Raw genomic sequence first — 72,089 nt, forward strand, 5'->3', positions numbered from 1 at the left:
ACATGTTGAAGGCTGATATTTGAGTGTTAAAACTAAATGTGTCATCCTTTTGGTATTTGGATACATTTACCCACTTGACGTCCTCGAATTCGCAGGCCACTAACCTTGTTACTTGAAGTGATTGTGTCTGTAGTAGTCATAGTACTGAGTTTCAGCTTCACCACTTGGGTATATACTCGAAGCTCATCAATAAAATTCTTCAAAATAAAGCTTGTGTCACTCTGTGTATTGAGTAAGACATAGGTAAGGATCTCATTTTGTGGCTCTTCTACTGTTGAAATAAACAGTGGAACAATACTAGAAGTAGACTTGTTGTGTTACTGTACGAGACATTGCCCTTTGCACATCTTGACTTGCATATGCTTCTGCAGTAACATCTGCTCAGGATACCTCTATTGAGTGTTTGTTTTTATCTTTGTGCAGACAAGTTGGATGCATGTTCCACAAATATGCTATCTCTTACAGTCCCTAGAAATATGCCCTCTTCTCAGACATTCCAAACACATGATTTTCATGAATGAAAGATCTTTTGTCATCCATGGGCTTATCTGCAAAGATAGGACATCTGACGATATTATGCATTTCACACTTACACACAGAACATGGCAAAGTTACCTTAAATTCTGGTCTTGAATCTTTCACTTGAGCCTTAATATTGAAAGCTTTTGCTTTTTTCAGATACCTTTCATCTGGAACCTTTGAAGGGTTTTTCTGTGGAAAAGTGAAAGGGTTGCAAGCCATCTTGGTTCCTTTTTCAAGAATTCAGAAAATTGCGTAAAACTTGGATAGTCTCCGGTCATATCCAACTCTACAATAAAATTTATTTTCCTTTTACCGACAATCCATTCTGGTAACTTCTTAAGCAACTTGTAAATTACCTCACAATTATTCAAAATGGACAAACCTTTGACTTGTGGAATAGCTTCAACACAACCTTGTAAGAAATCACAGAACTCCCTCATAGAAAATTGATCGTTTACTCCCACCTTAGGCCATCTCATGAGTCTTTCTTAAAAAGCATGTTGAATAATGAATGGGTTTCCATACCTATCCAAGCACACTGATATGTATCTGAGTTCCTATTAAAGAACCCTTCTACTGCCTTATGAGCTTCTCCTGCAAGATAGGTTTTTAAATAGGACATTTTCTCACTTGCTGGAATAGATTTACAATCAATGAGTGCTGTGAAGGACATTTTTCATTCAACAAACTTCAGAGGATCGCCAGTGAAAGTGGTTGGTTCTGGAACAGGTAAACGACTTATGCTTAATGAGTTTACTAATGCTTTAGCTAAATTCTCAGTCTCTTTAGTTTTCCATTGCTCTTAAAATGTTTGTGAAGGTAATAGATTTATCAGAGGATTACGTTAAAGTTTGTTAGAAGCTTTTCTTTGTTCGGAATAAATGACATTTCCTGTCTCGTCATCTTCCAAACTGTTCTCTTCAAGACTGCTTTCTGGATTGTTATAAGTTTTCACTCAAGCTGCAGCTACTGTAACATCTTTTTCTGCTTGTAACAATTGCAATTTTGCTCTTTTTTTCTAACTTGGAGTGCATCTCAGTTTCTTTTAGTTTGATTCCTGCTAGCATTCTTGCTTCATCCAGCTTCCTGTCATTTTCCATTTAACCTAGTCGAGCTTGCTGATTTGAAATTTCTTTTCTGCTCCACTTTAGCCACAAGTTCTGTCTCTACATCAGCTCGTTTACTTGAAGCTTTAGAAGAGGTTTCCCACACTGCTGATAAACTTTCTACACTCTGTGATGACACTGAAATAATAGTCTCTGTATTGGTACAACCGAATATAGACACATACTCCTCTTTGTTTAATATCCACCTGACTCTCTCTTTAATTTCTTTTTGTGAATTGAATCAACAGTTTCTATTCGTTTGCTCTCCAAATCACAAATTTCTGTACTCAATGTGGAAAAAACATCTACTCATCCTACAATCTCTGGAGTTGCAGTTTGATTACGCAGTAATGGGGCATAATGCTGAGTGACAACATCCTGACTAGTTTGTATGTCTTTCAAAATTTGCTCAGCTCTTCACATGTGCATAAGGCTTTCAATTTACACCTAATTTCTTTAGCTGTCTGCTTTCAAGAATTAAGCTTCATTAAAAGCTTCCTCATGCTGCTTTGTCTCTTGTTTTTGCATCTCTAAACCCTTCTCTGTGGGATTTCTTTTTCGAGAACTTGATCTTGATCTAACCTGTTGAATCCGCGTATCGCTCGTTCAATCGTTTTTTCAAATTCAAACTAAAAATAAAAAGCAAAAAAAAGGGGTTTTCCATTATTTGTTTCCTAAAACGAAACATGAATAATGACTCTTTATCCAAGTTTCTGATATTGCGTTTAGATCAAAAACAGAAAAAACAAATAACAGGATTAGACTGGGTCCGTTTAATGCTTTGCAGTGCTATGTTCAACTCACACCGTCTAAATTAAACAAATGAAAAATGCATCTCAAACTTTCATTTTCCATTTCTTCAGTACTTCAACAACGGATAATTGTCACTTGGTTTATTTTTCGATTTTACATGTTTGGGTTGTTGCATTTGAATCTGATGTCAGAGCAAACCTTTAAAAATTACACTTTATTGTGATTTTCCATTTTTACTTTCTGCACTCGCAGTCGGGCCGTACCATTGTCGCCGGAGGGGCAAGGAGGGTTGGTTTGGGGGGTTGGATGGCGCTGGAGATCTGGTTTAGTGTGCAAACCAGCAGAACTTCACTGTATAAGCTGTATTTGCTTGACCTACTTGTTCTCTGCGTTAGTACAGTAACTGCGCATTAACACCTTCATAAAACTGCCTGGACGATGTGTGATTGGAGTGCGCTTGAAGATTACGAAAAAGTTGTCCGCAGGTTAGTAGAGGAGCTAGGATACACATGCAGACAGGTTCAAGAAGTCCTGCAACAACAATACAGACTTGAGAGAGGTTCCAGTATTTCCTTTATTTACTAATTTTGCGCATCGAGGAATATTCATAAATTTGATTATGCCCGGCTTGGGACAGATGGTGTGAATACAGTTGTTCGGCCAGCAGTTACCTTGCTTGGGGAAAGGGCTGTTAAACGAGCGCTGGCAGAAATCAGCCCCCAGTACTTAAAGAGAAGGGACTACTCACCAAATTAATTCCCATGTCTATTATGTAGAGTATGCCGGTCACAAATTACACATGGACCAGAACGAAAAGCTTGTGGATTCTGGAGTGACTGAAGTTGCTGCCTGTGACGGTTTCAGTTCAAAGATTTTGGGATTTTCTGTAATGCCAATCAAGAATAACCATTTGACGAAGTGTGGAGAAAAAAATGGTCTGAATCATGGACTTTTTGGTCAGCTAAGAGTTGATCACGGTCGTGAATTTTATCTATGTCTTTATCAGCAAGATAATTTTCAGGCTTCAAATGCTGCACGGTTGGACCACAGAATTTTATTCCTGCCTGGAATGCCCATACAGTTCCATCCAAGGGCGTACCCGATGCTTTTTTTGCAGACCACCTCAGAACCACGCGAATCCCACTTCATTTCCTTCCACCTGCCGGGGAACTTGCAGCTGACTACATTAAGAATGGAGGAACTCTTACTTATCCTGCTACCTTTGCACGAGACCCCATTGATGGCCACCCTGACCCTCAGGTACAAAAGGAAACACTGCTGCTGTCAGTCTGTAGCTATGAAGAAATGTTTTACGATTGTCTCTAAGGTAACAGTGGGCTGTTATGAGAGGGCTTGGAGACATATATGAACATTACACAAAGATTGGAAATATAGCTATTGTTGTGTTTTTGTTTAGAATAAACAAATAGTTCATTTGCAGTGTATTTAGATTATAGTTTTATATTTAAGAAAAACAATTGTACTCATTGTTTGGCATCATTACTGGTTACTTTTAAAGAACTTATTAAAGGTCCCATTTAAAAAGGCTCATTAAAAGTTATTTCGATCAGTGACAACTCGAATCAGGTTTTTTTTTTCTCATTATCAATATCTTTACATGGGTTGGGTAATATTTATTATCCATTCTGTCAGTCTGTTTTGCCCTCCTGACCTGCAGTATGGAATCGACTTATGCTACAGCATGTGGTTATACACTTGTTACATAAACTGACATGACTTGTCATTGCCACAGTCACTCATAGCATTACTATATTTATCAGCAATGCTATGATCATGGAGTTAGTGTTACAAAAACAACAGGACTTTTCGACATGTGACTTATTATTGACAAGTACATTTGCAAATTGAACATTTTTTATAAACTGTAACAAAGAAATAAATCGAAAATCCAATGTCTTGCACAGGAACCTACATGTAAACACTAAAACCGGATGTTGTACTTGTAGATTATATATGCTTTTTAATACATTTCTTAAACAATTTAGAACAAATGAAATGGCCATAAATTCTGACAGTAAAAAAGCAAAGAGGGTCTACAGCCTTTTCAGGTATGCATTTAAGACATAAATAAAAGTTTACCCTGCATGCAATGTAAAAAAAAGAGCTACAACATGCATAAAAAAATATTCCTAACTTGTGCTAGTCACTGTCAGCCAATACCAACTTAATTTGCCAGTTTTGCCAGCACCTCGCTAAGGCCTCTCAAAAACACTAGTTTGCCAACAAACATATTAGTTTTGCATAACAGGCAGCTGTCGTTATTCAGATATGTCTGAGTACATGGTCCACACCCTGCCACCTGCCCACAGCATGCAGAATTGACAAGCACAGGGCTAGGAATGTTTGTGCATATCCTACAAGCCACTGCATCTCCTAGTGAGGAAGCAATGGAAAGTGACCTCTGGATATCTGCCACTCTCTCTTTCACTTCTGCCAACACTTCATTCTGTTGCAATACCTGCTGAACATTAGACTTGACATTGCTGACTACAATGGTTAGCTCACTAAATGTTTTCAGCCAGCCTTGATAAAAAACAACAAGCACTACATTATTGAATCGTTCTGACCGACTGCATGTGAGCCATGCACCGTGTTTATTGTTTTATGCTATTATATAGTTGCTAGAGTGCACTAAATAGCTAGTGGGTGTGGTTGTTTGGATAGTTATTATTATAGTAATACTTAAACACTGGGTTCTCTGCTTATTATTTGGTGCTGTGAAATGGCTTGATCCAAAATTGGCAGTTTGAATGAGAAGAGTTGAAATCGCATCTTTCTACAAAGTTCCTGTTTTAAGGCATTCTAAGGCATCGATAAATGGAGCAAATTATGGAGCAAGATGTTGTCTAAATAGATAACTTGACAGTATGAATGACAAAGCAGTACCTATGCCTCTATGACATTTGGATGAATAAATATTTATTATCTAATAATTCATGCAATGTCTATATACAGTATACACATGGTAGATAAGAAAAAAAATACATGTTAAAATTTATTGAAGTGCATATAAGACAATAATATTATGCTAACACAGCACTAATAATGTGAGAGTATGTGATTGGCTAAGGACAGACAAAGGCAAAGACAACTAGCATCATTTCTACACACACAAAAAAACTAGAATAATAATCATAGAAAATTACTAAAAACAACTGATAGAACTAAATGACTTGTAAAACTGCAATTCATTACAAATGACAATATATGACAAATAGTTATTTACATTAATAATAAAAACTATAATCACATTTATAAACTTTGGAAGGAGGATAAATACTATAAGAATTAACTATTTTCTGAAAATTTATTAACTTGGCAAAACAAACAAAAAAATTGTTTACGCCAATCTGACTAGCAATTTTAGTTTCATTTAATTTTTTTGTTATTAGTGTTCAAATTAATAGCTTAATTACCTTATGCTGATATTACATATGATTGACAAATGGCATTACTTCACTACTTTACATCAGCAAGAATTACTTCCGTTTATTCATTGCACAATCTGCTATATTCGTGCAGAAGCTGTTTGTCAGCTTTAAAGGGCACCTATGGTAAAAAATCTACTTTTTAAGCTGTTTGGACAGACATATGTGCATGTATGATGTATAGACCATCATATTGGGGTGATATAAACACACCCAGTCCTTTTTTTTCAATGTAGCAACATAAAAACGGTGGACCAATTGGAGCGGTTTTCAGATCGACCGCAACTTTACGTAGGAGTGCGGTCCCCCTGCCCACCGAATTGATTGACAGCTGCGCGTATTAACATGTCCCCGTAGTCACTTGTATAATCATATAAACAAGACCAGACGTGCACAAAGCAACCAGGAATAAAAGGTGTGTTCAGTTTGCTAGGATTAAACCTACCAGACTTTCAGCTGTACAGAGCAAATCACGATACGAAGTCAACGGGCAAAACGCGCGGTGGTGGGACATGCTTTTACATCAACAGAAGGTGGTGTACGGATGTAACTGTGTTAAAGAAGATGTGCTGTCCTGATGTGGAAGTGCTTTTCATTAACTGTAAGCCGTTTTATTCACCAAGAGAATTTTCCTCTTTCATTCTCGTCTGTGTTTACATTCCACCGCAAGCACACGTGAGTACTGCGCTGCAACAGCTGGCTGATCTGATCACAGAGACAGAACAACAACACCCGGACTCTGTTTTTATCATACTTGGGGACTTTAATCAGGCAAAACTCACACATGAGCTGCCTAAATTCAAACAGCACATTACATGTCCTACCAGAGGCAATAACATTTTGGACCATTGCTACACCACAATAAAGGATGCATATCGCTCCGTCACTAGAGCAGCTCTAGGACTCTCCGATCACTGCCTGGTTCATCTTATACCAACTTACAGGCAAAAACTTTAAACTACTAAGCCAGTATTAAGGACTGTCAAGAGATGGACCAACGACACAGAGCAGGTCTTACAAGCCTGTTTTGAATGCACTGACTGGAATGTTTTTGAAGCTGCAGCCCCAGATCTGGACGAGCTCACAGAGACTGTAACATCATACATCAGTTTCTGTGAGGAGTTATGCATCCCTACCAGGACCTACTTGTCATTTAACAATGATAAACCATGGTTCACACCAAAACTCAGACAGCTTCGTCAGGCCAAAGAGGATGCTTACAGGAGTGGTGACAGGATCCTGTACAATCAGGCCAGGAACACATTGACAAAGGAGATTGGTGTGGCTAAGAAAAGCTATGCCAAAAAGCTGCAAAACCAGTTTTCAGCTAACGACCCTGCATCAGTGTGGAGAGGCTTAAAAGGTTTCACTAATTACAAGACACCGTCCCCCAGTATCGACAGCAATAAACATATTGCAAACGAGCTGAATATGTTCTACTGTAGATTTGACACCTATGACCAGACACCTCACACCCGCCCGGACCATCTCCCTACACAGCCATCAACACCACATCAACACAGCCCGGACCATCTCCCTACACGGCCATCAACACCACATCAACACAGCCCGGACCATCTCCCTACACGGCCATCAATACCACATCAACACAGCCCGGACCATCTCCCTACACAGCCATCAATACCACATCAACACAGCCCGGACCATCGCCCTACACAGCCATCAACACCTCCAGCCATCTTCCTCTCCCCCCCTGCTCTTCAGATCAGTGAGGATAATGTGCGTCAGATCTTCAGTAAACAGAAGAGAAGGAAAGCACCAGGGCCAGATGGTGTCTCACCAGCCTGTTTGAGAACCTGTGCTGACCAGCTGGCTCCCATTTTCTCACATATCTTCAATAGATCACTGGAACAGCGCAAAGTTCCATCCTGCTTTAAGCGCTCTACTATCATCCCAATCGCGAAGAAGCCAAAGATCACAGGACTCAATGACTATTCAATTCAATTCACCTTTATTTGTATAGCGCTTATACAATGTAGATTGTGTCAAAGCAGCTTCACATAAAAGGTAACAGTAAATAGGAACAGTGTAGTTCAGTTTGTAGTGTTTAAGTTCAGTTCAGTTTAGCTCAGTTCAGTGTGGTTTAATAATCACTACTGAGAGTCCAAATACTGAAGAGCAAATCCAAAGATGCGTAGCTCTACAGATCCCGAACCATGCAAGCCAGTGGCGACAGCGGAGAGGGAAAAAAAACTTCACTAAAAGCGGATGTGAAGAAAAAAAAACCTTGAGAGAAACCAGGCTCAGTTGGGCACTACCATTTTAATTTCTCCGCTGGCCAAACGTCTTGTGCAGAGCTGCAGTCTCAGTGGCGGAGGCTGGAAGCTGGCCTCAGCGAAGACTCGTCTGTCTCTGGAGCGTCACAGGAATCAGTATCATGTTCTCCACTCTTCCATGACCATCACAGTAGCTGCTCAGGATTCTGCCAGGTCCAGGATATAAAAAACCTTGGGATCATCTCGTCGTTGGTCTTGGATCGAATCAGTGACTCTGCATAGTCTGAGGGCCTCGGGAAGAGTATCCCCAGGTGGAAATGGAGAATAAAGAAAATAATTAGCGTAGCTGATGTTCACAGTGTATATCAACAAGATGCATAACCTGTGTGGAAGCCCCCTAAGTGGTGCACTAAGTGTATGCTTTACTGAACAGATAGGTCTTTAATCTAGTTTTGAATTGGGAGAGTGTGTCTGAGCCTCGGACGTTATTAGGAAGGCTATTCCAGAGTTTAGGAGCTATAAATGAGAAGGCTCAACCTCCTTTACTCGACTTTGCTATTCTAGGTACTACCAGAAGCCCTGAGTTTTGAGACCTTAAAGAGCGAGTTGGATTGTAGCGAGACAGAAGATTGGTTAGATAAACAGGAGCTAGAATATTTGAAGCTTTATATGCAAGAAGCAATATTTTAAATTCAATACGAAACTTAACAGGCAGCCAGTGTAAGGAGGATAAAATTGGGGTGATGTGATCAAATTTTCTAGACCTGGTAAGAACTCTGGCAGCTGCATTTTGTACTAATTGAAGTTTGTTAATAGAGGATGCTGGGCAGCCAGCAAACAGTGCATTACAGTAGTCCAGCCTAGAAGTCATAAAAGCATGGACTAGCTTTTCTGCATCTGAGATGGATAGAATACTTCGTAACTTAGCGATATTTCTCAGATGAAAGAAAGCAGTTTTTGTGACATGGGATATATGATTTTTAAAAGTTAAATTGCTGTCTAATATGACACCCAGATCTTTTATAGTAGAGCTAACGCTAACTTTGTATCCCTCTAATTGTAGGTCGAGTAGGTCGAGCAGTCTTTAACATCTTTAATACACTCAGTTAGCTTGGACAGATTAGACGTCTCGTCAGGTTTAGTTGAAATATATAATTGAGTATCATCTGCATAGCAGTGAAAGCTGATCCCATGTCTTCTAATAATGTCTCCCAGGGGTAGCATGTATATTGTAAACAGCAAAGGGCCTAAAACTGATCCTTGAGGCACCCCGTATTTTACTGGGCTGATTTGTGAAGGCTGTCCATTAATATTCACAAACTGGTAACGGTCAGATAAGTATGACTTGAACCAATGTAGGGCATGTCCCTGGACACCTGTAGACTTTAAGCGATTAATAAGGATACCATGGTCAATTGTGTCAAATGCCGCACTAAGATCGAGTAGAACTAATAGCGAGATGCACCCTTGGTCAGCAGCTAAGAGTAAATCGTTGGTTATTTTCACTAATGCAGTTTCTGTACTGTGATGAGCTCTGAAACCTGACTGAAACACTTCAAAAACATTGTTGGTCTGCAGAAAGGAGCATAATTGAGCAGAAACAACTTTTCCTAGTATTTTAGATATAAATGGAAGGTTTGAAATAGGCCTATAATTAGCTAAGTTGCTGGGTTCCAGTTGTGGTTTCTTAATAATAGGTTTAATAACAGCTAACTTGTAAGGATTTGGAACATGGCCTAAAGATAAAGAAGAGTTGATAATGTTAAGAAGAGGTTCTCCTATAACAGGTAGCAATTCTTTCAGTAACTTTGTTGGAATTGGGTCCAATATACACGTAGCTGATTTAGAGCTATTTATAATTTTGTCTAGCTCTTCCTGTTCTATGATTTTAAAGCACTGTAGGTTATTTAGATTCAGAGGCGTGTTTCTGGATCTGAAGTATAAGGCGGTGTAGAAAGTTTAATATCTCCTATTTTCTGTCTAAAGCCTTCTATTTTATCACTGAAAAAATTCATGAAGTCATCACTACTAATTTGCGGTGGAACGTTTTGTTCCAAAGATGACAGATTATTTGTTAATTTACCAATGGTGTTAAATAAGAATCTAGGATTGTTATGATTATTTTCTATCAGTTTGCGAAGGTGCTCAGCCCTGGCAGATTTTAAAGCCCTCCTATAGCTGGACATACTGTCTTTGTATGCAATTCTAAAGACTTCTAAATTAGTTTTTTTCCATTTACGTTCCAGGGCGCGAACGACTACAGACCTGTGGCCTTAACATCTGTGGCCATGAAGTCATTCGAAAGACAGGTGCTAGCATATCTGAAGGACATCACTGGACCCCTGCTGGACCCCCTGCAGTTCGCCTATAGAGCAAACCGGTCTGTGGATGATGCAGTCAACATGGGACTGCATTATACCCTACAACATCTGGACAAACCAGGGAACTACGCAAGGATTCTGTTTGTGGACTTCAGTTCTGCCTTTAACACCATCGTCCCATCACTGCTTGAGTACAAACTGGCCCAGCTCTCTGTTCCTAGCTCTGTCTGTCAATGGATCACCAGCTTTCTGACAGATAGACAACAGCTAGTCAGAATGGGCAAAATCACATCCGACAGCCGCACCATCAGCACTGGTGCCCCCCAAGGATGTGTTCTTTCTCCACTGCTCTTCTCCCTGTACACCAACGACTGCACTGCAAAAGACCCTTCCATCAAACTCATTAAGTTTGCAGATGACACTACTGTTATCGGCCTCATCCAGAATGGTGACGAGTCTGCATACAGACAGGAGGTGGAGCGGCTGGCGTTATGGTGCAGATACAACAACCTGGACCTGAACACGCTCAAAACAGTTGAGATGATAGTGGACTTCAGGAGAAACCCCCCTGCACTCCCCCCACTCACCATCATGAACAGCACTGTCGCTGCAGTAGAGTCATTCAGGTTCCTGGGCACCACCATCTCTCAGGATCTGAAGTGGGACATTCATATAGACTCTATTGTAAAGAAAGCCCAGCAGAGACTGTACTTCCTTCGTCAGCTGAGGAAGTTCAACCTGCCACAGGAGCTACTCGTACAGTTCTACTCAGCTGTCATCCAATCCATCCTCTGCACTTCAATCACCGTCTGGGTCGGCTCAGCTGCCAAAACCGACCTCCGTAGACTACAGCGAATAGTCCGGACTGCTGAACGAATCACTGGCACAACCCTTCCTACACTTCAAGATCTGTACTCTTCCAGAGTGAGTAAAAGGCTCGCAAAATCACTCTGGACGCCTCACACCCAGCACACTACCTGTTCGAACTGTTACCGTCTGGTCGGCGCTTCAGAGCACCAAGCACAAAAACAGCCAGACACAGGAAAAGTTTCTTTCCTCAGGCTGTCTACCTTATGAACAGTTAAATATTCCCCTACTGTGCAATACATATGTGCAATACTTTCTCATACGCGCTTGTACACAGCACCTTATATCAATATACAATGCAATACTTTCTACATTCGCACTTGTACACAGCACCTTATAGCCTGTATATTTATAACAATCTGTACATACAACTCAACATCCAGGTTTCTTGACTAACCGCATCTGTTTAATGTTCATCATTTATTATTATTATTATTATTTTATTTTTTCAGATTTATATTGTGTTGTCACTTGTCACTTTATGTACACTGGAAGCTTCTGTAGCCAAAACAAATTCCTTGTGTGTGTGAAGCACACTTGGCAATTAAACTGATTCTGATTCTGATCATCAATCATCATCAAATGTGATCAAGAGTAAGTTTCACATGTTTAAAATGTTTTAAAACAGTGCACGTGTGTAATGAATTACAGCGATTTACTTCAGCTTTACTTCATCAGCACAGCCGCGTGTCAGAACAATTAAAAAGGAAGACGCTTCAATCCCAGGTATGTGGACGTTAAATCAGGTTTATATTGTACATTAACATAACAGATATCCGTACAGCAGTGGAGATTAACCTGTATCCTGTCACATTTGCGTGCAAAAAGAGTGCAAAGCTAAACAGGCGCTCTGTCTGTGTGTGTGTGTGTGTGTGTGTGTGTGTGTGTGTGTGTGTGTGTGTGTGTCTGCTGCGGTGTGTGGTTGCACCCGTGTATCTGTGTGTGCGTGTGCGCGCGTGAACTTTGTGTGACTCATCGATGCAACTGCACAACAAATACTCATTGGTAAAGTTCTTACTGTAGTATTTCTCACAAACTCTACATGAGATCTGCTTCCTTTAAGTCTGTCTGTTGTCTGACGCAGCCGAGGGAGGAGATTAAGGCATGCAGAAAGGCACGTAGAAACGGTGGGCGGGGAGGACTAGCCTTAAAGGAGCAGTACACCAAAACGGCCACCCAGTGCAAAAATGGAAAAATAGGAATTTAATAAAAGGTATAATAAAAATCTGATGGGTGTTTTAAGCTGAAACTTTACAGACACATTCTGGTGACGCAAAACACTTATATTAAATCTGAAAAAAGGGCTAACCTAGGTGCCCTTTAACCAACATGTCCTCGCTGTAGTCTGTGATGTACTGGACCAGGTACAACATGTAGTTGTACTGCCCACTAAGGTAATGCCCATGCTACTGTGATGGTTGGGTTTAGGGTGGGGGGAAGTGTAGGTGATAGTCCATAACATAGGAGACCTGGTCCCAGTACGTCATGAAACTGCGGGCTGCAGAAAGGACGGTCTTGCTTTAACCTGTATTTGAGAATCTTTTGTAAAAAGGTGAATATGGCATTGTTTAGTAAAAACATTTATTTCTACTTGACTTATAAATGACTCATAAAGTTTATTCAGCAAATAACCCAAGTGTAATTTCTGCTGAAGGACACTATCATGTTAAAATGGAACAAAAATCCAGTGATTTCAATAGGTTACATATACAGTGCCACATATATAAATATAAGTACACCCCTCACAAATCTCTCTTTTAAATTCATATTTTTAATAGGAAGCTGGGGCGATGCGGTGGTGCAGTAGGTAGTGCTGTCACCTCACAGAAAGAAGGTCACTAGTTTGAGCCTCGGCTGGGTCAGTTGGCATTTCTGTGTGAAGTTTGCTTATTCTCCCCGCGTTCGTGTGGATTTCCTCCGGGTGCTCCGGTTTCCCCCACAGTCGTATGTAATGTATGAGTGTGATTGGAGTTTTCCCAGTGATGGGTTGCGGCTGGAAGGGCATCCACTGCGGAAAAAACGTGCTGGATAAGTTGGTGGTTCATTCCGCTGTGGCGACCCCAGAGTAATAAAGGCACTAAGCCGAAAAGAAAATGAATGCATGAATATTAGGAAGCTATACAATAGTATATTTGTGGATATACATTAGATTAGTCAGTACTCAAGCCAAATCTGGAGCTTATCTAACAAAATAACTTACCATAACGGTCCAAAAACTAGTACACTTAAATTTTTATGTTATAGAAAAATATTATATATATATATATATATATATATATATATATATATATATATATATATATATATATATATATATATAAAAAGACAAATAAAGAGAAGCAAAAAATGTTTCAAAAGTTGGTTGAAATTTTGTAGGTTGTAATTTTTTTTACAATACTTTGCTTGAATTTAATTGTATTATGTTTCAATTTCTAAATATGTTTGGTGACTAAAATATTATTTTAATAAATATATCTGTTTAATTAATCTGTTTTGTTTAAATGCGCAAAAATACACTCTATATTTAATAAGAAATGTAAAAAAAATATTTATTTAAAAAATGGGTTGTACGCAATTATGCTGAGCACTGTACATATTAAATGTACTCTCTGCATCAATACATAAAAATCCAAAAAATAAAGAATAGGCCTACATAAATGAGCTTTTGCATTTACCACATGCAATGCTAGCTGCTATCATGTGTTCTGTGTGAACATTTTTGAAATGTGCTTGTTTTCACAAGACTTGTAAGAATAGTACAAATTAGCCTTTAGCAGCACCCACAGTATCTTAAACCTGTAGTTAGAGATTGTCTTTGGAGATGACACTCAAAATGTTGCATGAAATACGGTGAACATACATCAAACAACAAAAAAGTCCTATTGGACTAATTGCATTTTGTTGGGCTAATTAAAGTGTTACACTGTAGTTTATAGAGCCCTGGGAAACACACTAACACAATGAACACATTTAAAATAAATAAAAAATAATTTCAGACTATGAAGATTGTACATGCAAAGTTTAAGATTTTGCACTACTACACACAAAAGTAACACAACACAAAGTCTGCATTAGTTAAGGGGGGAAAACATACCTATGCTAACATGGTCAAAATATACCTTTGGTATGTAGATAGAGTTTCTACCACCGTCTTCCTTAAATGGAGGACTGTTTGAGTGATTTATATAAATGTAATGTACATCAAGGAAAGATTTTCAGGGCATTTACAGTAATATACCTCTGGTCTCCGATTTGTCCGCAATTGCAAGGCCTCTTGCATCACAGATGCTATAGCTGTCAGCAGAGTTTAAATATTCCTGCACTGTTTGTCCCACTGCCTGGACACCCTGGCCATCAGAAATTGTGATGTACACTGTAGCTGTGAGAGAGTAGTAAAAATGGACAAAATACAGATAAGTATTTTTCAACCTTTTTCTGGAATACCAATTATTACACATTTCTGATGTTACTTTAATCTGACAACATTATTAGAGCTTGGGGCTTGTTTTTTTTTTTTTTTTTTTACAAATGAGCTGTAGGAGATATTTTAAAATGTCCAGGTTGGCCTGATGGTCAATCTGGCCTGCCACTGTGAACCTGACCTGCACCCCCCCAAACCTTCTCTCCATTTACAGATCACTTTGGGTGTATGGCCAAACACAATAAATGTGCTATATAAATACTCATTATATTACATTAATAGTGTAAACAATGCATAAATGCTGTAGCATTTAAAGTACAATTGCTGTACAATAATCTTTAAAAACCAGCAACTTCTCTCAAATAATTGGTTTGCAAGTGATGCGATACTTAAAAATTAATTTACTGATGCTCACTTGTTTCCAAACCTTCATGAGTTTTTTCTTCTGTTAAACACAAAATATTTAAAAAGGATGGACCGATTTCATGGCACATTGCTTCAGTTCTCCAGCATCATCATAGAATGATGGATTAGTAACCATTTGAAAGAGGAGTTATTATGAAGGTATTTTTGGTGCAAAAACTCCCAAGCAGCTGTAAAAAGTGTAATTTGTAGTTGTAAAGAATAGCCACAAATGTGTATCAGTAAATTTGTACTAGCAGAGTAAATTTGCAAATGTGTAGGTATATTTTGTCTCCTACAAACACAACGCAACATTTACACCTTTTCAAATTCTTCAGTGCAGGTGCACAAATCCCATCGGACGAATCACAAATACAGAAACTCATCCGCTCATGCTCTTTGCTACTATTGTTGCTGTGAATTTGGTGCAAAACACCTGCATCCAGAAATGTGAAGTCACAGACAAAACTTGTACATCTGTAGATTAGAATGTTTATCCACGCAAAGAAAGCTGAAAGCGTGTAGAACGTCTGATTTATTTTTTTCTAAGCACGAACACAAATATGTTACTGCAACAGCTCAAATCTGCCGCTACGAGTCTCAAGTGCTGTTTTTCACTTGCAAATCTACGTTTCGCGCTCTCACTCTCGCTCTTCTGCACCAAACATCACTGTGATATTTCGTGCAAAAGTGACTTGTGTATCTGCAGGGAGTTGCAGTCTAGAGATGACCAGAAGCGCCGCGTCGCGCCACTGCCCACGCAGCGTCATGCATTTAAAAATTCTAAATGTATGTTTCTATCAGGGTACACAGAGGTGCCTAGCCACGACTCAGGACACTTCAGATTTCTGCCGCGCCACCTGAATAGTTTCATTTTAAATACCATGCGAATGTGCACATCTGGTGTGTGTGATACTTTCAGCTGTCTTGTGCACACCGTGACTCGACACTCTTTTCGGCGAGGACTACGGTATGAGTTATGTTTCACCGGATGACACTAAAATCGAAAGCTACTTCAGGGAGCCATGCATCTCTCTAAACCCGGATCCTTTATTGTGGTGCAAAGTAAATGAGTCTCGATTTGCAAGGCTAAGCACCCTTGCCCAGTGGTACCTGGCTGTTGCTGCAGCTTCTGTGCCTACTGAGCGCTTTTTTTCCACCGCGGTTCTAATGGCCACTTCGACTTTCCACCACTTCTACTTTGGCTCTCGGCGGAGGTGGTCGCACTTTTTCCCTCTCCGTCCCATATCTCTCCTCGCTGGCTCCTCTTGTCTTTGTCTTATTCTATCTCTGAGGCTCTCCGAGTCCTGCTATCCAAACGACTCCCGGATAGCAAGATAAGGAGACACTCTGAAATTCCTGCTCCCCGTCAAGGACACCTGTTGGACTCTACAGGCTTACACACACACACACATACACAGCACATCACTCCCTACCCCATAACCAACGCCTTCGTGTGCTTTCACCCACTGGAGGGGGTAGGCGGGTCTGTGACCAGCGCCTCCATGGCTGCAGGACCAGATGGCTGCCTGCCCTTACCCCCCAAAAATTTCCACGAACAGCCTAGATTCCCTTGCCGGACTATATCCACACCCCCTGTTCCCATCCCCTGTGGCAATGTTATGTCTTGTCGGTGTGTTTTTTGTTTGTGCTAGATTGCTGGGGCTTTTGCCTCTCTCTCCTGAAATGTGTCTTATTTCCTGTTCCACCTCCTGTGACCTGTCTTCCCCTGTAATTGTTATGTTTGTGTACGGTCGGGGGGGTTCAATTACACAATCATGTGTGATGACAATAAAGTTGAATCTAATCTAAATTGTAAATAAACTTTGCACTCGCCTTTCATCAGAGCAAGAAAACCAACTGATCTTTTTGAATAAAAATATGTAGTCCTTCCTAATGTCAAGTTTTATTAGCCATGCATGGTAAAATATTCAGGCTGTTTTTGTTTAAGTTTAAGCAGCATAGTTAAATTAGGCCGGCTTTATTTTATTTACCACCTCCACAGACTGATCATTTTGAAAGAAATGTTATATTAATCTTTAAGTTTTTTAGCTGTGGTAAAAATACTCAGGCTATTTTTATTTTAAAGAGCCCATATTATGGGTTTTTGAAAATGCCCTTCCATGTAGTGTGCAACATAGCTCTAAGTGAAGTGAAATATCCAGCTAAGGCTTAAATCTGAAGGTGTACAGTGTTTAAAACTATTGATTCATCTATAAAAGAGTCGACTCATAGTGCTTCAAACGAGTCGTCTTGATAACGAGTCATTAAGTGTTTTGTGATGACGCGGCTACGAAACACAAGTAGTTGCATGCGCAAACCCGGGAGATTTGAAACCTGCGGCCCTGCCCACTAACAGAAAAAAGTATCACACACACACACACAGACACACAGACAGACACCGGTCGAATGAAGTCACGCTGTGCAGATGGATATTATTGACAGTCTAATTAAAGATGAAACCTCAGCAATATAGCCCAGCCTTGAGCAGATCGAGTGCTTCTGAAAACTATATGCTTTCAAAGAAGACTTCATCAGTTTGTTAAAGGACGGAACTGTCAGAACATGTATCAGTGCATCGTGGATCAGTTTCTTACCCCATTTCACCAGAGTAAGTACGTGCGATTAAAATTGTTGCCTCGTTTACTCTAGCTTGCAAATTATGTATTTAGTTGTGTTTTGTTACTTGTAACCCCGTGTACTGTATCAGGTTAACTCTTTATATTCTCATATCGCGTGTAAAGCCACGTTGAAAACGCGACGCGTGCTGCTTTGTTTACGGATCGTCAGCTGTTGCTACACACATGCAACGGTCAAGTTGCAAAATATTTCAGCTCAGGTTAGAGGTGAGGTGTATAAATTGCACCCAGCAAGCTGAACTGGCGCTCTAGGCGTGTGTGTCGTGTTCTCGGGTAGGAGTGTAATGTGTGTGTGTATGTGTGTGTGTGTCTCCTCTGAGGGTAATGTGTGTGTGTGTGTGTGTGTGTGTGTGGGGGGGGGGGTATTCGCGGATATAACTGAGCGCCGCGCCCTCTCTATTCAACCGCTCCTCTATGGACGCGCCGGCCCTGTGTGTGTGTGTGTGCGTGCGCATGTGTGTGTGCGTGTGTGTGTGTGTGTGTGAAAAGAGCAAGAAGACTGACAGGCCAGGAGATCTCCTCGCCAGTTCTTTGACTTTTTGCTCAATAAAATAGTTAGTGGTCAGTATTTCTAGTCCATCGTCTGTATTTACATTCACCCACTAGCAGCCAAAATCCACTATTAAGCGTGTATGCACTGTGACTACTTTTATATTGTTGATTAGCACTCTGTCTCGCGCTGAAGCCTGTCAGTGTCGTCGAACAATCGCAGCAGGCAGTCATCGGTCCAATCAGCGCAGATTAGCTTCGCGCTGAGAAGGGGTTTGGGAACAAATGAATCGCTGAACGATTCATATGGGAGTCGCTGGGATAATTAGGTAAAAATAAATGCAGATAAGACCATGAAAGTGTTGTTTGACCTTGCATGCATTTTAGACTGTTGTTGGAGACCCTTACAACCTAAATATGACCCTATTTCATGTATAATATGGGCTCTTTAAGTTTACGCAGCCAAATTATACTAGCTTCTAATTTTAGTTAGGCTATTTGCTACTTAACAGTCGTTTGGTTAATTTTTGGTGAAACTTTATTTTTGTGAACCTTTTACAAAAAAAAAAAAAAAAAAAACTTTTTTGATCCACATCTGTTGTTGTGATGCTGAAGTAAAATATTGTTTTGGTAAAAATGTCAGTTGAATAAAATAACTGAAATGCAGAGTATCGTGTTTTTTTTATTGTTGTTGTCTACAATTTAGAAAAACGTAGGTTATAGTTTTAAAAACAGATTAGATGGATCATCGAGAAAACCTACATGCCTCACGTCAGTGGCGGTTCTAGTTTAAATGGCACATATCCTGGGCGAACCACCTACTTTTAGAAATGTACTTAGAAATAAATAATAATAATAATTATTATTACTAATATTATACAAATATTATTCTAAATATATAATAACAGAAATCAATCCTACATGTACCCTAACTGGAAGAAATGTAAAGACACAACTGAAGTGATATGCTAAGATCTCTTAAGAAATCTTTTGCTTGAATATTAAAGACAATTCTATAGAATACAAAAAATATCTTTTATGTAATTATCGTTACATATCGTTACATGTAGTTGTCTTAGACCCGATTCATGGCTGAGAAGTAATGTTATTAAGTCTTACCTCCCTGATTCATCATCTCTCCTTTCTGCTTCATAGCCTTATAGTCAAAATAAGATCATCATCATATTAACCTTTAGTTTTGTCGACTTGCAAAGCTCGCTGCGTGCTGACACCTCTGCATAAGTTACTCCAGAGCAGCTGGAGCAGCGCATGAGGCGCGCGGGATTGGTTTTCTGCGCGCATGATTTCAGCTGGCGGTGTGCACAGCATTTTTTAAGAGTCGAGCGAACAGTGCGCGCGGCGCTGCGTTTGATTTGAGTTGAATTTGAAACACTTTGAAGAGATATTGTCTGAAATAGTACGACTGGACAGACATCTTTATTATCCGTGATCATAAAGATAACCTAATGATCAATAATTCTTGGCTATAAATTGCAACAGCCGTGGGAAAGGAGAAAGTTTTTGTTAAAAGGTTTGGAAAAACCTGAAGGATAAGTTTGTTAAAACCAAAAGAGGCCATGGCAAAAGTGGAGACCCGGATACACAATTACAAATATGTTTTTTCACCATTCATAGGTTTTACACTGATTTATATATTTTCTGCACACGATTTTAGTTTGATTTCACCACAGTTGTTTCAATTGCACATGGAGAATAACAAACTTGCTCATGCAAAATACGGCAAATGTGAATGGCCTCTAATGTCTTTATTCGGGAATTACTCATTTAAATTAATACACTTGCAGAAAGTAAATCGTATCTCAAAGCTTTTACTGGGGCTCGTTTTTTTCGCATGCCTAAATACGCCACTGCTCACACTTCTTTAAATGTTTACTGTGTTAACCAATATTGATGGTGATTTTTAATAACCCAGCAGCTTTGATTTAATTGTTTTCTGAATCCTGTCATAGTTTTATTAACACCATTTTTAACAGGGCTTTAAAAAAAAAAAAAACACACACACACACACACATATATATATATATATATATATATATATATATATATATATATATATATATATATATATATATATATTAAATTGAATGTTATTTAATTGTCGCTATGATGCACATACACCCCAGCCGCTTGCTTAAGCTCCACCCCTGATTAATCGTTTGCCAAACCTGTGGATTATCGAAATGAAGAATGGTCAAAAATGCCCATCCTTACCTCTTACCATTGTCGAGCAGATGGGCTATGTTTTATATACTATGCCCTAAATCACACCGAATGCAGTTGGGCTAGTCAAATCACAGTCGACAACATATCCTTCTGGTCAGCAGCGAAACTAGGTGGCCCGCATACAGTGGGGAGGGATGCAGGGCCTGATAAAATTCCCCAGTTAATTGATGATGTGGATCTGGAATAATTATTCTGCTGTCCGGGAGGATACTGATCAAAACGAGACTGTAATAATTCAAAATACACATGAACTATCAATGCATGACGACTTGTTCTATATGGATGTTGTCTTGGAGAACACACTGACTGTTCAAGGTATGATTGATCGTGCCTTAATGGCCTGTACTTTGAGTCCTGTGGCTTTGTCTAAATTACAGGAAGCTGGGGTAGTTTTGATGACATCTGATGGTTCGGTCACCCCATCTGATGTAGTACTAGTTGGCTGTGGAGGATTGAAAACACAACCAAGTAGTCTGGTTGACATAAACATGACTGTTTGTGGATGTACGGTTCTGGTTCCAACTTTAATTGTAGATGGCCAAATTGATGATCTCATTGTGGGCAGTAATGTGATAAAATATCTGATCAGTGAGTTGAAGCAAAAAGGAAATATGGTTGAAGAGTTGTCATTTGACGCGAGCAACAATTCAGACCATAACAAGCTAATTCAGTTGCTTTCAAGCATCGAGAGATGGAAGGGATCGAGTGTTCCAGACAAGGTTAGGACAGTTAAACTGAAGAGGTCAGTAACACTTGAGCCTTTGCGGGAGCATTTAGTGTGGGCTAAACTTACTGAATTGAAAAACCTGTCAGTGGGTAGTGCGATTATTGCGGATGCATGCAGAGCCGCTCAAGACCTAGAAATGTCCTGATTGGCTGTATAGTGGCAACATTGTGGGCAGATGGATGGGTACCTGATAAGGTAATTAACCCCTCTACTGTTCCTATTACTTTGAGACGTAATGCAAAGTTGGCTGACATTTATTCTTGTTTGGCGTTGGAGGATTTTGGGGATAGATTGACAGTTAATAAGGAAGTGTTGTCATACCCAGTGGGGTAAAATGTTAATTAAGCAAAGTGGCATGACAATTCAAGTGCCAACAGTTTATCAGATATCAATGTGACCGAGGAAGACTGTGAGTTTGGAGAAAAGTTAACTGCATTGGGTCTAATGTCTTGCAGACATTGATCTAAGTTCCTGTCAGTTGTCTACAGAATGGAAGGCAAAAGTCATTGATCTGATTGTACGGTACAAGTGTATCTTTTCGAAGCACAGACTCGATTGTGGTAAAGCAAAGGGTTATGTACATCGAATAAGATGATGAATGAGTGATGAGCGACCATTCCGACTACCGTGTAGGAGGCTTCCACCTAATCAGTACGACAAGCTTAGGCAAGCTTTGAATGAGATGGAAGACAGGGAAATTATTTGGAAGTCGTGTAGTGATTATGCCTCCCCGCTTGTTATTGTTTGGAAGAGGAATGGAGATTTAAGACTCTGGACTGATTTTAGGTGCCTCAATGCTCTAACTATTAAAGATGCACATCCGCTGTCACATCACGCCGATGCTTTAGCTGCACTGGGTGGGAATGTTTTTTTCTCCACTTTGGACTTGACATCTGGGTATTACAATGTTGAAGTACATGAGGAAGACAGGAAGTACACTGCTTTTACATCTCCTTTTGGGTTTTATGAGTATAACTGTCTTCCTCTGGGACTTTGTAATAGTCCAGCAACGTTTATGCGAATGATGCTCGAAAATTTTCGAGATCAAAATTTCTTTCTTTGTTATATGGATGATGTGCTTGTTTTTTCTCCGAACGAAGAGTTGGGATTAAAGAGATTAGAGTTGGTTTTAGAGTGTCTGAAAACGCATAATTTGAAATTTGCACCAAAGAAATGTCACTTTATGCGAAGATCTTTGGTTCCTTGGTCACCTAGTCAGTGAGGCAGGTGTGGCTTCAGATCCAGATAAAAATAAAAGTGATTACAGAAATGACTAAGTCGGATCTCATGGATTATAAGACTGGGGCACCAACTATGTTATTGTATATTGTATATGTTATTTTCTTGGGATGGTAGTGTATTATCAGCAGTTTATAGAGCAGTGTTCAGTGATTGCGAGGCCTCTGTTTCAGTTGACTGCTGTTTCAGTTAAATGCAGAAAGGGTAAGGGGAAGATTGTCTGGAAGAGAACGCTTACTGCAGATGATTGGACTGATGATTGTAGACGGACATTTAGCCAGTTCAAACAGACCTTAATCGATTGTGTTTTGTTGGCTCACCCAGATTTTAACAGCCCGTTTCTGGTATTAGTTGATGCTTCCAGTAGTGGCCTGGGAACTGTGCTTTTGCAAGTTCCGGAAAATGGGGAAGTCGCAAGACCAGTTTGTTTTGCCAGTAAGTCACTTTCCTTTGCTCATTCAAAATACCCAGCACATCGGCTGGATTTTTTGCATTGAAGTGGGCTATATGCGACAAATTTAGTCACTGGTTGAGAGGACGCCCCTTTACAGTCTGGACCGATAATAACCCGCTTACATATATACTAACAAAACCGAAATTGGATGCTTGTGAGCACTGGTGGGTGCCAGGTTGGCTCCGTATCAGTTCAGTATTTGGTACATACCTGGTTTGAGGAATGTTGTAGCTGATGCTCTTAGTAGGGAGCCATTTGTGAAGCTTCCCTTTTGAAAGAAGCATCGGCAGTCCATGGAGAACGGGTGCAGGATGTTTTCAGATGGTCTGCATCCTTTTGTTTCTGGTACTGAGCTTGGTATTGAATCAACTCCTGGCCCGCTGGCTGTCAACCCCCTGTCATCAGAGTAGGTTGACAGGTGAATGTTCAGCATTGGAAGTGTCTGCTGTTATGGAGCCAAAAAGATTTGACACAGTTACACCACATTGTGACCTTTTGCTACCTTAGTTGATTCAGCAAATTATGGCCACCAATTAGACAGGATCAATGAGTTTGTCCCATAAAGAGCTGGCAGAGATGCAGCAGACTGACAGTGTATTGGCCAGAGTGATTTCGTTTGTGGAGAAGGGTAAGAAGTCATCTAGCCGTGAATGTAAGCAGGAACCAACAGAAGTGAGAAGGCTACTTAGATCCTGGATAAAGTTTGAGATGACAGCTGGGGTGCTTTATAGAGTAGCAAGGGAGGTTGTATTAAAGAAAAAGTCATTTCAGTATGTAGTTCCTAAATCGTTGGTGGGGACAGTGTTAAGAGCTGTGCACGATGATGCAGGCTATCAAGGTCCACAGAGGACAATGTATCTGGTGAGACAGCACTTTTTTTGGCATAAACTTGATGTGAGAGTTTACGTCAAATTCTGCGAGAGGTGTGTCTATGGCAAATCTCTGAAACCAGAGGCTAGGGCTCCTCCTGAAAATATTGTTACATCTGAGCCTTTGGAGCTTGTGTGCGTTGATTTTTGGTCAGCTGAGGACAGCAGAAACAAATCAGTGGACATTCTTGGAAAAGATGGCACATGCTTTTCCTTGCCCTAACCAGTCAGCCAAAGCTGTTGCAAAACAGCTATGGGACATTTTTTTTGTATATATGGGTTCCCCAAACGAACTCACTCCGATCAGGAAGCAAACTTTGAAAGCATGTTGATTTCTGAGCTATTTAATTTTGAGCTATAATGCTATATTATGATAAAATAAAAAGAACAGAAAGAGTACTGTAGGACTCAAGTGGTCCATTGCATGTTCCAAAATTGACGGAGATCTGAGTTGAAAATTAAGAAGTTTTATTTTGAATGCAAGAAGTTAGAGAATACGCAGGAGAGATATAATGGCAAATCAGCTTCCTGTATTATACTCTCATTTAGGCTTTTTATACTGTCTCTCACACACTCTCTAACCCTAACCCCTATAGACTTATATGGTGTTGTCTTGACAGGTTGACCATTCAGCAACCAGATATTCCTCTTCCTAGTATCTGTGTATCTTCTCTTAACAGTTCACCTTTTAAGGCAGATGTTTCAGAGCACGTACACACAGCTCATACATCTTGTCATCCTCTATCACCCCCACCCAATAGCAGGATGCTGCTAACATCCGGTAACATTTCTCTATACTTTGTGCACCTAATATAGCAGCTAACCCTTTAAAGCAAAAGCCTTCATGTCTTTATTTACTACGTACTTACTAACAAAGCTTAATAAAATGCTTATCCTTCAATCCCTCTCTTGGCCTCTGAAAAGAGGCCACACCACTTTAATAACACTTAAAAAATCTCATTATTCTTGGTCCAATATGTCCAGATGAGCTTGGGTCGAAAACCTCTGTGAGGAAAGACACCCAAGCGGCCCCCTAGTTGGCTCATGGGCAGCAACCACATGTTCACCTGACACATCATATCAGACCATTAGGAAAATTAAAAGCAATAAACACAATCATAACAGTCAAAAAATGATGGTCCCTATAAATTCCCTATAAACCAGTGTGCTCAGGCTGGACTGGGCCGAAAACCCCTGTGGGGAAAGGCACCCAGTCGGTCCTCTAATTGACGTTTGGGCAACCACAACATGTCAGCTGAGTCAATCACACTGAAATTATTTAGACTTAAAACATTTCAATAATCAAAATTTAAAGCTTAACACATTTTCAAACAGCAAATTTCTCAAACATCAATATCTAAAAAACACATAACTTGTGATGAATCAGCATCTACAAAGAAGCTCAGTTATTGGGAAAAAACAACATTTATAAGTCATATTCCTCCTCCTCTTCCTCCTCATCATTATTTCCAGGAGATACCAGCAGAGGCATTGTGTAAGGGGGTGGAGCTCCATCTTTCTTTTCAATTGCTGCTATTATCACCCTGTTACACAATGTTCTGATACACGGGATGCAACAGCATCCACAGGTCATTATTATGGCCACAAATGTAGCTATAGAGATCAAAATTGATGTAAACATGGTTTTATATTTTCCAAACACACCGGTCAGCCAATCATCAAATGGGTTATTTACACCAGAGTGTTCTGCCATTGTTTTAGAAAGGGTTTTTAATCCTTCTAAAGCCCTCGTTGCTGATCCGTCTGGGGCAGTATTATTGGGAATGAACGAGCAACAAAAATCCTGGAAGAAAATACAAGTGCCCCCCTTTTCCGCTAGGAGCATATCTAATGCTATTCTGTTTTGTATTGCCATTAATGAGGTTGGAGCCAACTGTTCCGATAATCCTTCTACGGCGTCTCTTGTTAAATTTGCCAATCTCATCACATTATAGTGCACATAATTTATTCTATCCACATTTTTACTTGGGGTGACCGGGAATAGGGCTGAAATTATTGGGATATTCTCGAACCCGGCAGCAATTTGGTCTACTAGTTTGTATTCATCAGGGACTCCTCTCGACACCCCTATTGAATCTATATAGGTCGGGGAATTTGTAGTTAAGTCGAACCTTGCGTCCCTTTTTCTTCTTCCAGCTATACTTTCACCCCTTCCCTCTCGTCTCTTGCCAATCAGTGTTACTGGTGCTACCAACCTAACCATTGCACATATACCTTCCGTAGTTTTCCCTTTTATTCTTACAAACAATCTTTTCCCTCCACAGTAATAATATAGTCCTCCCCGCGCCCAAGGTCCTATTATATCCCCTGCATTGTTGATAATCTGTTTGCACCACAAGGGGTTAATATGCCCTATCCTGACTAGCACTGTTCCGGTGGGAGTAAAATTAAAACAGGTGAAATTTCCTGGGTCTGCAGAAAATGGGCCTGTTTTTGTCTGGTTATTTATTGGTGGAAATATTTCCACCAGTGTCACATCCTTTTGGTCGATACTGCCTAGTCAAATTTATCAAACACCCATATCCCACCGGATCATTTATTATCAATTGGGCTGGTTCTATTCTAAGGGTTGGTCTAGCTTTTGCACATGCAACACAATCTGTCATTCCTGTTTGTTTCGCTGTGGAAATCATCCATTCTAACCACAAATTAGTTTCCCCATATCCTTTGGCTTTCTCTAGTATATCTTCAGGGGTTAATTTGGTATAATCCATTTGTATTACAACCCTTCGACCTCTAATTTCTCTACTATGATCTCTGATTGGGGGTCCTATAGTCGTTGTCTTGTTTCTATCTATAACATTGACCCTGTCTAAAAACTCAACCTCTATGATTCCCAGGGGGTCAGTTCCTGATATCTCGACTCCTAATAGTATATGGAGAAACTTAGGCGGATTGTTTTTTCCAGCATAATGGGTCTCATCTAGGGGGTATCCTGTCCACTCCTCTATGGACATAGTAATAGGGTTCTGGGTAGGACTATAATCCCTTTGTATTTTCAGTTTTCTCCTCTCGTTTTTAAAATTCCCTAACCATGTTGGGTTTGGCGTCCATTTCCCTGTGTACCCCACTACTTGATCCCACCCTCTACACCAACTATTATCTGCCTTACCCATTGTGTTACACCATGCATTCATAGTCTGATCAAAACAAACATATACGTCATATCCTCGCCACAAACTATTGTGTCCCCCACAGTCAATTACCTGACATAGATCAAATGTGTAAGATGTTGTCTCTCCCTTTACATATTCTATGGACAGCCCTCCATAATACTTGGAACACCTGTTTTCTTCCCCTAGGGATCTTTTTAATCTGGTTGGTTTTACAGTTGAGGTTTCATTCCTGTTGTGACTTTTTCCTACTCCTAGAATTGTCCCCACTATTATCAGTGTTAATATCCCCACTATCCCCAATAGTTTCCAGTTTTCCCACAACTTGACCCTCATGTTTTATTGATGCTGGTTTTTCTTATTATTCAATTCTGGTCCTCACTTTATATTATTTTTCACAGTGTTATTGTGTTAACAGCAAATAATATATAATCAATATCAAAGCTACAATAAAAATAGCAAGCACAGTAAACTTATTCTAATGTATAATCTGAAATGGTTATATTCTGGCCTTTAAATGTCTTTTCAATAATGTGGAGAACTCTATAGAATTCCAACTTGTCCAAACCACACCCCAGCTGGGGTATTGACAATCTGGTGATGTGTAATTTGTCACACCACGTTCTCATGCAGATTAGACTGCTCTCAAAGTCCTCATATGTGGGTAGGTCTCTGGCAAACGTTTTTGTGATCAGGTGGAAAACTATTCTGTCTGCCTCGTGAGTTATAGCACAGTCACCTTTCATTTTTCTCTGGGCCTTTACCTTGTCAACCCCATATTTTTCTCTGAATTTTTTTGCTATGCCCACTCCAAATGCACAATCTGCACTGACACAATGGGCTACAGCTTCTCCTTTAGGGGCTTTGAATAAATCCCCAGTTTTATGGACCACCTGCAAAGTTTGTAGGTTACTTTGTGATGGATGAAAATTGTTATCGTGTGTACATGTTTGTGTGTCAACTCCTTTTGTGGTACCCTCACTCCCTCCTGCACCTCCTGTGGTATCCTCCCTCTCTTGGACCTGCGAAGCAAGGTCCACTCTGGTGTCGTCCAATGATCTGGACGGTGGGTCCGTCGGACAGCACTGGCTCAGATGGTACCAAGTGTCACCTTTTCCTGCAAGACGAACACAGTGAGAGGTGCGTGCAATTACCTTAATTGGAGCAGACCAGCGAGGCTCTTTCCATTTACGCCTGTAGATTCTCAATCTCACCCAGTCCCAAGTTCGGTCAGGTAGTGGTGCTGGATATTCGTGTCCCCTAAAATCAGTTGGTAACATTTTGTCAAAAGATTCAATTAGAGCAGTCAATTTGTCATAGTAAATTTTGTGTGATAATGGTTGTACTGGTTCCAATTGTAGTGGGGTCAGTGGGCCAGGAAATTGGCGACCAGTCAACAGTTTGAAGGGCGTGTATCCTGTTGCCCTACTCACAGAGCTCCTTACTGACATCAAAGCCAGTGGAAGAGCAGCCAGCCATGTCAATTTAGTCTGTGCACAGATTTTAGCCAATTTGTTTTTCAATGTTAGATTCAACCGCTCAACCTTACCTTGTGACTGTGGGTGATAGACTGCCCCGAAATGGTGTACTAAACCCAATGCCTTTTCCACATCAGCCAGATGTTCATTTTTCAAGTGTGAGCCGTTGTCAGATCTGACCCGGCTCGGAAAACCATGACGTGGGATGTAATGGTTTATTAGACATTTAATGACAGCAGTGCTGTCTTCCTTGCCCACTGGGAAGGCCTCTGGCCATCCAGTATATGCATCAATCATAACAAGCAAGTATCGTTTACCATTTACCTTTTCAATCATGTCAGTGAAATCAATTATAACTTCATCCCCAGGGCCATTTGTCAATGGGAACGATCCCTGAGATGGTTTCATAGTTGGTTTGACATTGTGCATCTGACAGATGTCACATGTCGTTATGTACCCAGAAATTAGGTGTGGCATAAAAGGATGCCACCATGATTGCAATGCTCGCGACATTTGCTTATCACCACAATGTGCATATGTGTGGGCTTCTTTCAACACGCTTGGGACTGATGCTGGGAGCAAAGCTCTACCATTAGGTGCTGTCTAAAGGCCATCCTCGTGTCTGATTGCCCCTTTGTTTTTCCACACAGACTTTTCTTCAGGAGCAGCCATGTCTTGCTGCTCAGATAAGAATTCTCTTGAGAATTCTGGTAGGAGGGATGTCACGTCTGGCTCAGATGTGACCACAAACTGACCATTTAGGTAGCCTGAGGCACGTTTTGCCGCCAAGTCTGCTGCTTCATTCCCTTTTGATATTAGGTCAGTTCCTTGAGAATGACCAGTGCACTTGATAATAGCCACTTTGTTTGGCAACATTATGGCCTCAGAGAGCTCTCTTGCTTCTTTCTCATGAGTAATAGGCCGGCCAGAAGAAGTTGTAAATCCACATCTGATCTACACAGGCAGCTCCACGTGGGCTGTGGACACTGCATATGCAGAATCAGAGTAGATGTTGACAGCCTGTCCTTTTGAGTGTCTCAATGCATTAATTAGGGCCAATAGTTCTGCTTTTTGTGCAGATTGTTTGCCAATTAGGGGTTCAGCTTGTATTGTGACAAATTGGTCACCCTGTAATTGAACCACAGCAAATCAGGAAGTGGGGAGGCTGTCAGACCCTCCCTAGCTATCGATAATCTGTCTGTCAATGGTGCACAATCATGATGGTCCCCATCAGTCATAAGGTCAGCCATGTTGATCCCATTGTGGCTGTAGGTGATATTTGCAGCTGTCAAAATTTTTAGCATTCTTCTCTGCCGTAGGGCAGAGAAGGTGAATGAACTTGAGTTAACAAAACTGACCACTGAATGAGAGGTCCTGATCAACAACTGATGGCCCATGACGATGTGTGATGTTTTCTGTATTATCTTAGCTAGACCTGCAGCAAATCTGGCACATGGTGGTTGTCTAGCTTCTACCTGGTCTAGAAGTACACTGACGTACAACAAAATTCTTCTGTTACTTGATTGTCGTTGATACAAAACCCCATGCGCGCTTGTGATTGTTTCTGATACGTCTAATTGAAATGGCACTTTATAGTCTGGAGAACATAAGTTACTACAGTGAGCCAATTCTGTTTTTATTTTCTGGAATGCTTCCTCAGCCTCCATTGTCCAATCCAATTTTGTCATCAAGTTTCTCATACCACATTGTTTAACCATGCCCCTAAGAGGACTGGTCAGAGCCACATATTGTGGGACGAAATGTCTGCTAAACCCTGTCAGACCTAGGAAAGAAAGCATGTCTTTCACAGTGAGTGGCTTTGGGTATGTTAGTATGTCCTTTTTATGTGTTGGTAATACCCCCTTTCCACTTACTCCTACCACTCTTCCTAAAAAGGTAGCCGTTTGTCTACAAACCTGTAACTTGTCTCTGCTGACTTTCAACCCTGCCTCCCACAGTTTCCTCAAGACAGTCTTAGTGGCCTTTAAACATGACTCTGGCGAAGGTGCAGCTATCAAGATATCATCAACATACATCACTGTCACCACTCCCTCTGGTAACTGACAGTCCTGTAATTGTTGTTTCAAGACCTGATTAAAAATGCCCGGGCTCAAGATGAACCCTTGTGGTAGTCTATTGTAAGAATATTGGGTTCCTTGAAAAGTGAAGGCCAAACAATCTGTACATTCCTCTGAAATTGGTATGCAGAAAAATGCATTTGCCATGTCTATGCAGGAGAACCATTGGTGCGATACGTTTACCATGGAAAGGGCAGTGTATCGGTTAGGGATAGCAACTATTGGGGTAGTTACTCTACTGTTGATTTCTCTGAGGTCATGTACCATCCTATACTTGCCTCCCTGTTTAGGGACTGGAAATATAGGTGTGTTCCATTGTGACTGGTGGGGAGTCAAAACTCCAGAGTTAAGTAGACCCTCAATCGTTGGCTTGATGCCAGCTACGGCTTCTGGTCTATTTCTGTACTGTGGGACCCATGTTGGTGGGCCGTCAGAGATGTTAAAAGTGACAGGTGTTATATTACAGTATCCCACGTCAGTGGGTCCTTTTGACCATAATTCTTGTGGCATGGAGTTAATTAATTCTTCTGCCCCCTCCCCATCAGATTTATCTCTGCCATGACACCTGGAAATCCATTTGTGTTCCAGAGTGCCCAGGTCAAGGGTTTCCCTCACTACTTTGTAACTGTCTGCTGATGGGGAGTAATACAACTGTGCGTTGTCTGTGGGCTCCCAGTCAGTGACAGTTAGTAGTCTCTTTGTCATTGAGCCTAGTTCCCTAGCCTCATGTGTGGGGTGCAATGCCAGTGATACATGTGGGGCAGCAGTCTGCCTCATATTGTACCATGTTTCTTGTTCCTCTGTTAAGCAGATTGGAGCCACCACACCTTCTTTCCCTATCAACAGACCTGTGCTTTTTAGGCTCCACTGTGACCCTTCAATATCTATGAAGGCCTCCTGATACACATCGTCTTCCTGTCTGTCATAGAACAGTGTGCAGTGTAAATCATCAGGGGGAGGAATGAAAATATCTAATGTATATATCCACGCTTTCCATTCTTGGAAGAGTGAATAGGCTCCTGTCTGCGATGGAGATAGCAGAGCCCAGTAAATGTCTACACAATTGTCTGGGGTGGGGGACGGTGCAAGTAACCACTGATTATGTCCCATTCCACCTTGTAGTGAGCAATTACCCGTCTGCCCAGTGGGGAAGGAAACAATTACTCCTTCAGGGGTGCAGAGTATACTAGCTCCAGCTTTTATCAATAAATCTGACAATAAATCTGACAAAAATCCACAATAACCGACAATAATCTGCTCCTTAACACCAGCAAGACCAAGGAGCTCATTTTGGACTTCAGGAAGGGACGAACAGGCTCGCATGATCTCATCCACATTAATGGGATGGCCGTTGAGCCTGTCTCATCCTTCAGGTTCCTGGGGACCCACATCTCAAAGGACCTTTCCTGGACCACCAACACCTCCAGCCTGGTCAAGAAGGCTCACCAGCGCCTATTCTTCTTGAGGCAACTAAAGAAAAACCAGCTTTCATCAGCCGACTTGGTGAACTTCTACCGATGCACAATAGAAAGCATCCTGACCAACTGCGTCACAGTCTGGTATGGAAGCTGCTCTGTTGCTGAGCGTAAGGCACTGCAGCGGGTGGTGAAAACTGCCCAACGCATCACAGGGACTACACTGCCAGCCATAGAGGACATCGAGAAGAAACACTGTCTGCGCCGAGCACGCAGTATTTTTAAGGACACCTCTCACCCTGCTCACAGACTGTTTTCTCTCCTGCCTTCCGGCAGGCGCTTCAGGCTCCCCCGGACAAAAACCAGCAGACTGAGGAACAACTTTTTCCCCTGAGCTGTCTTCCTTTTGAACTCTGCCCCTCAATGACTCTTTTGCCCCCCCCCCCCCCCCCCCCCCCCAATACCCCCCCACACTCCTCTAACTTATACTCCTCACAATCACTGCACTATTTAACATTTGCACATATAAAGTTATATAAGCACATATTCATTGCACTGATTCACTTATTTGAACTGGACATACCCACTGCACATGGACATTTGTAATTATGTTTATCTATCTGCACACTTCTGCTATTAATAGTATCCTGTACATATATTCATTTATTGTAAATCTGTTCATAGCTAATACAACCTGTATATAATGTTCATAGTACATCCATCTGCAAATATCACCATAGTTTTTCTATAACTGCACTTTATAACTTATACCTGTATCCTCCACTTGCTGCTATTGCACTGCTGGTTAGACCTAAACTGCATTTCGTTGCCTTGTACTTGTACATGTGTAATGACAATAAAGTTGAAGCTAAATCATCTATCTAAATCTCTACCCAGTAGGGGAACTGGCGAATTAGTGGAGTAGAGAAAAGAGTGTGTGAGTTGTTGCCCTGCAATGGCGACAGGAAGTGGTTTAGTCAGTGGCCATCTTTCAGTATCCCCAGAGAAACCCATAACTTCTACATGTTTTGATAATAATTGTCGTCTGTCAACACCATCAGTAACGGTGGAATAAGTGGCTCCTGTATCTACTAAGGCCTCAATGTCACTATCGTTGACAGTGATGGTCAAGAGGGGCTCGGCTATAGCCCTCTCTTGGGCTCTCTGTGGGGACCTTCATGCATAATAACCATCCTCTGTTCCAACCCACTGTTGAGTCAGTGGTTGCTGGAAACTGGGTTGGTTCGGCGGCACTGGCCTATTACCCCACCCTCCCCTTTGGGGTTGTCCTCTACCTCTCTGCATTCCCCGCCCCCTATTTTGAAATTGAGGTGGTTGGCCTCCTTGCCCGTTGTGGCAGTTTCTGGCCATGTGCCCAGGGTGTCCACATAGGTAACAGCTATTATTATTGTTTGGGCAAGTATTGGCCCAATGACCGTTACCTCCACACCTGTAGAAGCCATCTAGCCTGACTGTTCCTCGACCCCTAGCTCCTCCCCTCCCTCTACTCCATTGTGATTGACTTGGAGGATATTGGGGGGTGCCCTCATAACTACCCTCATTTGTTTGTGGGGGAGGCTGGGCCGTTTGAACTGTCATCTGTTTTGAACCTTTATTCTTTACTGTTTTTTTTCTTTCTCAGATTGCAGCTTCAACAACTCTTTTTGTAATTTTAATAGTTCACCCCCTTCTTTGTCTGCTCTCTCTACCGCTTTGTCTATGAAATGTACTGCATACCTTTTCCATTTAGTATCATCACTGCCAGGTACCTCAGGAGATTGTTCCATGGCTTGGGTCACACCAGCTGGAGCTCCTTGCAGTACAGCAGCCCTGAAAATTCTGTTAGTGACAGGGTTAGACATTGGGTTTTCATCACATGCCTCTTCCCATTCTTGGCAACATCGATTTATATAGGCTGCACCATTTTCCCCATCCTTGTGTTTAAATTTCAAATTCTCAAACATGGTATCAGGGGTGGGAAACTTGTCCCTTATAGCCTGACACAGAGGAGACTGGCCTCCCCCTTGCACCAATGGGGCACTGTTTCCCAAACTTGTGGTGCCAGCCCTCTGTTCCATGCCACAATCTGATGTCCTGACAGGACTCGACTCATTATTTGTCTCAAGTCCCCTACTGATAGTATCTGACCATGTAATAAGGCGAACAACTTGTTCACCCGTCTACCACCTCTTTCTGTTATGGCTGGTAGCTTTTTTACCAGGGTCTCAAGATCTGTTAGTGACCATGGCTGGTAACTGCTGCCTGTAGGCCCTGCCAATAAAGGCATGTTGCACACCCTTCCCATAGTAACTAGGGTGGGTTTGGGGGCTTTTTCTGTTAATCTTTGGCTTCGCCTAGGCCACTGTGTCTGAGGCGTGGAAGAAACTGGCCATTTATCTTCTCCGATGTCCCTTTCATTATCTTCACTATCTTCTTCTCTATCTTCTTCCTCTCTCAGAGTCAACTTCCCATCTAATCTGACCTGCAGTCCTAACTTATTTTCCCCTATGTTCCTTCTTCTAATCCCTCCTTCTAAACTACTCTGGCTGTCGTCATCACTGTCATCCATATCCACAACTGATCTGGCTGCAGAGCTTCTGCTATTTTTACTCTGTTCCCTTGTTTTCTGTTCTTCAGAGATAAGCTGTTCTAATAGACTCCTTACCTCCAATTGTATGGCAGAACATTGGCTAATTACTTCATTTCGTAAGTCATTCCCAGGTTCATTTTTCATCCTACTCTGTTGTTCACCCTCCCCATTCTCAGGCTGTTCTCCCCCTGTTGCTCCTTCCTGTATCTCATCTAAGTTCAAAGTACCTCCTTTCACATTAAACATTGGCATCTGTTTTCCTATCATGTTAGGCTGTGGTGGGTTGTATGGGGGCGGGAGATCTGGGTATAGTTTCTGCACGGTGGGGGTGGTAGGTGTGACTGTAGATCTCAGTTTTCACCTCAGCTTCAGCTTCCTGTTTCTTACTCAGTTTAGTTTCAGCATCCTTACCGGTCACTTCCCTTTTCTATGGTTTCAGCACAGATGCTGCGAGTGTAACTCTAGACCATCTTCTCAAATTTTCATCTAACTGTTTCTTTTCTTTGCATGGGCTCGCTTATGCAACAGCCCTACTTCCTCTTTTCTGTGTCTTAAAACAGCTTCCTGTGCTCTTCTCTCTTTTAGCCTCACTTTCTGAAACAGCGACCCTTTATTGTCCATACAATCAGTACCATAATGTTCAATCATTTCACGTTTACATTCTCCCAGTTCTTTTATTTGTTTTTTCCTATCTTTTGGATCAGTTTGTGCCAATAAGACATCTGCCATTTTATCCCATTGTTGTCTTAATGGAGGACAATCATATTCCTCACATTCTCTATCAAATTCTCCTTCCATTTTATTTTAATGTTATTTTATCCCTACACTCTCCCTATTTCTCAATTCACTAAACCTGCTATCCTTGAGAAATGTCTTGAAGATATCAAGTCCTTGTCAAGACCAGAGGGATCTTCAAGTTTTTTGCCTTCTCAGGAAAAAGGACTTCTCCGTTAGATAGATGTAGGCCTTTTACATACACTATCTATCCTGATTGTTGAAGAGTCAATTGTCTTCGTCAAGACAAAATTTCTTCAACTAGTTTTGCCTTTTTAGGGAAAAGGACTACCCTAAGTGTCTCCTTAGAGAAAAGGACTTCCCCTAGATCCTAGTGATCCACTCTAATTCTCTTTATTCTTTCTCTCACAACTCATTCATGTATATTCATTCACAATTTTCAGGTAAGTAGTTTAATTTACGTATTTTATAACTTCCTGCATGTCAAAACATTATCAAACACATGAACACTGTATTTACTGATGCCAAAAACCATTCCATTTAGAATATTCAAAAGCAGAATTTAAGTAAAAGGTTTCTGCTTACCTTTGTATAGAGAGGGCCCTCAGGTTTTGGCATCAGAAGCAAACGTCCATCTATTAGACAGTCTCCAGTCAATCACGTCGTCGGGTCACCAATTGTAGGACTCAAATGGTCCATTGCATGTTCAAAAATTGACGGAGATCTGAGTTGAAAATTAGGAAGTTTTATTTTTAATGCAAGAAGTTAGAGAATACATGTTCTGCGCAGGAGAGATATAATGGCAAATCAGCTTCCTGTATTATACTCTCATTCAGGCTTTTTATACTGTCTCTCACACACTCTCTAACCCTAACCCCTATAGACTTATATGGTGTTGTCTTGACAGGTTGACCATTCAGCAACCAGATATTTCTCTTCCTAGTATCTGTGTATCTTCTCTTCACAGTTCACCTTTTAAGGCAGATGTTTCAGAGCACGTACACACAGCTCATACATCTTGTCATCCTCCATCACCCCCACCCAATAACAGGATGCTGCTAGCATCCGGTAACATTTCTCTATACTTTGTGCACCTAATATAGCAGCTAACCCTTTAAAGCAAAAGCCTTCAGATGGCGCCGATGACGATGGCAGCCTCCGTGTCGTACTCTGCAGTAGTGTTTGTGTTTTTGTTAGTTTGTCCTGTCTCGAGTCATTTTCCTACAATTAGTTTCACCAGAGACAAATTGTTGGACATTCGGGCACATACACCACCGAATATTTTTCCATTCCTGGATTTATCTGATGTTCTGTTGGACATTGTAGTTGGCGGAGCCGCGGTGCTACTCAAACGCTTCCAAGCGCGCAGACGAGGAAAGCGTGCAGGCGCGCTGGTGAAACTCAGACAGCGCGGATTTCGGACCGTGTTGCCTAGCATCCATCTAGCAAATCTCCGCTCTCTACCCAACAAAATAGATGAACTCATTCTGCTCTCTCAGACAAACAGGGATTTTCTGCATTCAGCTGCTCTGTGTTTCACGGAAACCTGGCTGAACAACACCATACCGGACAACGCGCTTCACCTACCGGGCTATCAGCTGTTCAGAGCGGATCGCGACGAAGAATCAACGCGGAAATCGCGCGGTGGCGGGACGTGCTTTTACATCAATGAAAGGTGGTGTACAGATGTAACAGTTTTAAAGAAGATGTGCTGTCCAGATCTCGAAGCACTGTTTATTAACTGTAAGCCTTTTTACTCCCCGCGCGAGTTCTGCTCGTTTATCCTCGTCAGTGTTTACATTCCTCCGCTCGCGCACGCGAGTCTGGCAATACAGAAACTAGCTGATCAGATCACGGTGTTAGAGCAACAACACCCGGACTCTGCTTTAATCATTCTCGGGGATTTTAACAAAGCAAAACTGTCCCGTGAACTGCCAAAATATAGACAGCATGTTACATGTCCCACAAGAGACAGCAATATTCTGGATCACTGCTATACCACAATAAAGGATGCATACCGCTCCGTCCAACGAGCAGCTTTGGGACACTCTGACCATTGTTTGATTCATCTCATTCCAACCTACAGGCAGAAACTGAAAACAGCCAAACCTGTATTAAGATCTGTGAAAAGATGGACTAACGAAACAGAGCGGGATCTACAAGCCTGTTTCGACCTCACTGACTGGAGTGTTTTTGAAGCTGCTGCAAACGATCTGGATGAGCTCACAGAGACTGTAACATCTTATATCAGTTTCTGTGAAGACGTGTGCATTCCTACCAGGACTCAACTCACATACAACAATGACAAACCATGGTTCACTGTAAAAATCAGACAGCTACGTCAGGCCAAGGAGGTTGCTTACAGGAATGGGGATAGGGCCTTGTATAAGCAGGCCAAATACACACTGGAAAAGGAGATCAGAGTCGCAAAAAGGAACTATTCTGAGAAACTAAGGAGTCAGTTCTCTTCCAGCGACTCAGCATCTGTGTGGAAAAGTCTGAAAAACATCACAAACTACAAGACACCATCCCCCAGCACTGTAGACAATGAACGACTTGCAAACGACCTGAATGAGTTTTACTGCCGGTTTGAGAAAACCCCCCACACCCACTCTGAACTGCTCTTCACGCCACCATTAACACCTCCACCACCCCCCGCCTCCCTCATACCTGCCCTACAGTTTAACGAAGACGAGGTGCGCCAGGTCTTTCGGAAACAGAAGAGGAAAAAAGCACCAGGCCCAGATTTTATAACACCAGCCTGTTTAAAATCCTGTGCTGACCAACTGGCCCCCATCTTTACCCTGATCTTCAACAGATCACTGGAGCTGTGTGAAGTGCCCTCCTGCCTCAAACGCTCTACCATCATCCCCATCCCAAAGAAACCCAAACTTACAGGACTAAATGACTACAGACCAGTGGCACTAACATCTGTGGTCATGAAGTCCTTTGAAAAACTGATGCTGGCCCACCTGAAGGACATCACTGAACCCTCACTGGACTCTCTTCAGTTTGCCTACAGAGCAAACAGGTCTGTGGATGATGCAGTAAATATGGGACTGCATTATGCTCTGCAACACCTAGACAGACCAGGGACCTATGTGAGGATCTTGTTTGTTGACTTCAGCTCGGCGTTTAACACTATCATCCCAAAACTTCTCCTGCCCAAATTAACTCAGCTCTCTGTGCCCACCTCTGTCTGTCAGTGGATCAACAGCTTCCTAACGGACAGGCAGCAGCTGGTGAAGCTGGGAAAATTCTCATCTAGTATCCGCACAATCAGCACTGGCGCCCCCCAGGGGTGTGTCCTCTCCCCACTGCTCTTCTCCCTGTACACGAATGACTGCACATCAAAAGACTCCTCTGTGAAGCTCTTGAAGTTTGCAGACGACACCACACTTATCGGCCTCATTCAGGACGGTGACGAGTCTGCTTACAGACAGGAGGTTAAGGAGTTGGCTGTCTGGTGTAGCCACAACAACCTGGAGCTCAACACGCTCAAAACAGTGGAGATGATAGTGGACTTCAGGAGAAACCCCCCTGCTCTCCCCCCACTAAGCATCATGGACAGCATTGTGGCAGCAGTGGAGTCATTCAGGTTCCTGGGCACCACCATCTCTCAGGACCTGAAGTGGGACACTCACATTGACTCCATTGTCAAAAAAGCTCAACAGAGGCTGTACTTTCTTCGTCAGCTGAGGAAGTTTAACCTCCCAAAGGAGCTGCTGAAACAGTTCTACACCTCCATCATTGAATCAGTCATCTGCACATCAATAACTGTCTGGTTTAGCTCAGCTACAAAATACGATCTCCAAAGACTACGGCGAATAGTTCGGACTGCTGAGCGAATCACTGGTACAACCCTTCCTACTCCCCAAGAACTGTACTTATCCAGAGCGAGCAGAAGGGCTGCCAAAATCACTCTGGACCCCTCACACCCAGCACACTGCCTCTTTGAACTTTTACCTTCTGGTCGACGCTACAGAGCACTGCGCACCAGAACAGCCCGACACAGAAACAGTTTCTTCCCTCAGGCAATCCATCTCATGAACACTTGATGATAATAATTGTGGAACCAACATCACTACTTGCCATACACTTTTATACACATATACACTTATTTAACAACACACTTTACATGCCAATTTGCACATAACAGCTGCACATATAAAGTTGTATATAGTAATAAACACGTACATACACTTGTCAATTTGTATATTTGCACTCACTACTTCAATTTTTTTAAATATATTTATTATCTGTTTTTTGTCCTGTCTCTGTAATGCTGTTGCACTGTAGAAGCTCTGTCACGAAAACAAATTCCTAGTATGTGTGAACATACCTGGCAATAAAGCTCTTTCTGATTCTAAAGCTCTTTCATGTCTATATTTACTACGTACTTACTAACAAAGCTTAATAAAATGCTTATCCTTCAGTACTCATGACAAATCCATTTTTAAAGTTAGCTGCAAATAGAAACAAATTAATCCCCTCTCCATAAAAACGCTTTAAAATAATGTAGTTTTTGTTGTTGTTGTTATTATTTGTTACATTATTTATTTTTAATGTGTAAAGGTTGACAACTTTCTATGTTAAAATTAGTAAAACGCAGGGAAGTTGTCACAGAAAGACAACTGGAGTTTGACCTTACAAATAAATGTAAGTATAGTATTTTCTAGGCAAGTAGTGTAATATTTTTTAGTTATAAATAAAATAAAATATAATAAATAAAATAAATAAAAATTATAAATATATACAAACATACACAGTCAATAAATATACATAGTAAAATAAATAAATAAAAGTGCAGCATGCAGATTGTTCATCCCAGGCATGAATTATCGGCTTCAGCATCAAAGAGCGTGACAAACCTCTATATTGTCTTGTTAGATTATGCAGAAGTGTGTTCCAAAGACAAGCTTATTTGGTTCCTTACACCCTTCATCCCTTCGAATTGATCACTCCGGAGGGTAAACCATTTGAAGGGTTTAGGGCACAGGGATGAGCTCTTCTGAAAAGAACGCAGTGTAGGTCTGCTAGGTTTGCACACTAATCCAGAACTCCACACCCCTCTGGCGGCAATGGTAGGGCCCAACTGCGAGCGCAGAAAAGAAAAATGGAAAATTAGTGTCATTATTTAAAGTTTGTTTTGAGATCAGAATAAAATGCAGCAAACCAAACTTGTAGAATCAAAAATTAAACCGAGTGACAATTATCTGTTGTTAAAGTACTCAGAAAAAATAGAAAATGAAAGTTTGAGATGCAGTATACTTTGAAAACATCTCTTAAAGGTCCATGGCACAAGTCTATATAATACTGATGACACCAATGTGGCTCTGTTTGCTGCACCTGATGGCCACTTCAGTTTTATTGACCTCAGTACAAGGAGCCATTATGAGGTCCATGGCGAGAGCATCAGCTCAGAGGGTTCACCTAGTCCTAATGCAGCACTTAAACCACTGTCTACTCGATTTGCCTTTCACCGTCCAGTCAGTGTATCTGTAGACTCTGCAGCTGGTTCTTCTGCAGTTCTAAGAGCTGCTATACCAAAATCCTTCCAAAGGTAACAAATTGTTTATGCCACATCACAGCAAAATGTAAGCATTGTAGTATTTAAAACCATTTTAATTAAACCCTAGAAAAACTATTTATAAATATATATAACAGACTTACCTGCTATCAGTACACAACTAACATAACTACTTTGAGGGTCCTGTTCCGGGAATTGTCAGTAAAGTCAAAGATGCCCTAGGGCAAGAGGAACCACTAATCCTGACTGATGGACAAGGAAAGGAAATCCTAGATTCTGAAGGGACCAGAGGTATAATAGAACATTTGTATTGTCTATTATAGCTGCATTTTTATTGCCACATATAACTTCCTTTTTCAAATACAGTAAATGCTTTATGTTAGAAAAAATCTACTTTATACAGTAGTGTCTGCTTAATTCCGTTATCATTGCTTTAACAGACTTGCTTGTTCTACAATACCATACACTGTTACATATTCTGTTTTTTTTCTTTCTCTGTAAAGCTGCATTGAAACAATATGCATTGTAAAAAGTGCTATATAAAAAGTAATTGAACTGAATTAAACTACCAAGGATACACTATCTGTTACAATTTGAATATGTTTCAGTGATTTAAATTTACATTTAGTCATTTAGCAGACGCTTTTATCCAAAGCGACTTACAAATGAGGACAAGTAAGCAATTCACACAACTATAAGAGTAACAGTGAATAAGTGCTGTAGGCAAGTTTCAGTTGTGTAAAGTCTAAGAAGCAAAGCATTAGTAATGTAGTTGAGTTTTTAGTCGTTTCTTGAAGACAGCAAGTGACTCTGCCGTTCTGATGCAGTTAGGGAGTTCATTCCACCAACTGGGCAGATTGAATGCGAGAGTTCGGGAAAGTGATTTCTTCCCTCTTAGGGATGGAACCACGAGGCAATGTTCATTCACAGAATGCAAGTTTCTGGAGGGCACATAAATCTGCAGAAGTGAGAGCAGATAAGAAGGACCAAAGCCAGAGGTCGCTTTGTAAGCAAACATCAGAGCTTTGAATTTGATGCGAGCAGCAACTGGCAGCCAGTGCAAACGGGTGAGTAGCGGAGTGACATGTGCTCTTTTGGGTTCATCAAAGACCACTCGTGCTGCTGCGTTCTGAAGCAGCTGAAGAGGTTTGATAGAGTTAGCTGGAAGCCCAGCTAGTAGAGAGTTGCAATAATCAAGTTTGGAGAGAACAACAGCTTGAAAAATGAGTTGAGCTGCATGTTCAGATAGGAAGGGTCGGACCTTTCTGATGTTATAATGTGCGAACCTGCAAGATCGAGCAGTTCTAGAAATGTGGTCAGAGAAGTTCAGTTGGTCATCAATCGTTACTCCAAGGCTTTTTACCATTTTGGATGCAGTAATGGTTGCCCCATCCATCTGGATTGAAAAGTTATGCTGTAGAGTCGGGTTGGCAGAAACTTCAAGCATTTCCGTTTTCGCAAGGTTGAGCTGAAGAAGATGATCTTTCATCCAGTGTGAAATGTCTGACAGGCAGGCTGAGATGCGAGCTGGAACCGAGGGATCATCAGGGTGAAAAGAAAGGTAAAGCTGGGTATCATAAGCATAGCAGTGGTAGGAAAATCCATGTTTCTAGATGACTGGTCCTAAAGATGTCGTGTAGATAAAGAAGAGAAGTGGCCCAAGAAAAGAGCCCTGAGGTACCCGTGTTTAGATGCTGTAGGTTGGACACCTCTCCCCTCCAAGACACCCTGAATGACCTGTCAGAGAGGTAAGATCTGAGCCAATGAATAACAGTGCCTGCAACGCCCAGTGACTCAAGCGTAGATAGCAGGATCTGGTGGTTTACAGTGTCAAAAGCAGCTGATAAATCCAGCAAGATGAGGACTGATGATTTAGAGTGCTTTAGCCAGTCTGAGATCCTCCACGACCGAGAGCAGGGCAGTCTCAGTTGAGTGGCCTTTCTTAAAGCCAGATTGCTTGTTGTCCTTGAGGTTGTTTTGAGTAAGAAAGTCCAGGACTTGATTGAACACAACTTTCTCCAGAATCTTGGCCATGAATGGAAGCAGGGATACCGGTCTGTAGTTTTCAAGTAGCGTTTGATCCAGGTTGGGTTTCTTTAGCAGTGGGGTTACCCTAGCCTGCTTAAATGAATTGGGGAACAAAACAGAGTCAAGAGATGTGTTAATTATGTGAGTCAGTGTTGGTATGACTGCAGGAGAAATGGCTTGCAAGAGATGAGAAGGAATGGGATCAAGCGGACAGGTGATTGCATGGCTAGATAGCACGAGTTTGGACACCTAAGACTCAGAGAGCTGAGAAAAAGAGGTGAGGGTGTGTGGTGTTGGTGGTGTATCTTGCGTGTTTGTTGTAGGTGCAGCAAATTGAGCACGGATTTTTGCAGTTTTGGTGCAAAAGAATGTAGCAAAGTCATCAGTAGTGAGTGTGGAGGATGCTGGTGGAGGAGGAGGATAGAGGAAGGAGGAAAATGTTTTAAAAAGTAATCGAGGATTGGTGGCACTGTTGATTTTCTGACGGAAGTATGTCTGCTTTGCAGAAGTAGCCTCAGCTGAGAAAGAGGACAGAAGAGTTTGGTATGTTATGAGCTGTTCAGGATTTTTTGTTTTTCGCCAAATTCTCTCTGCAGCCAGAAGTTTTGAGCAATGCTCACGGAGAACATCAGAGAGCCAGGGTGCAGGAGGACTGACACGGGCTGGCCTCGATGTAAGAGGACATAGTCTGTCTAGACATGATGCTAGTGTGGAGCAGAGTGTATCAGTGGCACTGTTCGTATCAAGTGCAGAGAGTTTGCAAGATGGAGGAAGAGAGTCTGAAACAATGGTGGATAGCCTATTGGGTGAGAGAGAGCGTAGGTTTCTGCGAAAGGCAACTAGTGTTGGAGTGTGTGGCGGCTCAGGAAAAATGTGAATGTTGAGAGACAGAAAGAAATGATCCTATGTTTGTAGTGGAGTTACTAGTGTTTGATCAGCGAAGCAATGTCGAGTGTAAATAAGGTCTAGCTGATTACCTGATTTGTGAGTAGCAGAAGTAGGTGCTCTTTTGAGGTCAAAAGAGGCAAGCAGAGTCTTGAAGTCAGCAGCTTGAGGTCTTTCAATGTGAATGTTGAAGTCACCTAGCACCAACATCCAGTTCATCTAATGTGACTGCATGGAATTCAAAGGAGCTGATTTTTGGCAGGGACGGTCTCTGAGTGAATTTCCATTCTTTGGAAATCAGTAGTCCAGTCCCACCCCCTCTCCCTGTCTGAAGAGGAGTGTGGGAAAAAGAGAAATTAGTAGAAAGAGCTGCATGTGTAGCAGTGTCCTCCGGTTTCAGCCAGGTCTCAGTTAGAGCCATGAGATTATAGTCAGAATGAGAAGCTATGGAGGTAATAAAATCTGCCTTGTTAACAGCAGATTGACAATTCCAGAGGCCCACGGAGAGAGAGAGTTGTGAAATAGCAGATACATGTATTGAACCAAGGTTGTGAGGATTACACCTGCAGCGTACCTCCCGTGCTTTGCGAGTGTTAGTAACAACAGGAATTAGTAAACACATAATAAAAGTGCAATGAAAACAATAATAAGCTTAATTTTACTGTTCTTTTCTATTTTTACTGCAACTCTTAAAGAGGCCCTATTATACATGAAATAGGGTCATATTTTGGTTGTAAGGGTCGCCAACAACAGTCTAATATGCATGCAAGAAAACACACACAAAAAAAACACACTTTCATGGTCTTATAATCTGCATTTATTTTTACCTAATTATCCCAGCGACTCCCATATGAATTGTTCAGTGATTCATTTGTTCCCAAACCCCTCCTCAGCGCGAAGCTAATCTGCGCTGATTGGAGCGATGACAGCCTGCTGCGATTGGTCGACACTGAAAGCCTTCAGCGCGAGACAAAGTGAAATGCCCAGCAGCTAATCAACAATGTAAAAGTAGTCACAATGCACACACGCTTCATAGTGTAAGGCGTGGATTTTGGCTGCCAGTGGGTGAATGTAAAAACAGACGATGGACTTAAAAATACAGACAACTAACTATTTTACTGAGCAAAAACTCCAAGAACTGGCGAGGAGATCTCCTAGCTTGTCACACTCTACCTGCTCTGTTCACACACACACACACACGCACGCACACACACAAACACACACACACACACTTACCCTCTTCCTCAGAGGACACAACACACACACACACACACACGTTACCCTCCTCCACAGATGACACAACACACACACGCGCCTAGAGCGCCAGTTCAGCTTGCTGGGTGCAATTTAGACACCTCACCTCAAACCTGAGCTGAACTATTTTGAAACTTGACCGTTGCATGCGTGTAGGAACAGCTGACAATCCGTAAACAAAGCGGCACACGTCGCATTTTCAACATGGCTTTACACGAGATATGAGAATATAAAGAGATAACCTGATACAGTACATGCGGTTATAAGTAACAAAACACAACTAAATACATAATTTGCAAGCTAGAGTACACAAGGCAACAATTTTAATCGCACGTACTTACACTTGTGAAATGGAGGAAAAAAACGATCCATGATGCACTGATCCATGTTCTGACAGTCTTTACTGATCCTTCCTTTAACAAACGGCCGATGAAGTCTTCTTTGTAAGTATGTAGTTTCTACAAGCACTCGAACTGCTCAAGGCTGGGCTATAATGCTGAGCTTTCATCTTTTGGGTAGACTGTCAATAATATCCATCTCTACAGCGTGACTTCATTCGACCAGCGTCTGTGTGTCTTTTTTCTGTGTTAGTGATCAGGGCCGCAAATCTCCCGGGTTTGCGCGCGCAACTACTTTTTTTTCGTAGTCGCGTCATCACGAAACACCTAATGACTCGTTATCAAGACGACTCATTTGAAGCACTATGAGTCGACTCTTTTATAGATAAATCAATAGTTTTAAACACTGTACACTTACAGATTTAAGCCTTAGCTGGATATTTCACTTCACTTGGAGCTGTGTTACACACTACATGAAAGGGCATTTTCAAAAACCCATAATATGGGCTCTTTAAAATCTCCAATTGTGCAGTACAAGTGCATAGTTTGGGCACTGTTTTATAACATTTGTTTTGCTCCCATCTAAAATACTGTGAAAATCAGTGTGTAATATTGGATTCACACAAGTAACTATATGCTGTATATTTGTGGTGAAAAGATTTGTTCATGCTACAATATGTTTAACATAATTATGTTATTGTATTCTATTGTATGTTCCCAGATAGCAAAATGACTGTCTTAATCACTCAAAACTTCTAAATCTAAATGAATCCTTTTAGCCAATCACAAAAAAAAAAAACTATAAAAATAGTTAATAGGGTAAATATATGTCAGTAATTACCTATTTTCAAAATTGTATTATGTATACACTGACCAGAACAAATAAAACACAATGAAAAAAATTGTACAGGTAACTTTGTTTTACTAAAAGCATTTTACTACATGAAAAAGAGTAAAAGGAGAATCAAAACAGAATTAATTATAGACTCTTTGCTAAACAGAATGTTACTATTTTAAATGACCATTTCAAAAAGTTCACTGTTGAGTCAAGGTACTGACAGTGGGCCAAGTCCTTGAGCTTTCCCTGTCTGCTGCATCATTAGTGGCGGCGACGCAGTAGGTAGTGCTGTCGCCTCACAGCAAGAAGTTCGCTGGTTTGAGCCCCGGCTGGGTCAGTTGGCATTTCTGTGTGGAGTTTGCATGTTTTCCACGTGTTTGTGTAGGTTTCCTCTGGGTGCTCTGGTTTCCCCCACAGTCCAAAGACATGCATTACAGGTGAATTGGGTAGGCTAAATTGTCCGTAGTTTATGAGTGTGTATGGACGTTTCCCAAAGATGGGTTGTAGCTGGAAGGGCATCCGCTGTGTAAAACATATGCTGGATAAGTTGGTGGTTCATTCCGCTGTGGCGACCCCGGATTAATAAAGTAACTAAGCCGAAAAGAAAATAAATGAATAGATGAATCATCAGTGGCGGCATGGGAGACATGGTTCTTTCTCACAGCACCTGTAACACACAAGCAGATATTCTTTAAAGGGGTGGTCCACTATGATATGATATTGTAAACTTTAGTTGATGTGTAATGTAGCTGTGTGAACATAAACAACATCTCTGAATGTAAGACACTCAAAGTTCAATGCAAAGGGAGACATTGGGTTTTTTAGCTTAGCAAAGCCTACAGTGAAGTTTAGGGACTACAAAAAAATACATCCGGGCTAGTTAGATCACAAAGGCATCTGGTTGCACACATTTGTCACACGGACACACCCTGCGCAGAGGCAATAAAACCTTGCATTTAATTTTGAAAAAAGGTCAACCAGATTAACATATCATACTGCTTTCACAATAGCCTACTCATTTATTTTATTACTTAGGCTATATTGTCCTGACCACCAGCAAATCAGAATATTCAGCTGGACAGCACTTTAGTTTGGTGTTCAGAGTCGCTGCCTCAGTCAATCAAATAAAGCCTACAGCTCAGAATACAGGGGTTTTAGCCCGATTTTCACTTTCTGGGAAAAGGAGAGAAATAAGTTTACTACAGCCTGTGATAAACACTTAGTTTATGTTGTCATATTTTCATTGTCAATTCTTTAGTTTCTAGCTTAATAAAAAAAAATAAACTCATAAGAATCATTTTAAAAGTATTATATTTATATATTTATTACTGAATGATAGGTTATATTTTACATATTAGGCAACTAAAGCACAACAACAGCCTGTTTACGTTCTTTAGATTTAATGTAAATTAAATTTTTAGTCAGTGAAAGTCAGGGAATTTATCAGTTCTGGCTTGAAGCCTGTGCATCTCTTTCTCCATTCGCCATGCTGGAGAGGAACAGTCTGCGCAAAACCAGCGCAGAGTCAGTCACATCGAAAACAGCTCTCACCTGATTGGTTGAAAGGTACGAGTTGCCTGCTTCTGCCAGAACAGTCTCAAAAATACACACACACACACACACACACACACACACACACGGATCTGTATGTGAAAGAGGATTTACACATTCTCATTCAGGATGAACTCGCAAGTTTAAAACATTCAAAACTTTTTGTACACTCTCATACATTTGCAAATGGTGTTTTGCATTTGTGAAACGTATTTTATGAATATGTATTTTTATTTTGTGCACATGAATTGTTTTTATGAATATGTATAAATATTGTACGCACATGAATTTGGTTTTATGTACGTGAATTTGGCTACGCATGTGTACATCGTGTCTTTTGCATGAATTTCTATTGCGTCTATTCTGTCTCCATACTTCAGCCACTGTTTAAACTTGTCTTTGTCCAACCAGGAGTACGTAAACTTACACATTCCAATTTTGCCGTCTGTTTTACTCTATGGTTTCTCTACATGTGGAAAGCATCACATCACCCTCCCGCATTTGTCACAAATTATGTGACATCACCGGCCGGAGAAGCTTGGCTGGACGCGCCCCAGCCCGAACCAATGGTGTGGATCAAGGACCATTTTTAACAAAGGACCACCATTGTTAATATTAGAAGGAAAATTACTACAGTTGAAGTCAGAATTATTAGCCCCTCTGAATTATTATCTCCCGTTTTTTCCCCCCAATTTCTGTTTAACGGAGAGCAGATTTTTTTTAAACACATCTGTAAACATAATAGTTTTAATAACTCATTTCTAATAACTGATTTATTTTATCTTTGCCATGATGACAGTAAATAATATTTGACTAGATATTTTTCAAGACACTTCTATACAGCTTAAAGTGACATTTAAAAGGTTATTAGGTAACTAGGCAGGTTAGGGTAATTAGGCAAGTTATTGTATAATGATGGTTTGTTCCGTAGATTCACTGGGGAAAAAATGGCTTAAAGGGGCTAATAATTTTGACCCTAAATTGCTCTTAAAAAAAGTAAAAACTGCTTTTATTCCAGCTAAAATAAAACAAAGACTTTCTCTAGAAGAACAAATATTATCAGACATACTGTGAAAATTTCTTTGCTCTGTTAAACATAATTTGGGAAATATTTGAAAAAGAAAAAAAATTCTAAGGAGGGCGAATAATTCTGACTTCAACTGTATATTTATGCCTTTTTGGAGTCAGACAATTTGGACAACGTTTAAACTAAATTTTAGACTTCGTAAAAATGTGATTAAGACTATTAAATACCTTTTAAGGGCCTTAATTTTCTTATAATTGATTTATCAACTTTTAATACTTTTTAAGACCCCGCAGACACCCTGTCACTACACTGAGAGGTGATACTGTAGCTACAGCTATTTGCGTTTATTTGACAGTAAACCTAAAACTGCTCAATTTACAGCACAGGTTATTCATTATAGACATAGCAATGTGACTTTCTGATTGACTAGAAGACCATTTTAACAATAGGGTATATGCAGAAGTATGCTAAAGGATTTTAATTTGTCAGTAACCTGGGTTAAGTGCTTCCAGTGAACTGTGTGCCATTACAAAATCAGCGCGTTTAATCAGGGTCTGTAGAGAGAGGAATATGGGGCGGCTTGTGTCAAGAAATTTGATTGATGACGGCCACGCCCCTTTTAGGCGGGACTTCCGGTTTAAGCCCCGCCCCTTTTTAATATACATTTAATAATTCCGGTAATTAGATTCTTATCAGTTTAATTAAAATAATAATTCCGGTAAATAGATTCTTATCATTTTAATTAAATGAATAATTCCGGTAATTAAATTATAATTCCGGTAATTAAATTATAATTCCGGTAATTAAACAATAATTCCAGTAATTATATTCTTATCAGTTTAATTAAATTATTATTAATTCCTGTAATTAATTCTTAATTGTAATATTAATTATAAAAATAGATATTATAATATTATTAATTAGATTGTAATCAAATGAAATAAAATATATCAACCGTTATTAAAACCATATTTTAATTATTGTACTACATTATATTATATTTTAAATATTGTACTACATTATATTATATTTTAATTATTGTACTACATTATATTATATTTTAATTATTGTAATACATTATATTTTAATTATTGCAATAAAGTATTATAATTATATACTATTATACACTATTATATTATACTAATATATTTTATTATATTTTAATATAATTAATAAACTATTAGTATCTCCCACCTGGTCTTGCCTGCGCTCTGGTATGACCATACTGGCTCGATGTGTGTGTGTGTGTGTGTGTGTGTGTGTGTGTGTGTGTGTGTCTCTGGTATGGGTGTTGGGCTGGGTCTTGGTAATTTGAAGACGTTTGAAGTCTGCTTGTGAAAGATAGAAGTCATATCTGATGACTGTTACATCATATTTTCTATATGGTGTTAGGAGATAAGGAAAAATTGTTGGTCGTTAGACCACAACCAGTCAGATGCTTCAGAACGATAGAATGATGAGTCAATCTTTGTCCTAATGTTAAATAATGATAGGAAATTGCTGACACGACATACAACTGCCAGAACGTGGGGTGTGTCATCTGTAGATGGTATCGCTCTATGTGTATATAAATATATATAGACCTAGTAACACAGTGACTGTTATGTCAAAGCCATGTCGGCCTTCGAAGTAAGCGCCTTTAATAAACGCAAACGTTCGGCTACAGGTCTATTGTTCAGTGTGGTTCTGTCCGGCTGTTTAGGCATCTGTGAGTGTGTGTGTGTGTGTGTGTGTGTGTGGTGGTGTGTGGTGTGTGTGTGTGTGTGTGTGTGTGTGTGTGTGTGTGTGTGTGTGTGTGTGTCTCTGTTTGCGTGTGAGAGAGGTTGATTGATCAACATATATTTATTACCATGAATATCATGGATGTTTAACTTTATTTTAAGGTTATAATAAACAATAAACGATCAGCTATGTTGAATGACCCATTTCTAATGTAATATATCTCATACAATTTTTTAATCTATGATACAGCCTGATGATTATTCCCGGTTAAATGTTCAATCACAAATAATTTAAAATCCTACACATACATATTATTTTGACACAATATAAATATATTGGTTCATACTGTTTAAATTTTGAATTCACGACATTGTATTTAATGAATCTGCCTTTATTATTGCTCATTAATAGGTTTTCACATTATTTCACATATATTTTAAGACACGCAAAGGATCACCAGTAACGTTATTTTAATGATTGTCCCGAACACATTATGTTTACAATAATAATATGGTATACGACAGAAAATCTGTATTGACCGCCTTATTTTAGTCTATTTAATTTTATTTGATATTAACATTAACCACCAATATACGTTTCTGTGAATTTGGCTGTCTGTTATGCGAATCAACAAACACCCGCACGACACCTCGGTCAGATTTCCGCATCACAGCTTGAAGCGCCAGCAGGTCTCGGTGATAAGGTAAAAGGTGTTTGTCCGCCGTAATAAACAACGGTATTTTCCAGAGAGATCTGTGAAAACAAACAGCGGGTTGTTCCGCAATATCCTTTTGAAGTTGAAAAGTGACCTGCGCTCCTGACATCTCTGAGCACAAACATAGACCTCTAGCACCATCTAGTGGATACTCGACAAATATGTATTTATCTATTTTTATATATTTATTTGGTTTAACCCTATTAAATGATATTGAAATGAATGATATTTAGCATGGTCTGAATAACAAACGTTTATATTACGTCAGTGTACATTCAATAGTCTAAAACACCGTATTAGTTACAATAATCATATTAGATCTTTTATCCAAACACAACTGATATTTTAATTAAAATTACAAGACATTTATAACATCATTAAAACAGTAATATTACAATTAAAACTGTTTCCGGATATTTATTTATATATTTTCCGGTTACAATAATAGATATTATCAATGTTTTTATATTTCATGCATATATAGTTAAATGTTTCGTTAAAGATATGTATATATCCAGCTTATTTCATTACGATATACATGGTTTTAACGATACTCATTAATAAATCAAATAATTTATAATCTACCTGGTCATATAAAGGTTGTCTATATTTCTACTATTTTCTATATATATATATATATATATATATATATATATATATATATATATATATATATATATATATATATATGTGTGTGTGTGTTTCTTAAAGTAAGACTTTCATGCCATTTTTTATTGCCCCTTATCGTTCTCTGACACCTGGTTCAACCCCCATCTTTTCTTACTTAAATACTACGGTCATTACGAGGGTCACCCCACAAAATCTTTTCATCTGGACAACACGCGGTCGAAGTAACTCGTCTCCTTGATCAACTCCTCTACAATACTCTTTTTAGGAGTTATGGCTTGTCGTAAGTAAAATACTATTATCATGTAATTCAATATTTTTGTAATACTTCGTCGACCAAACTGCATCCTGCAATATTTTCAATCTATCAGCTTTTATGTTACAGAATTAAATTCTACAGAGACTGCTGCTTTTGATGCCATCAACCAATACTGTGAGTAAATATTATTATATATGGATATTTTACATGTTTTATAATCGTTTGTTTTTAATTCATACATTTCTGCTTTATCACGTAGTGCATCCTCGGCCCACTGCTGATAACCTGAGTCAAGAAGGTAAATATTTTATTTAAATGAATTAATCATGGTCCATTGTTACAGTGTGTGGATTCGAACCTGTATTGAAAATGCACGTGGCTCGGAGACGAGCGCTTTACATACAGGCCACAGCATCTGGCCGTATAAGCTGTGCTCTTTAATGTCTGTAGAAGGGCTCTGCCGTACGGGCCCTGAATCTGTTATTAATAAACTATTTTCACTTTTCTGATTTAGATCTAATTGAGGTTATTGATTTAACCGTAGAGGATGAACAAGAAGCGTCCGAGGTGGTTCAAGCGCCGTCGGTGAGCTCAACGCGGCCGGAAAAAAGAAGCATTGAATACACCCCTGTTTTAAACAAGAGACGGATAATTTATACACGCGTACAGGAACAGCAAACTGAATACGACGGCGACGATGAAGACGAAGGGGATTTAGGTAATGTATCATCTTGTTTTATACGGTTTAAAGTTATGTCGTTTATTACTGGTGATTTGTGTGTGCGTCTACGCGGCCGTCCCAAGCGTACACAGCCGTACACGTATGTTTCGTGCACGAACGCTCTGAATGCTTAATTTATTAGCTTAATTTTTATTTGCTAATATGTACTGATATCTGTTTCTTCTGTAGTTCCGCGGTCGCCAGCTACCAGCCCGCTTGGACCTAATGAAACTATTTTTGAGATTCATCAACGTGAGTGTTATTTTATCAATGTAAAATTACATTAAACAGTTTTACTTAAAAGTAATATAATGTATTGTTTATATTTTACTTACTACTAGTTTCTAAACAATATATTAATAACATTACTTTTTTAATGCTGTTTCAGAGATGACCTCAGAACTCTGGAGTGATAACGGTGGATCCGCCGATGGCTACGACTCAACGCTGGGTGGCGATAGCAGTCCTGCATATACCCCTCAACAACCATTAGAAGAAGAAGAAGAAGAACACGTGTTGGAAGAGGACCCGGATGTAAACAAAGAAAACACAGCCGGTGTTTTTAACCAGCACTCTGCTGGTTATGATCTAATTCAACAGTATCTGGACCGAAATGAGGTAAAAATTAATCAGATATCCGAATATGTTGTAAATCAGTTGCGATCTATAGATGAACAGCAGAGGGCCACCATTGAGAAACTGACTGAAGTCCAGAATATACTGTGCAAGGGTGAACGCGATTGCCACATCTTGAGTTCTATGGTTTGTTCAATTAAAAATTCGCTGGTACATAAATGATTCCTGAATAAGAATGGTTGGTTTTATCTCCCCATTGTTAGATTTTTAGATGTTAGATAAATGAGAACATTATGTTTGGTGATTTAGTTAAAGATTTTTGATCAATCCTATTAAGTTTTTATTTCTTCTTGTCAATTCACTTGCGTGTTTACCGATAGAGTTTTACATATTAAACTTGTATTCAATTATGTTTAATTTGTTTTTGATTTTACATTTTAAAAAGATGTATTCAATTTTGTATATTTCTATCTGAGTTTTTACATTGAAAAATGTATTTGGTTTGTTTAATACTGTTTCACCTATACATTTAAAAAAATTATGTGATTTTGCTTAATTCTGTTTGTGTTTTACATTTTAAAACTGTCTTCAATGTTATTTTATGCTGCTTGAGTCATACATTTTTAAAAATTTATTCAATATTGTTTAATTCTGTCCATTCATACTTTGTATTTCTGTCCATTCATACTTTGTATTTCTGTCCATTCATACTTTGTATTTCTGTACAATTATCATGTTATTCCATTACTGTTATTGTCGCTAATGTATTTCTAATAAAATAGATCTAGTTTGTTTCTATTTTCATATGAAAAAATAAAACAATAAATAAATAATAAAACAAGATTAATATAGAAATAACTAAAATAAAATAAATCTAAAAATAAAGTAAAGAATAAAAATAAGTGTATTCATTAAAAATAAAAGTTAGAAATAAATTATTAATAAAACTAGAATAAACTTAACAATAAATAAATAATAAAACAAGATTAATATAGAAATAACTAAAATAAAATAAAACTAAAAATAAAGTAAAGAATAAAAATAAGTGTATTCATTAAAAATAAAAGTTAGAAATAAATTATTAATAAAACTAGAATAAACTTAACTATAAATAATCAATAAAATAAATACTTTCAAAATAAATAACTAAAATAAATCTAAAAATAAAGTAAAGAATAAAAATAAGTGTATTCATTAAAAATAAAAGTTAGAAATAAATTATTAATAAAACTAGAATAAACTTAACTATAAATAATCAATAAAAGAAATAATTTCAAAATAAAAAATAAATAAAATAAATCTAAAAATAAAGTAAAGAATAAAAATAAGTGTATTCATTAAAAATAAAAGTTAGAAATAAATTATTAATAAAACCAAAACAAATTTAACTATAAATGATCAATAAAAGAAATAATTTCAAAATAAAAAATAAATAAAATAAATCTAAAAATAAAGGATAAAAAGTATTCGTTAAAAATAAAAGTTAGAAATAAAATATTAATAAAACGAAAACAAATTTAACCACAAATAATACTTTCAAAATAAAACTAAAAAATAAACTGAAAGGTTAAATAAATAGTAAAGTAAAATATTCAATAAAAGAATTCATTAAATTATAAAAAAAAAAAAAAAGTAAAATAATCATTAAAAATTCAAAAATAGGAATCAAGTAAATAAAATAACTGTAATGGGTAACGTAAATACCACGGATGATACACACAAAAACCAGCCAGATCAATCATTATCAGTTACAACACAAAGACCTATCGAGACGCCTACAACTATATTCTTAGACGATTTCCAGTTGAATTCTAGAGACGATGCGTTTAACATCAATCCTATTTTACAAAGTCCAAATATAGATGTCATGGATCAGGAAAATGAATTAAATTTGACAGAATACGACCGATTGATATTATCTAGCGAACAGGGCGGTGGTGCACTAACTCAGGATGCTAGCAGTAGGCCGTCAGATATCCCGATTGACTATGATCAACCAACGACTAGTAGTGTGATAGATAAAACAACGCATCCGTCAGTTGACGATGATCTGCAACCATCAACATCCGATATTGTTGATCCTTTAGGTCAACGACATATCGACATTGATACATTGTTGCGAGAGGGTGGTGACGTAAACGAATATCATGTTTTACCAAGACCTCGTTTCAACAGCGTGTCGTTGCGTAGGTCTTTGAATATGAGAGAAATAAGATCTCAGGATTTAGCGACGTACCACATACGTTTACACGAAACCATGGATGACATAGTGTCATTCGCTAGACATATTGGTGGTGATGGTAGTGTTATCAATTTATGCCTTAGATCCCCGGCTCTGAAATCCGATGTAAATGCTGTTTTAACACAGAGTAATAATTATGACGTCAATCTTTTTACAGACCAAATTGTAAATATTCTACAGAGCGATGACCAGTTAGCCGCTAACGATGCTGTTGAGATTGAAGCAGATGTTGTAATGAACAGACTAGGAGGTGGTCGACCTCGTCGTAAACTTACTGATTTGGCATTTGATCAGGTAATCAAAAGAAAAAAGACGAGTTTATTCATACCTACAAACATATCAAACAAACTATGCTTCTCTATATGTCTAGCACATTTTCTAGATCCTCAATTACCAGAGTGTGAATTAGAAAACCGTGCATCGATCATACACAATAAAGCTGGTCTTACTATCCAAGACGAGGTAGGCCTTCACGACATAGCTAGATTTGAACGACTGTTTGATATAAAAATAGTAGTTTTTTATAGGACTAATGCGGGTGTGTTACAAACCTACGTAAATAACAGAGAGCCACACCTTAAAACGGTGTTCCTTTATTTACAAGATGATCATTACTACATGATTCTTAATTTGAAGTCTTTTATAGGCGCTAGCTATGTATGTGAATTCTGCTATAAAGGGTTTGCGCACCTTAGACACCATCAATGCGATTACGTCTGCAACGTCTGTTTCGACAGCGAGTGTTACAAATATCCTAAAAAAACCATCCATTGCCCCGATTGTTTGCGTTATTGCAAATCGTCTTTCTGCTACGATACTCATAAGAAACCTGTGCTTGAAAGAGAAAAAGTACCTTGTGACGTTATAAAATACTGCAAGGATTGTGGTAGACGTTACGAAAAGTATAAGTCTCAGCACAAATGCGCCCCGATCCGATGCGATGCATGTCATGAAGAACTTACCGACGCTGGGATACATAATTGTTTCATTAACCCTGAAATAATTAAAATCCCTCAGAATAAATATATTTTTTACGATTTTGAGACCCGTTATGAAAACGGGAGACACGTGGCTAATTTTGTCTGCGCGATGACATTTCACGGTGCACGATTTGTAGCCGCAGGAACTGACTGTGTGGAAAAAATGATCACACATTTCAGAAAACCCAAATACAAAGGCTACTGTTTCATAGCTCATAATGCGTCCAGATTTGATTCGTTTCTAATTCTTGAATATTTCTGCAAGGCAGGACTTCAAATGGACATCATCATGCAAGGATGCAAATTAATATTCATGTTCGATGATACGTTTAAACATCGTTACATCGATAGCATATCCTTCATACCGATGGCTCTGTCTAAGATGCCCTCTGCATTAAATCTCACCACGACAGAAAAAGGTTACTTTCCGCATCATTTCAATAGAGAAGAAAACGAGAACTATGTCGGTCCAATCCCAGACAAAAAGTTCTATGGTTATGACAACCTATCTGAAAAAGATCAGGCAAAGTTCGATGCATGGTATACCACTGCTTCACAATCAGTCTTTAACTTTAGGGAGCAGTTGTACCACTATGGTGAAAATGACGTTATCTTACTACGCGAGGCTTGTATGAAATATCGAGAATCCTTCATAGAGTGTACTCAAATTGATCCGTTCAGTTACACGACTCTTGCAAGTTGTTGTATGGGTGTCTTCAAAACTCATTATCTCAGATACGACACGGTGGCTCTAACCCATAATAATGCGTACATTCACCAAAATAAGACATTCTCAAGCGTATCGATCGAATGGCTGGAATATGTAAAAAAGTCTAGAAACGTTGACGTCCACCATGCTCTGAATCATGGTGAAATGCAAATCGGTAAATTTTTCTTAGACGGGTACTATGAACAGGCCGGATCCAGGTATGCTCTCGAATTTAACGGTTGTTTTCACCACGGTCATCATTGCCAGTATGAACCCCACAGACTGAACCCGCTCTCGGCTACCCCATATGGCGTTCTCAGAACTCGGTCTGACGAAAAGGTTGAAATTCTACAAAGTGTTTATGGTATGAAAGTAGAGGTTATCTGGGAGTGTGAATGGACTAAGATGAAACAGACAGACGCTTCAGTGATGGAATTTATGAACACTTATTCGGCTCCCGAGAGACTGAAACCAAGAGATGCTCTTTTTGGTGGTCGCACGAATGCTTACAAGTTGTATCACAAAGTGGCCGATGGGGAGAAAATTAGCTATCTTGATTTTACATCTCTATACCCGTACTGCCAATCAAAAAAGAGCTACCCTATAGGACACCCGGAAATAATTTTCAATGATTTTCAACCGATTGAAAATTATTACGGTCTTATCAAAGCCACTGTGTATCCGCCACGTAAATTACTACATCCGGTCCTCCCTTACAGATGTGGCGGTAAACTCATGTTCCCCTTATGCAGAACCTGCGCACATACTGAAAACCAGACATCAAGCTGTGGTCACACGGATGATGAGAGGGCTCTTTCTGGGTGTTGGGTCAGTATTGAGCTTTTAAAAGCGATAGAGAAAGGTTATGTTGTAGCCAAAGTCGATGAAGTTTGGAATTTTCCTGAGAGGACGGACATGTTGTTTAGCGAATACGTTAAAACGTTTTTACGTTTGAAACAGCAAGCGTCTGGTTACCCTTCAAACGTCGTCACCGATGCTGAAAAAGAGTCTTATATCCGCGAGTACTACGAGAAAGAGGGGATTCAACTTGACCCCACAATGATTTGTCATAACCCCGCCCAGCGGTCCATAAACAAGCTGTTGTTAAATTCGTTGTGGGGGAGGTTCTCCATGCGCGAGAACCTGCCGTGCACAAGGCTTGTGTATGACCCTGAAGATTTCACCAGGATCGTTTTTGGTACAACCGATAATTTGAAATATTTCACATTCGTCTCGGATGATGTAGCGCTCGTACAGTATCAACTACCTCAAGACACTCCTAGTACTACTCGCGACATTAATGTGTTCATAGGGGCGTTCACAACAACGTTTGCCAGGTTGGAATTGTACAATCTGATGGACAAACTCGGCGATCGTGTGTTATACTCTGACACAGATAGCGTTATTTTTGTATCTAAGGACGGCGACTGGATGCCGCCTCTTGGTGATCATTTGGGGGAGCTGACGGATGAAATAGGTGACGGTGATTATATTACTGAGTTTTGTTCCAGCGGTCCCAAATCATACGGGTACCGTACCGCCGCCGGTAAGGTTTGCATGAAAGCTAAGGGTATAACTCTGAATGCTAAAAATTCCCAAGCAATAAGATTAGACACATTGATTGGTCTGGTTGAAGGGTATGTGACATCCGGTGATGACACCCAATACATTTTAGCTCAAGCTGACAACATTGTCAGGAATAAAAAACACCTCACGCTGCACAACAAATCAGTCGTTAAAAAGTTCAAGGTGGTGTATAACAAACGTAGACTTTTACCGGATTACACGACTCTGCCTTATGGCTTTTAATTCAACGTACAGAGGAATGCGTGAAGCGGTTGATTTTGATTTCAGGCTTCAACATCCGTTTTCATGTGTTATAAGCGGACCATCCAATTCTGGAAAGTCCTTTTTTGTAAAAATGCTTTTGGAAAATGCTGTAAATACGGTTTCTAAAAAAATTGATAATGTTCTTTTTTTGTATGACTGTTGGCAGCCTTTGTATGATGAATTGCTGAAATTGTATGACATTAAATTTATTGAAGGTATACCTCAGAGTCTGAATGATGATTATTTACTACCATGTGATAAAACAAACTTGTTAATTATCGACGATATGATGAAAGAAGCTAGTGGAAATTCAGAGATTGAAAAAGTCTTCACACAATATGTCCACCATCGTAATCTCTCTGCAATTCTTATCGTACAAAATTTGTTTGTTCAAGGCAAATCCAGCAGAACCATCAGTTTAAACACAAATTATTTAATTTTGTTTAAAAATCCACGTGATGCAAATCAAGTAGCGGTGTTGGGTCGCCAGATGTATCCTGGTAACACAAAATATTTTATGGAATCCTACCAAGATGCCGTCAAGAGTCCTTTCGGGTATCTCATGATAGACTATAAAGCCAAAACTCCGGAGCAATTTCGTCTCAGAACAGGATTGTTTTCAGATCGCCAGGTGGTCTATCTCCAGAAAAAAAGAAGAGCGTAATAACGAACCATGTCCGCGAGGTTATGTAAGCATCTACCTGTATTAAAAATGTTACATAAATCTAGTCCAAAACAAAGACGACTTATTCTACAGTCAGCGTCTGACGATCTCATTTTAGCGTTGTGTGAACTCGCTCTCAACATCTTATACGGAGTTATCCCAATCAACAGACAGCAATACAGAAAGTTGAAAAAGAAGAGGCAGGAGATAAAATTCCTTGCTAATAAAAAAATCAACATAGCGGCTAAGAAAAAAGTCTTTAATCAGACCGGTGGGTTTCTTTTACCGCTCCTAAGCGTCGCTGTGCCATTTATTTCAAGTTTGATCGCATCTAGACGAGAGTAAAGGATGGAGTATGCTGAGAAAATGTATCTCATACCGCAGAATCAGCTAGATAAAATGCAAACAACAAGCACTCGCGAGAACATTCAACAGGTCGTAGAAAACGATCTTGATACGGCTATAAGAAATATTTTACTCAGGACCGATTTGGATCAACGTGAAAAAGTTAAACATTACTCAAACATCTTAACCAGATATTTAACAATTGTTAAGCTAGGCGATCGTGAGAGTGGTGTTTTAACACTATCGCTACCACCATCAGAACATGATCATAAAGTTAACTCTGTCGAGATGCATGCTGAAGACAAGTTGAAAGATGATGTGACGTCTGAAGTTCTAAAGAACGTACCGACGAGACGTGTAAAAAATAGCAGATATATATTAGACAAAATGTCTAAGGCTAAAGATCTCAGCTCCTGGTCCGAGTCTGGTGAGTTTGTGTTTAAGGGAAAAACCATACCTGGTTCACACATGCTCGATTTAATAAACAACGTTACAGCACCGCAGCAAGTACGAGATGACAGAAGACCTAAAGGTTGGACAGAGTTTCTTCAAGCATGCGCTGAATTAAACATTCCTTTTTCGACTGTACCAAACCAACAAGTTAGAAGTAAGATTATTACTTTAAAAAACAATCCTATTGACGACGCTCAGCAGACTCCTAAAAAGGGTCGTAAAAAAAGAAAACCGCATCTGAGGACACAATTGGCGGATCAGGACATGTTTAATTCACAGACTCCCGATAGCGGGCGATGGTTGGATTATTAATGTCAACATGTTTCGTGATCTTTAAATATTTTTATGTTTGTGTATCACATTCTTGAAAATAAATTCAACAAAACAGATGATGGTTGTGTTTTTTTTTTTTATTTGTCATTAAAAACATTCATGCATCATGGAAGAGTTACAAGTCTGAACACAATGGGTACACAAATACATGTTATCACTGCAAACATTAGAATTTATTTTTTTTACAAAAAGCTCAACCATTTTGTCATTTTTAACATAATTTTCACTATACATATTCATCACATGGTTATAGTCACGACCCCTAGACAGATGATACAAGAAAAAAACACAATGATGACCACATACATTTGACATAAAATCCTGCACACGTTTTGTAGAATATCTTGTCACTGTAGTATTTGTCATTAAAAACTTATTGATGGTCATTGGAAATCCATCATTGTCCGGTTTGTTGCCGAAACTGTCAAAAAAACATCCGATACCATCTCGCGATAAATAAACAGCAAGCCAGTGTTCACCCGGCATGTCGGAAGGGTGTGTGTTAATAATAACCATAGTTGGTAAGTTTGTTAACGGTCTTTCAGGTAGTTGATCAGATGGTAGAGTTCCGAGAAAATGTGTGTTACATGTAATTTTATCCATGATAGCGTTTAGCTGTATGGTGTTCATAACCGATTAATAGTAATCAACCAGAATCTGCCTTCGATTAGACACCTCAATGATGCTGTCAAACACTGAGTAGATGATAAGGTTGATGGTATGTGGCAATGCTTGTCTGAAACGGACTTCGAGTCTGATATTTCCCGACTTGATAAGCGATACGTGTTGACCACAGTCTTCGTCCGGTGTAAGGTTGAATGCATACAGGGAATATCCCCTGGCAAATTCAGATCTGTTGATAGACAGAGCGTGGTTTTTAAGATGCCTGCCGGTAGCTGTTACGAGTTGATAAAATTCTCGCACCACAGAGCCGTCTGTAAAATTTGGCTGTAGAGGTTTAGCAGGAATTTGTTGCCCGTCGACGTAGATGGCCAAGAACTCCAAATCGTAATGTTTGAACGAGAAGGGGTTTTTATCATAAGAACCGGTAAAGGCGTCGTTATCGGTCATCCCCAAGACGATTGATTTTGGTAGAGTACCCAAAAATAGATTTCCTGATTTGAAACTCGGGCTCCTTGTGGTATGGAGAAATTTTTCAGGCAGACCCTGTCAATCGGATACTTTGCATTGGTGGACAGTAAGGCCTGAGCATGGGCCAGCCGCACGTTCGGTGCGACTGTCACTTTCTTGACAAATAGGGATGCAGACACAATCTTTAATTTATAGGCTACGTCATCACTCCTCATCAGACAGAACTCGTCTTTACCTCTGATCATGCGTATTTTATATCGACGCCATTGAGCAATTAATTTTTCTTGAAAGAAAATATCGCTGTGAATAGGTGCCATCAGATCGACAATCTTGCTCTTGGTGTGTATGATGCCCTTTTCGTTAACCCCTGGTTATTGCCAGCTGGATCTTTGTCGTCCATATGACCGGCCGTGTCTTTGATAAAAGACCTGCAGAGAATGACGATTCCAGCGTGTCTTTGCTGTAGTTGATGAGACTCTCGATGATACATCTGTACGGGTGGGTGCTCGAACTTTGGGAGATTAATCGGTCTCCGAGACTTACGTCGACTTGTGAGAAAATTGTGGCAGCAGGGTAATTGATTAAACCAACTTTTACAGGATCTGCTATTTCACCACCGTTAGGCTTTGTGATTTTAAGTCTTAGATGCATCAATGTGTTATTTAGATCGATGTATTCCTCCCCGGACCCTGCTATAAAAAACTCCAAAGGCGACGAATCCGAGATGGCCGACAGAGGAGGTACCTCCACATACATATTCTTCTCTATAGACGTCTGTGTTAAAGGTACTGTAAATAAGTCAAGCTCCGACTTAATACACTCTCCGGACATGCGGTGCAGTAGCGCCATGTTAGAAAATGGTGTTTATGTTTCTCTTAGCGGCTTTGTTACGTCTCACAGTCTTCCTACGCTTCCTGCGTGTAAGTGTCGCTTTCTTGACTGTGCGCTTTTTCTTTATAGGACGACCACGCCTCCTGACTCCTGGTGGTTTAGATAATCTCTTACGGGCCATAACCATGAGTCCTGAACCGTCTTGTTGTCTATCGTCACGAGCTCTTGACAGCACGTTTGAAATAACGTCCGATGCTATGTTTTTCGCAGCCGTTTTCAAGTGAGGTTTAGCGATGTTGAACCCTGTTTTTTAACAACGGGACCGCCATCCTAAACAGACCTCTGAATAGTCCACCCAGGCCTGACCCGTACATGACGGCAACCGCCTGCATATCCAGGGAGCCCGCCTCCGGCTGATTTTGGTAGTAGTTGACATAATCGTTGATTTCACCACGGTGTGGTATTGTAATAAGACATTTTAAAGTCCACGAATGTCCTCGCCGGTCTAAAGTGTAGTTTCACAATAACTTTACCGTAAGCAAATCTGACCTTGCGGGTTTTGATCGTCCTTTATTTCTATGTTTATGTCTGTGATGATCGATTTGTTGACCGATGCGTAATGCGGTTGTCCGTATCTGACACTGACGATATCGTTGTTTTCACCGGTTATATGTACGCATCTTAAAAGGGGGACGTATGAATCACCAACTGATTGGTAGTCGATGATGTCGGAGTAGACATATAATGTGTAGAAACCTCCATTGATGTCAGCTTGATGGGGTGCATATGTGGTGACGGTCTTAGTAAAATCTGCTTTTTCATGGTAGGCTGAATGACCTAGGCTCTCTCCAGGTTTCACTCCTAATACGGCCCCTAGTTTCTCATAGAAACCTATAGATACGCTAGGTTTTGCCACCAAATGAATTTTATTTTTTAATTTATCGTAAAACAATGTCCTGATGGTTTGATAGCATCATTTATAATTTGATCAAGGTTGGTATATCCTTGTAGTACCCTCCGGGTATTCGAACCATCCTCGAAACAAAGAAACCAGGTAGATCTTTAATACTTTTGTTTCTAGTTTTTTCTGCTCTTCATTTATCAGGGTCGGGGTATGTGTTTAGGTTGAACATGCCGTCATCGTCAGTAATGTTATACCAGCTTCTAGGATATTCAATTTCAGCAAGACCCACTTCCCAATCACCTTTCAGGTGTATAGTTTTAGACAAATTAGTCGTATAACTAGATATACGATTTTCAGGATATACAGATAAAGAGGCGTTACACGGGAGCGTAACGTAGAAAACCCGTTGTTATCCATAGCTAGATTATACAACAATAAACAGCATAGAAAAAGAAACGGGTAATTTAAGGTTTTTGCAATCCATCAGAGCTTTTTTGTCTATATAACTATTAAATTTCGAGGGCATCCTAACCATTTCACTAAAACAAGTGTAGAACCGTCCTTGCTTTTTCTCACCTAAAATCTTTTCCACTTTGAACGATTTGTTTTTATTGACCCATATTTTCTGTATCTCTTGCTCATAAAAAACTCCTTCGATAACATCACCGTCATAATCTTTGAGCCTGTAGACGGGTGGTTGGCGTGGAATACACTCAGAAACTGTAAAGAATTCTTCGGTGTAGTTCTGTTCGTAACCTTTGGCAAACGGACCTCTCACTTTGGAAATCCTAACTACATCACCGATGGTATATTTGAACACTGGTTTCTGAATCTTTATGTTACCGTAAGAGTTTTGAAACACCGTAGCTTCGTTTTCCTTGCAGACATCAACGGGTCTCATCTTAATAGTCTTGTGATAGCTGTTGTTGTAGCCTGTCATAATATCTTGTAAGACATCGATGTATCGCCGGGAATTAGTAGCAGTTAGAAAACGCCACATTCTACTTTTTAATGTTCTATTAAAACGTTCCACAACGCTGGCCTTAAATCAGTAGCTGTTGCAAAATGGTTAATATCATGTTTTTCATAAGATCTTGAAAATGTTTGTTGAAAAATTCCTTCCCCCTGGTCAGTCTGCAACTTCCGTGGAATGCGACCCTCCTCGAGTATAGACTCGAACGCTTAGTAACTTCGACTCCACTCTTATTCTTCAACACCCACTCCATGCATACTTGCTGAATACATCTATACAAGTCAGCATGAATTTATTACCGGTCGTTTTCCGTAGAATAGGCTGACATATCGACGAGGTCGGCTTGATACTGAGTATCAACGCCATCTACCACTACCTCTATTTCGTTGTATTTTAATGGTGCTTTTTATGTAACGTGTAAGCATCTTGCCCGGCCAACCAGGCTGACTAACCTAAGTTTATCGCTTAAACGGACTCCGCTCTCCTTAAACACGGCATCTTTTAAGCGTTTTTTACCACCTAAAGCGCCGGGGCTTGATGGATCATAATAAACATTCTTCATTAAATCAGACATGCTTCTGTTTTGACAGCTCTCAAAGAATAACGCAAACATTGTTTGTACGAGTCTTTTATTTAAAGCATGGAAACATACATGACATGAAATCAGAAAATGATTACATAACGATTTACAAAACTGTCTATGTAGCATAGAAATTGTACACAAGATGACATGTCTTTATCATAGAATGTAAGTGACAAAGTTCAACAATTTCAGATATGTCATCAACATCATTTTTGGCAATCAGCGATATACATACATCCGCCACAATTGTAGACATACAGAGGACATCACCGACTCCGGAACTGCTCAGATACTTCAGACATAGCATCTAGGAGAACTCTTCTAATCATAAGAACACGTTGGGTTCGGGTACCATTAACACAAACATGTAAGTCATATTGTCCCTGCATTATCCAGAGTGTGCTCCCAACCTTTCATTTCCTGTTTCTTGATATTTGCAACCCTTCTGGACCGAGCATAATCTGGTCCAATATTCGTTAGCTTCATTAATGACTTTACATCAAAGACTATTGTAACTCGATTTTGTAGTACTCTTTAAAAAGCTTTCAAGTATTGATACTAGGTTACATGTATTACCCATTGTGGAGTTTCACCCAATTCGAGGTCTAACCACTGCGGTGCCAGAAATCGACAGCGTCGCTGACGATTTTCTCACAGGAGTCGTCCAGAATCTTGGTTCTGATGTCTTCCAATCTTGCGACGATGAACGGTTCGCTCCTCAATTCATGTAGAATGCCCAGGACAGTCCCGTGGATCATCTGAGGCTGTGACTTTAAGCCAACACGCATCATAGCCTGTGACACAGCCGTGTGGAACTCTGGTTTGATCAGCTTATTGACGAGTGTTCCAAAGTGTGTGTCGAAGTAGAATGGTGATGGTTCAAACAGACAAGTGTGTTGCAGCTGGCTGGGGTGGTCGATAACACAACCATTGCATTCCTTTTTCAGTTGCTCATCGATGAGGTGCTGCATGAGCACTGTGATCAGAGCTTTTATGATCTTGAAACCGGAACTGCAGAAACACCCATCCGTGACGTCAAACTTTGCATGATCATCTTTTTTGTACTTGTTGGTCAGGTATGTCAGGTTACGGTATCCTAGTTGGTGCAGAATTTATCCAGCCAGTTTTTTTCATCGTTGTTTGGTTCAGAAGATTTGAATATCTCAAAGCATGGTAAGTCGCGGTCTAATACAGAAGTTCCGAATTTCGGAAAGCACTGTAAGGCGTTGTCATCAGGAGGATCCAAATTGGTATCCTCGGGCCTGAAGATGGCAAATTCTGAAGAGATTTGTTGAGACATGCTGTAGTACTGTGCTGGTCACCCGTCGATTAGGACTTTTTATGCTCGTAGTAGATGGGTGGAGATAGTTGCGAATGATCCCTCCCACCCCGCACAGACCTCTGGGGGTGAAACAGCTGAACTTTAATATTTCTGTATCGATCATTCAAATCACACCATTTGAACAATTGGTTTATTGATCCAAAAATGTCAGCCATCTTGTCGACATCTCTCCAGAGGATGGGAAGAACCATTTCATATCGTTCGTTATGCTCGTCAGCATGTATTATTCCGGAACGCTCACGAAGCTTTGTCTTGTCATCGCATAAGAATATGTAGATGCAGTCTTCAGGGTTCTTTTCACAGTTGTTTCCAACCACGCGAAACCGATTGTTTGGTTTTTCAGAATCCCATTCTGCGATAAACAATGGCTCCTGTTTAGAATTACGGACATCTGGCCAGACATGTTTGTAGAATAAGAACCAGTCTTTAACCGTTAGGACCAGGCAAGGGTCCTCCAGAGCATGCGGTTCTCCAGATTCTGTTATGTACAAGGTAACACACCGCTGCTTTTTGTCAAATAAGTAATGACAAATGAGCTCGCTGGGCATAGCAAACTCATTTTTCACGTATCGTTTATTTTCGTGAAGAAAATTTGTCAGTTTCACGCTGGCAATCCTTTTCCTAGGGGCCATCATAACCCTTCTCATTAGATGGTCACCGGATTTTTCTTCCATAGAGATAGGGTTACCGTTTAAGTCGGTATTGACCTCGTCGCACCAAATCTGACCGGGTCTGCTAGCGCTTACTTCGAAGGCCGACATGGCTTTGACATAACAGTCACCGTGTTACTAGGTCTATATATATTTATATACACATAGAGCGATACCATCTACAGATGACACACCCCACGTTCTGGCAGTTGTATGTCGTGTCAGCAATTTCCTATCATTATTTAACATTAGGACAAAGATTGACTCATCATTCTATCGTTCTGAAGCATCTGACTGGTTGTGGTCTAACGACCAACAATTTTTCCTTATCTCCTAACACCATATAGAAAATATGATGTAACAGTCATCAGATATGCCTTCTATCTTTCACAAGCAGACTTCAAACGTCTTCAAATTACCAAGACCCAGCCCAACACCCATACCAGAGACACACACACACACACACACACACACACACACACACACACACACACACACATCGAGCCAGTATGGTCATACCAGAGCGCAGGCAAGACCAGGTGGGAGATACTAATAGTTTATTAATTATATTAAAATATAATAAAATATATTAGTATAATATAATAGTGTATAATAGTATATAATTATAATACTTTATTGCAATAATTAAAATATAATGTATTACAATAATTAAAATATAATATAATGTAGTACAATAATTAAAATATAATATAATGTAGTACAATATTTAAAATATAATATAATGTAGTACAATAATTAAAATATGGTTTTAATAACGGTTGATATATTTTATTTCATTTGATTACAATCTAATTAATAATATTATAATATCTATTTTTATAATTAATATTACAATTAAGAATTAATTACAGGAATTAATAATAATTTAATTAAACTGATAAGAATATAATTACCGGAATTATTGTTTAATTACCGGAATTATAATTTAATTACCGGAATTATTCATTTAATTAAAATGATAAGAATCTATTTACCGGAATTATTGTTTTAATTAAACTGATAAGAATCTAATTACCGGAATTATTAAATGTATATTAAAAAGGGGCGGGGCTTAAACCGGAAGTCCCGCCTAAAAGGGGCGTGGCCGTCATCAATCAAATTTCTTGACACAAGCCGCCCCATATTCCTCTCTGTCTGTTTTCTTGCTTTTTGTCTCGTTTTACGCTTGAGCAACTAAATGAATCCCAAAGTCTATTTAACTGATTGTATTTTAATTCATTGCAACATCAATGCTGTAAAAGGAACCGTATAAAATGGAAAAAAGTCACATAAACCGTTCCCCGGAAGTTTATCAGTATGGAAAGAAACACTAGCTCTGCATATACACTATTAACAGTGTGTGTTTTTTCACTCCTAGGACTGACATTCAAAAAAAAAAACTTTTAACAGTAAAACACTGTACAAAAATGCAAAAATGTCCCTCTCTGTTGTCATCTGAAAGTCAGTCAAATTTGTGCAGCCATCCCTAATTTGTTCAAGTCGTTTAACTACATCTATACGTGTCCTCCTACTTAAGGCAGAGCTAGAGACAAGTGCAGTTTTCCTATTCATTTTATCAAAAATAAATTTTACAGGAACACAAAACAGATTACAAACAGTAAGTTATGAAAAAGAACCAAAACTTGTCTCTTTAGACTTAAAACTATTAAAACTTTACCCTAGCAGTTGAAATAGTAAGATGACTCCAACAACAATTATGAAATGGTCCAACAGACTGGCAACACCTGACTTAACTGTAAGCTGCAACAGAAAACACACATGCACACAGTATCTTAATATGATTTTGTATGATATGAAATAATGATTTGAAACATTACATAAGGAGGAGCAGCATATATGTAAAAATTTAGGCTTAAACCGAAATAAGCTGCAACAGAACACACACAGCATCTTGCTATGATTTAGTATAAAAAAGAATGATGTAAAACATAACATGTGGAGAAGCATTAGGCCTGTCAAGATCTCTATTTTTTGTTGTACGATGTATTGCACCAAAATATATTGCGATACTTATTTTATTGTCAGTTGAAGATTATTTTATGCCATTATGTCACTTATTATATGACAATAACAATACATGTACATACATACACACACACACATAAATACACACACGCACGCACTTATATATATATATATATATATATATATATATATATATATATATATATATATATATATATATATATATATATATATATGTGCATAATGCAAGTACACTCTTTCAAAAAACAATTAATATTTTATTCTTTAGAATGTTTTATTCTATAAAACATATATAAAATTATAGTCATTTTAACAGTTTAATAATGATTCATTGGAACCAGAATGTGAAAACATATATCGTAAACAAATAAATAATAAATGTTAACAAAGAAGTGCAAGGCAAAAAGTAACAGGGGTTGCGATATCTGCTAGCAGATCTATTTTCAGCTGTCAGACACCCGCATGAAAATATACTATAGTAATTTATGGTAAATACTATAGTGTTTTTTTTAACCATACTGACACTGACACCTCAAGTAAAGATAGAGATGTTGCACAATCAGCTAAAATGTTGTTAGAATTGTTTTTATGAATGGGCGATATATACTGCATCATCAAAGGCATCATCATCAAAATAAACTCAAAATAGTATCCTATACCAGAACCAAAGAATTGTGATATTCCGGAAGGCAGGAGAGAAAACAGTCTGTGAGCAGGGTGAGAGGTGTCCTTAAGAATACTGCGTGCTCGGCGCAGACAGTGTTTCTTTTGGATATCCTCTATGGCTGGCAGTGTAGTCCCTGTGATGCATTGGGCAGTTTTCACCACCCGCTGCAGTGCCTTACGCTCAGCAACAGAGCAGCTTCCATACCAGACCGTGACGCAGTTGGTCAGGATGCTTTCTATTGTGCAGCGGTAGAAGTTCACCAAGACGGATGATGAGAGCTGGTTTTTCTTTAGTTGCCTCAAGAAGAATAGGCGCTGGTGAGCCTTCTTGACCAGGCTGGAGGTGTTGGTGGTCCAGGAAAGGTCCTTAGAGATGTGGGTCCCCAGGAACTTGAAGGATGAGACAGGCTCAACGGCCATCCCATTAATGTGGATGGGATCATGTGAGCCGGTTCGTCCCTTCCTGAAGTCCACAATGAGCTCCTTGGTCTTGCTGGTGTTAAGGAGCAAATTATTGTCGTTGCACCAAGTGGCCAGATGCTGTATCTCCTCCCTGTAGGCAGTCTCATCATTATTGCTGATTAGACCAATCACTGTGGTGTCATCTGCAAATTTAATGATGGTGTTGGATCTGTTCACAGGCCGACAGTCGATGGTAAAAAGGGAGTAGAGGAAGGGCTCAGCACGCAGCCCTGTGGTACACCAGTGTTGAGAGTGACGGTGGTGGAGCAGATGTGGCCTGATCTAACATTCTGAGGTCTGTTAGTCAGAAAGTCCATAACCCAGTTGCAGAGAGACGTGTCGATATCCAGGTCTCTGAGTTTGATCAGTAACTTAGAGGGTATGACAGTGTTGAATGCTGAGCTGAAGTCAACAAACAGCATTCGTGCATAAGTGTTTTTATTGTCCAGGTGTGTGAGGACAGAGTGCAGTGCTATGGAGACGGCATCTTCTGTGCTCCTGTTGCCACGGTAGGCAAACTGATGTGGGTCCAGTGTGGATGGCAGAGAGTCTTTCAGATGTGCCAGGACCAACCGCTCGAAGCACTTCATGATGATAGGTGTGAGTGCTACAGGGCGGTAGTCATTCAAGCATGTTGGGCTGGAGTGTTTCGGCACTGGCACAATAGAGGTGGTTTTAAAGCATGTTGGCACAGTTGCTAGGTTAAGTGACAGGTTGAAAATGTCTGTGAATACCCCAGCGAGCTGTTCTGCACATGCTTTGAGGACGCGCCCAGGAATACCGTCTGGTCCAGCAGCCTTACGCACATTGATCCGACTCAGTGAGGTGTAGACTTCTGAGGAGGTGAGTGTGATAGTTGAGTGGTCGGTTGAGGTAGTGTTCCTGGTGTAGGGTTCTGTATTGTCTCTTTCAAAGCGGGCATAAAAGTCATTTAGCTCGTTCAGGAAGGAGACATTTGTGGCTGTGGGGGTGGACTGGCTGGGTTTGTAGTTGCTGATGGCCTGGATGCCCTCCCACATGCACCGAGGATCAGAGTTGGAAAAGTGTTCCTCTAGCTTTAGCTTGTAGCAGTGCTTGGCCTTTTTGATGCCCCTCTTCAGATTAGCCCTGGAAGTGCTGTAGGCCTGTGCATGCCCTGATCTGAAGGCAGTGTTGCGTGCCTTCAGCAAGAGGCGCACCTCCTTGTTCATCCATGGCTTTTGATTTGGGTATGTGGTGATCTGTTTCTGGGTTGTAACACTGTCTATGGTGGTGTTGATATATTCCAGAACAGAGGAAGTGTAACTGTCAATATCTGTGTGAGAGCCACATGTGGCCTGGGAAGCAAACATACTCCAGTCTGTGTGTTCAAACCTGTCCTGGAGTGTGGAGTCCACCCCCGCTGGCCACACTTTGATGGTCCTTACTGATGGCTTCACACGGTTGACGATGGGTGAGTACTTGGGTGTGAGAAACAAAGAAAGGTGATCTGATTGACCCAAGTGGGGGAGGGGAGGTCACAGCATATGCTTCAGCCATGTTTGTGTAAACTTGGTCTAAAGTTTTGTTTCCCCTTGTGTGGCAGAAAATGTTTTGATGGAATTTGGGGAGCACTGTCTTTAAGTTTGAGTGATTAAAATCCCCCGCAACAATAAAAGCAGCCTCCGGGTGAGCAGTCTGTTGTTTGCTGATGGCTGCATGAAGTTCATTCATAGCGAGCTTGGCATCAGCGTCGGGAGGGATATAAGCGGCAGTTATTATGGTGGAGGTGAACTCCCGTGGCAGATAAAACGGTCTACATTTA

The 72,089-nt window shown here is 39.9% G+C and overlaps 1 protein-coding gene and 1 pseudogene across 2 annotated transcripts; one reads left to right on the forward strand and one right to left on the reverse strand.

The window, feature by feature from the left end:
- Positions 1–26,777: 26,777 nt before the first annotated feature.
- Positions 26,778–34,131, reverse strand: LOC130230551 (uncharacterized; annotated as a pseudogene).
- A 17,636-nt stretch (positions 34,132–51,767) lies between these two features.
- Positions 51,768–53,611, forward strand: LOC130230647 (uncharacterized). 2 transcript variants are annotated; one of them, XM_056459777.1, is made up of 6 exons: positions 51,768–51,967; positions 52,070–52,117; positions 52,203–52,241; positions 52,458–52,661; positions 52,854–52,916; positions 53,053–53,611. In XM_056459777.1, exons 1-6 carry the CDS (start codon positions 51,958–51,960, stop codon positions 53,460–53,462), a joined length of 774 nt encoding a protein of 257 aa, XP_056315752.1. In that variant the 5' UTR covers positions 51,768–51,957; the 3' UTR covers positions 53,463–53,611. The 2 variants fall into 2 exon arrangements, with proteins under 2 accessions (XP_056315752.1, XP_056315753.1); XM_056459778.1 differs by having other exon boundaries at positions 52,488–52,661.
- The last annotated feature ends 18,478 nt before the right edge of the window (positions 53,612–72,089 follow it).

This window comes from Danio aesculapii, chromosome 6 (genome assembly GCF_903798145.1).
Source record: "Danio aesculapii chromosome 6, fDanAes4.1, whole genome shotgun sequence".
In the NCBI taxonomy this organism is placed as follows: domain Eukaryota; kingdom Metazoa; phylum Chordata; class Actinopteri; order Cypriniformes; family Danionidae; genus Danio; species Danio aesculapii.

Bases quoted from the DNA above. Each gene is read 5' to 3' on its own strand.
- LOC130230647 (XM_056459777.1), top strand. The intron at 52,118-52,202 runs GTGAGTAAATAT...TTTATCACGTAG, and splicing joins TGATGCCATCAACCAATACT to TGCATCCTCGGCCCACTGCT. The intron at 52,242-52,457 runs GTAAATATTTTA...TTTCTGATTTAG, and splicing joins TGATAACCTGAGTCAAGAAG to ATCTAATTGAGGTTATTGAT.